We start from the raw sequence: 72,089 nt of genomic DNA, 5'->3' as shown, positions 1-72,089 counted from the left end.
GGCTTGAAAGCGCCATCGTCAGCAGCCTCCATGGCCCAGAGCGGAGCTGGCGTCCCCGCCCTTGCTGATGAGCAGAGCAGCTCGAAACCTGCTGGGCGACAGGCCACAGCAGTGCTGCAAAGCAGAGAGGTGGGGCTGCTGCTCCCCGCCCCACCCATGGCGCCGCAGCCTGCTGTGCAAGCACCAGTGCACCAGAAAGTGAGCCGAGTGCAGACAAAATGCAAGCCCTGGCATATGGCAACCAGAGAGGCTGCAGCAACACAGACGTCCATCCCCTGCACCCCATTAGGTAGGGGGAAAGCCCCCGATTCATGGCAGGGCCAGGAACAGAGCCCAGCTCTGATCTTCCACCCCCACTTAGGCCTGCGCCTCATGGTGCTGAGTGCGGGTGGCAAGCCCAGCCCTGAACCAGGCAGGAACTCACACTCCAAGAGTGGGAGAAGGGGCACACTGGAGGCCCCTGAGAAGGACCTGGTGGGGAGAGAGGGCTGTTTTCTTCTTGTAGGCATCCTAGGAAGAGCCTGAGGTGTGGCTGCAGGGCAGGCTGGGTCACACACAGGCCCAGGAGCTAAAAGGGGCCTGGAGGTTGGCAAAACTGGCAGACAGGAAGGAGTAGGATGGTCACAGAGAGCCCAGGCAGGGCTAAGGCAAGCAGGCAAGTGTCAGTCACCCCTTTTCCTGCTCTGCTCTGAGATCAGCAATGGAATTCTGGCCATTGGGGCAGATACTAGAGCAGCCTGCACTTTGACCTCTGGGCCCCAGGCTGCTGGCAGGGAATACTTGGGAAGGGAGGGCACTGCCTCTAATTAGCTCCTTTCTTCTTCTTTTGAGCCATTCAAAAGCTGGTGGGGTTTTTTTCCACACCCATAAAACACAAGTGAAGTAGACTTCACCCCTATCAGTAGGTGCTCCTGCACCTGCAGTCGAAGGTGCTAAGTGCCCACCCCTATCCTACAGCCTCGGCAGAAGCCCCTGGAGCTGGAGCAGATGGGAGCTGGAGCAGACGGGAACTTGACCCTCGCCAGCCTGCAGAGCTGGACCTTACTCTGCACATTCCAGTGACTTTGCAATAGAAAAGTCTCCCCCCGCCCCCACACACGGAGCCCTCTGCTGATCTGCAGCCTCAAACAGGTTGTGGTAGCTGCCTGGGAACACGAGGGGCTGCAAACCAAAGGGATGCAGCGACGGGACGGGAAGAGTTCCCTGATGAGTTAAGGAGCCAGGACTGTCAGGCTGTCTTCTACCACTTCAAATGGTGGGACTTAACCAGCATAACAGCAGCCAGATGGGAGAGGAGAGGAGGCACAGATAGAAGCACGTGCCCCCTGTCCCCTAATGCTTTTTGAATTAGGAATCTGCTACATGTTCCCCAGCTATATCTTTGCTAAAGGATCACCATGGAAGAGAGAATACTCCTGCTGGAATGGGCCACAGCATTCCCCCTCCCTGCCCTGAAAGGAGATGAATGAGCGATGGCGGACTTGCTTACAGGGAAAAAGCTCTCTGGCGCAGGAGCCATTTTTCTGTTCTCTGTGTGTACAGCCCCTAGAACAACGGGCTGTCTGCAGGAATGAGGAAAAATACATAATCGTCACTGCTGGAGAGCCCTACCCAGGGTACGAGGGGCTTGCCCTAGCCAGCTGACTCTGCTCCAAAGAGAACCCCCACTCTGTCCCAGCTCAAACCTCAGCTTGCAACGCGTCAGGGCAGCAGGAGTTCTGCCTCTCTAGCTTTTCCCTGTGATTCTGTTCCCAGCCCCTGGGACCATGCTGCTTCCTGGCCAGCTGGGGCATCACCATCCCAGTAACCTGGCCTGCTGCTGAACTTCGCACCAGGACCAGGACCAGCCCTTTCCCTGGAGCCTGGCCCATCAGGGCTGGCTGTTTGCAGGGAGGCTAAGTAAATAGTTCGGCAATCACGGCTGAAATCAGTCCCGACAGGAAGGAGACGGAGGGATCAGTTTGTATTTGGGCCAACCCCAGCTCTTGTCTAAAGGATCTGCTTCAGCAGGGCTACCCTAGTCTCACTCACCTGCTGTTGCCAGGGGACAGAGTGAAACGCTAAGCACACACAAGCCTGCAGAAGATTACCGCCTTAGCAGGGTAGGGCCTGTTTGTCTTCCTGCTGCTTCAGCTGCTGCACCTGGCTTGAGAGCAGGCCCAAGGGGTTCTCCAGTCTGTTGGCCAGCTGCACCCCACACTGCACCCCTCATCCCCTTCTGCAGGAAAAGGGCCCAGGGCTCATGGGGTATGAGAGGCAACACTCCACCCACATGGCCTCGTTTAGCCTGCATGAATCTAAGGATGTAAGTTTTGAGTTGTCTTCTTCCACACAGCCCTGCCATGCCCCCCGCCCCTCCAGTTTCCCCCATTATTCCATTTCTGAGTTCTCCCCGCCAATCTACCACAGCACCTCAATAGTGAAGCCCAGTGCCCTTCTCCTCGCTCCAGCCCTTGGCCTTTCCACTGGGGTTTGCAGGATGGGTCCCAATTATTTGGAGATTTCTAAGGTATTCCCCTCACCTTGGCATTAGGTATCCTGGGTCCAACTGATCAGAGCCCCACCCCGTGGCTCATGCCTTATGCTGGTGCCTTGCTCCCGTGCTGATGTGTGTGGGGCAGAGCAAAGCTGGTTAGCAAATCAAAGGAGACAGCTCTGGCCCTCAAGGAGAGTTCAGTCCATGCCACCATGGCTGTCAGACATGGGAGTAAATAAAGTGAGTCCTTGCACCAGGCCCTGACAACAAGCCACCCAGGCTCTGTGGATCAGCAGAGCTTGCTGTAGCCACCCACATCCCGTAGGAACGGGGCTGAAAGCTCTGGCACGACAATGGCAGCTGTGCTGCATCTCAGACCAACGCTAAGGGCCTGTGGCTGTACTTAGAGCAGTGATACAGAAAGGAAGCGCTCTCCCTCCTATTGCTGGTACTGGTGGGATCCCGTCCCCCTGGCTCCTTTAACAATTTCCTCCCCAGAAGCACTGCAGTGTTTAAAGAGGGGAACACTGGCCTCTCGAATGAAACACATAACTGCTAGCGCAAACTACAGCAGGAGGGCATGCCCAGCTGACACCAGGTCCCTAGGGCTTCTCTGGCCCCCACCCCCATTGCTAGAGAGGTTTGACAGCTTCCTACCACATCCACAGCCAATGCAGCTTAAACCTGAAACCAGTGTACGTAGGCACCTGCACAGAGGAACTAGGGGAGGAACTGCAGTGTGGAGGCAGGAGGGCAAAGCTCGGGAGGCAGGTCTGAATGATGGACAAGGGAGAACGTGCATGGCAGGACTCCCCTTCCTCTCCCCCAACCCCATGCTGTACACTGGATGGCTAAGAAAACAGCTAGAAACTCAGGCCCCGTCTAGACTACGCGCGAAAATCGATTTTAGATACGCAATTTCAGCTACGAGAATAGCGTAGCTGAAATCGAATATCTAAAATCGATTTACTCAGTTCTGGCTCTTGAGTTCCAACAGCAGACCCTGAGCAGACAGACGACCCTCACTCCTGGGAAGGCTCATTACAGAGATGGGGTGTTCCGGGCCTACTGCATCGTTCACAACAGGAGGGGGCCATAGGAGACCATGACCCCCATTCTCTTCACCATGATGTCTGAATGCCTGGACTGGACAGTAGACCCGTGCTGCAGCTGTAAATTTGACTCAATATTTCAACATGGTCCCTTCTTTTCCTTTGTCTCGCACAGAAGCCAGTCACACTCTTGGGTGCAAGGACAGGGTACATGCTCAGGTAGTGCTCAGGGGCTGGAGGTCAGCACCAGAGGTGTGTGGAGTGAGGCTGGAGGAGGGAGTAGGGCACAGAAGCTTTAATGAAAGGAAGTTATAGAGCACTGCTATTTCTTTCTCTCAACAATTGGTTTGAAAAGCATCCTGTGACAACTCTTTCTGTGCAAGCAACACATTCTTTGTCTCACCCCCCGCCCCCGCCTGCAACGTACTGTTATTGCCATTTCTCTTCTGCTAATGACCATTTCTGAGCAATCCTTTCCTGAAACTCTGTAGAACATTGACACAATTAGTTCAGGACGCTATTGTCTAACTTCCTGCAGCATTAGCAAAGCATCCTACGTGCTGAGACTAAACACCTCTGTTTAGGATGGCTGCAGCCAGTGTTTATATCACTATGGCTGCAAAAGACAACACAGAGGAGTGGAGGTCCACACAATAAGGGGATATGAGAAACAGAGCAACTTCAGGCCAGTGTGTAATTGACAACTCAACACTTGGGAGGATATATGGGCAAAATGGGCTGAAATAATTAAAAATCGTTACAGCTCGAGGAGGGGATTTTCTGAAGCACTCAGTGCTGGCTGATCAGTTTGCTTTTGGCTTCACAGGGAAGCAGAGAGTTAGGCCAACAGTGAATGTTTTGGAAAATCAGGATCTTACCTGTGGGAATGCCTAATCTCTACTGCCTCAGCTCCGCTGGAGCCCTTTCCTGGGGCAATCACCCCTCCCCTCCTTTGAATACTTATGCAAAACCATTATTGGCACTGGTGTGAGTTTTGTTTGCCTTTAGTAAAAGATTTGCAACATATACTAGGGCAATTCATTGTACTGGGGCCAGAATCTACTGCTCTGGCTTCAGGTTGCACCCTAGGGCAATAGATTGATGCTGTTGCCCCTTTGTTATAAATCATATTGTATCTCAAGGAGACTGTGTTCAAATCCATCTTCAAGGCCAATAGCTTGTGGCATCAGGAGTGCACAGACCAAGCCAGCCCACAGGTTTTGGGTAGGGATAACACTAGCTGTAACAGAACACCACTAGCTGTCACCTTCAGCCCCCAACTAAAACCTCTCCAGTGCATCATCAAAGATCTACAACCTATTCTGAAGGACAATCCATCACTCTCACAGATCTTGGGAGACAGGCCAGTCCTTGCTTACAGAGAGCCCCCAAACCTGAAACAAATACTCACCAGCAACCACACACCACACAACAAAAACACTAACCCAGGAACCTATCCTTGAAACAAAGCCCATTGCCAACTCGGTCCTCATATCTATTCAGGGGACACCGTCATAGGACCTAATCACATCAGCCACACTATCAGAGGCTCGTTCACCTGCACGTCTACCAATGTGATATATGCCATCATGTGCCAGCAGTACCCTTCTTCCATGTACATTGGCCAAACCGGACAGTCTCTGATTAAAGAATTAATGGACACAAATCAGAATATATAATATTCAAAACCGTATGGACATCACTTCAATTCCCTGGCCACTAGATTACAGACATAAAAGTCACATAATTACAACAAAAAACTTCAAAAACAGACTCCAAAGGACTGCTGAATTGGAATTAATTGCAAATTGGACACCATTAAATTAGGCTTGAATAAAGACTGGGAGTGGATGGGTCATTACACAAAGTAGAACTATTTCCCCAAGCTTATTCCCCTCCCCCCTGCCACAGTTCCTCACATCTTCTTGTCAATTGCTGGAAATGGGCCATTTTCATTACCACTACAAACAGTTCTTGTTCTCTCCTGCTGGTAATAGCTCACCTTGACTGATCACTCTCATTAGAGTATGTATGGTAACACCCATTGTTTCATGTTCTCTGTGAGAGTATATCTTCCTACTGTATTTTCCACTACATGGATCTGATGAAGTGGGTTTTAGCCCACGAAAGCTTATGCTCAAATACATTTGTAGTCTTTGAGGTGCCACAAGTACTCCTGTTCTTTTTGCGGATACAGACTAACACAGCTGCTACTCTGAAACTAGCTGGTAGTGTCCTTGTTTTTATGAAGACCCATCACAGGATCAAGACAGCATTGTTGCTGGCATGGTCCTAGTCCCAGCACTATAGCCTAGATAGAAGACCTTTAAGGAGAGGCAAGAAGAGTTCAGGACCTGTTGATCTTGACAACCTCCCCTCCCGGTCCCCTTACTGCTCACTGAGCGAAGACTCAGCACCTGGAGAAGGGAGAGTAATTAACTTGGCATAAAGCACAGAGGCACTTCCCTCTGCACACATGAATTACTACCAATGGGAGATAAGGAAGTGCCTCTTGTTTGTGTCACAAGTGGTTTTTTCAGACCACTTAGCAGGTCAGTGACAGAGCAGGTATTAGAGCCCAAATCACTTGACTCCCAACCCAGTGCTGTGCCAACATCACAGAACAATCCCTCCTCCCTGACCAGGCTTCGGAGTGGGAACAGCCCAACCACCCCAACATGAATGTCACGAGTGTCCCAGAAAGATACAAGCTCTAGCTACTGACAGTGACCAGGGTGATCCAACCCTAGGCATGCTCCATTTGCACTACTTAAGAACTCTGTTGATTGATTTTAGTTGATTAAAGTTCTTCCACTTGGGGTATGTCTACACTGCATACTAAGCCTGGGTTCTGAATCAGGTTTGAGCCCAACCCCTCTTTCCATCCCCACACAGGTCAGTCTGACCCAGGTCAGCAAACACTCAGGACCTAAGTCCTAGGATCCAGATCCTAGGACCATACTAGAGCAGTGGGGCAGAGCCCAACTCACACTGCGATTTGGGTCTATGCCCTGTCATTTTGCAAAGTGGACACAGCTCAAGTGGCAGACTCAAGTCAGAAGGGCTGCATAGTGCAGTATGGATGCATTAGCATGACTCAGAGACCTGGATCCAGCGATTGTAAGCCCAGGTTTATAATCCAGTGTGGACACACTGAGTCCCAGCCTGGGTTTACGGTGCACTGCACTGTACTGTAGACATACCCATGTGGCTTTGAATCCAGCACATTCACAATGCTCAGTACAACCAGCATTATTAAATCAGTTGCCCAGTTCACTGTTTAATATTACACCAGGCTCAGGGCATGGCTCTACCTGAAACTTCAAAGCGCTGCTGTGGCAGCACTGCCGCGGCAGCACTGCCGCGGCAGCGCTTTGAAGTGTGAGTGTGGTCGCAGCGCCAGTGTGCACATACTCCACATCCTCATGGGGTTTAGCTTGCAGTGCTGGGAGCTGTGCTCCCAGTGCTGGGGCACTGTTTACGCTGGTGCTTTACAGCGCTGTATCTTGCAGCGCTCAGGGGGGTGTTTTTTTCACACCCCTGAGCGAGAAAGTTGCAGCGCTGTAAAGTGCCAGTGTAGCCAAGGCCTCAGTGTCTTCTGACGGTATAAGGAAAGGATGCCCTGCTTAGGAGTGGAGTAGCAAGATGCGGGCGCGCCGGAGGATTTGAGAGGAGGGAGGCTGCAGTTTGGTTTAGCAGTGCTATAGGGGCTTTTGTAACTCTGCCCTTTTTTTGCGCAAACTGGGGCACAGAAAGGCTGAACTGTAGTGCACTGTGGGTAAGGAAAGGCGTGGGGTGCCCAGCGGGAGAAGGTTCTCTTTGTGGAAGAACAGAGAAGGGAGGATTCTAGGAGGATTCTGCCACTACTCTCTAACATGTTGTCTTATACTGGGGCTGTGCAGCTGCTCTGATCAGCTGGAGAACAGCTAATCCTTTCACCTAGCTGTCCTGCAAGGGCTGGCCTGTGGCAGACCATGGAAGGCAGAGCAGGAATAAAGCCGCCTTTACTGGTGAGCTATGGTGAGCACAGTGAAAGTGGAAGGAGAGCCTGAGATGAAAGCCTTAGACCTTGTCTTCACTAGGAAAGAGATGAGTTTGTAATGCTAGGTGATGGCCCCAGCCAGTGTGCCAAAACTAGACCACCTCATCTACACTAGGATTTTCACTATGTTTGTTAATGTATTAAACAGCTTGTTTCTTCCAGCGAAGACATGGTGTAAGGAGGTGCAGTCTCCTTTTCTCAGTCATGCTGAGGAAATGCAATTACACCACAGGATGGCTTCCAACAGAAACAGGAGCGGAGCTCCTGCTGAATGGGGCTGTGCCTGTGCTGGGAGGCCAAAGGGCAGGCAGGGGCACAGTTCACAGCCATTGTTGGGCAAGCAGGGGCACAGTTCTGTAATGGAGACAGCAGAGAGATCCACTCTGGTTTGCACCTTCATAGGGCCGACAGCCGAACTCTGCACTCGGTGCTATCCCAGTGGCTGTATGCAAGCTGTGCAATAAGTAACCCACTAGTCCATTCTCCCTCTCTGGGCTGTAAAGCACAGGCTGAATGGTGTGTCACCTTTAGTAACAGCAGGGGGGCTGCTGGGAAATGGGAATCAGAGCAAGTGAAGTAGGCTGGTGGAGTGGAGCTGTTTATGGGGGAAATAAAACAGCACTTTCTGCTACTTACAGCCCTGGCTGAAGCATCAGCATCTATGGCTGACAGACACCTGCCTATTATGAACTAAATATGGGATTTTCAGAAGCACCTAGCGAGTTAATAGCACAAAGCAGTGGATCTTGGACTCCTTTCTCCCTTTGGTCTTGTCTGCCCACAACCATATCACTTTAACTAGCGCTGTAGTTCAAAGAGCACAGCCCCCTGAAATGGACACAGTTATACTAGAATAAAAGTGCCTTATAACCGTACAGCTTATGCCCCTGCCCGTGCACGGAGCTAGTATAAGACATTTTTGTACTAACTACAGCTGCAAGCACCTACCCATAGCTAACAGCTACACCAGCCCAAACCTGGGAGTAGACAGGACAAGGCATTTTTCAAAAGCCCTCCTCAAACTGCTTCAGCCGGTGCCTTGGAAGAAGTTTACTGGCACAGCTCTGCCGGAGGAAGGTCGTTGGCTATTCGGATGTAGGCGGACTATTAAAGCTCAGGCACAGACATGCAGAGGCTGATTGAGATGCGCATGTAAACAGCTGAAGCCTCCTTTTACAATGACAGTTTTTGAGATGGAGGCTTTTCCATTTGCCCAATGGAACATTTTGACTGCCCCGGCATTTGGCTCCAGTTGCACATTGCTAGAGAAGCAATGCAGAGGACGGGACAGAAGCCAAGGTGGTGCTCTGCCCTCGGGTGCATAGGGCACTGAGCCCACACTATCACCATGAGCATCTCAGCCACACCCAAAGGGCAGACTGGAATCGAGGACAAAAGCTTCTCACTCAAAGTGTTGCCAAAGCTAAGCCAGTCACTGCTCCACAGCTGCTTTCTGCTCCCCCTCCCAGCATTTATAGATATGGTTAATCACCATTCCCCATACTGTAATCTATGGGGCCAGTCAGACTATTGGAGTGGGGGTGAGGGGAAAGAGGGGAAATCAAGAGCTTGTCTCCACTTTAAGCTATTTTTGCCAATGTTTTTTAACCTAGGCTGTGTCTACACTTAAAATGCTACAGCTGAGCCCCCATAACACTGCAGTATAGACACTCACTACAGGTTCTTCTGTCGCTGCAGTTAATCCACCACCCCGAGAGGCAGTAGCAAGGTCAGTGGAAGAATTCTTCCGTTGACCTAGGGCTCTTGCTGCCGGGGTTAGGTCAGCTTAACTACGTCTCTCAGGTAGGTGGATGTAAGTAGGCCAGTAAGTTTCTAGCATCGACCAGCCCCAGATTACTGGTTGGAATAGATAACCAGACTCCTCTACACCAGTCACTGCATCCTATTTGCCACCCTTGGTATACACCCTCCTTCTCCTCAGCCATTGGACAGTGACTATGTAGGGCTGTTGGAAAGTGTTGCCATAAGGATCAGCATCTCCTGCTTCCATGAAGTGGAAACGCTTCCTCTGTGACCGTAACTACGGGAGACCATTTACCTCTACCAAGGTCTGGTATCCCAGCAATAAAGGCTGGACCGAGATCAGAGCTTCTGCTCTAGTTCACACTTACAGCAGTGCAAATGGCAGTGTCCACATGGTGTCAGCTGATGGAAGTTGTTCCTGCATACATCTGTGCCCTTCTAGAAACCCATGTAGGCAATACACAAAGTTCTTTCCTGGAAAGAGTTCATGGGGTTTAGTATTTCTCCCCCCACCCTCTCCTTGCTCTTTGCAAATGGACCCCAAGTGCTCTGCATTCTCCCTTGGGACCATGATCCCAGACACACTAAACAAAACAGCAGCAGCTGGTGAATGTCACTCAGCAGGAGGAGCAGGATCCCTCCCTGCCAGCCATTAGCCAGGTATGTGTTAGTTTCCTCACTCCCGTTCCATGATCTCCTGCCAAAGGCAAAGACTGCCAACATCTAACCGAAAGGAAAGCTGAGCTCTGCTGCAAATCAGTATGCTTCAGGTCCAACACAACCCAGAAGGTGTCAACTTGCTCCAAAGAACCAACTGCTTTTTGGACAGGGAAGAGCTGGACATGCCGCAACAGCTGTGTTTTTCCCTTAAGAGAGTTTGTGTGTTAAATAATTGGAGATATACCAATCTCCTAGAACTGGAAGGGACCTTGAAAGGTCATCGAGTCCAGCCCCCTGCCTTCACTAGCAGGACCAAGTACTGATTTTTGCCCCAGATCCGTAAGTGGCCCCCTCAAGGATTGAACTCACAACCCTGGGTTTAACAGGCCAATCCACTAGGAAAGCTGTTGCAATTTGGTTATTTGCAATAAACGGAAGAAATGCCCCATATAAGCACCACTAGACCCCCAGAAGCACTCCTAGGGTTCAGAGAGGGCTCTGGCTCAGGAGGCCAAATGCCTCGGCTTACATACTGCAAGTCTTGTGAACAGGGCCAGGTAGCTGCTGCCTACATGAGAATCGGATCTGACTGGCAGCGTTGATCAGTATCAAGGACTCCTCCCTCCAGTGTTAGAAGTGATTTTAGCGTTGGCAAAATGTACTAGACAATCTGAGACAACAAAGTCTCTCTCCACACTCCTCTGCCTGCTTTGACTCTGACCTACTTCAAGCGCCTGCAGGTAATGAAGTCTCCATGCCCATCCAAAGTCTCCCTGGAATACAGTTAATACTCGATTGCACTTACACATTGACAGGGAAATTTGAATTCTGATGTGCTCAGCCAGAACAGCATGAAGCGCTAGCGGCCCAGTGACTTCATTTCTCCCCCAGCACCTTCCCCCACCGTAGCGAGGAAGAGTAATGCAGAAATAATGTGCAATAGCTGGGCACCAGTTAAAGGAAAACTGCAGCGCAACCCCCCTCCAGTTATCCCTTGCTGTTTACCCATTTCCTGGCAACCACAAAGGAGGTGCTCTATTTTCACAAGCTGCCCTCCTGCTGCCCCCTTTTAAAGGTAACGAGGCAGCCCGGAGGCCAGCGGTGCCTCTCCTCTAGAGCACACTGGCACTGACCAGCACCCCAACAAGGAGAGAGGAAACCAACAGCAATGGGCTTTAATCCCACATTGACTAGGTGACTGACTGGGCCCACCCGGCCTTAAACTCTGACTTCCTTAGTCTATACCGGCCAGAGTCCAACAGAAGCAGGGAGCTGCTCATGTGAGCTTGGCGATAGACCCTGGCTTTTGTTGAGGTGAATGCATTTTTTTTTTTTTAAATTTAAACACACACACACACACACACACACACACACACACACTAGATAAACAAACATGATGGCAGAAAGGTGTTGAAAGGCTTGGGCAGCACCTCGTGCTGTCAAACATCCAAACCGATGGCGGGTATTAGTCCACAAGGAGCTGGCCATCCCCCCCATCGTGCTGCTGCTCCTTGATGCCAGCTGCTATATTGTATTTTAAAAGATCCAGCTAACACTGCTTTTCCTCAGAGCACTTCTTCCACGTAAAGCAATTACTGGAGGCACCGCAGGGAGAACATGCAAGCACAAAAGCGAGGGGAAGGAGGTGCATGGGACACTTCACATGTTTGGACATCCTTAACACAGCCGTTTGCTATCTGAGGGGGGAAAAGGACATTTAGAGTAAAGTGTAAGGGCTGAAGAAGTTTTGCTGGATGACACATGAACGAGCCATGCCTGAGCAGGGCTAGAGATACTGCATTCTCAGGCTGCACTACGCCTTCTGGGCACATACAAAGACATTTCATGGAGTCTCTCTCTGAATTGCAGGGAACGCATTCTGAGGCCTCCATAGTACCCTCAACATGTGGCCACTGACAGGAGAGGCTCTGAATGTTATCAAGAGGTACAGGAACGGCCAGAGGAGATACAATTTACAGAGTTGTCAGCAGGGAGAAAGTTCATTCAACAGAATGGATGGCGTAATCAGTTTATGGGACTTGTTACGAGGTTAATGCTAGTCACAAAATCATTATCACAAGCCAGATAGGGCTCAACTGCAATGAACCCTATAAACTTATGTAAAAGATGGATAAGTGTTGGGCCGTGGAGTGACTGTAGCAGAAGCACATCTATTAAAAATATTGCTGACTCCAGTTTAGTGCACCTAGCAGTGTGAAAAGTAGTTACATTTACTAGGGCTAATTGCAACCCAGTTGTGTACTTTGTTTCCCCCTGTGAAGAGTGAGGAGGGAAATCGGGGTGGGGTATAATTTCCAGGATGTGACTCAGTGTGAATTTCAAGTGTTGCCTACTAGCACCACTGCACTGCAATTGCATGACATAAGTTGGCAAACACCTGAGTCACATAAGGAACAACTGGCTCCTTCTCCTGAAGGATTATTAATGAGTGCTCTAGATTTTGTAATGACCCTAAATACTAGAAATGCTTCTAAGACATGTTAACCAGCAGGGCTTGCCTTTTTACATGTTATGACACAACAGCAGCACTCCCTCGGGATGTAGTCCTTCTAAAATTCCAACTGCTCCTGCAGGAGGAACTGACAACAGAAAAAGAAATGAGTGCAGCATAGAAATCCGAGCTTAATTGCTTCCAGTAACCAGGCTAGAAGGAACCTAGACCTGTGTCCCTCCCCTCTGGTATTTTCCAGTTTGAGCTGCTCTCGCTGCTGTGTAAAACTGTCATATAAATGGGGGAGGCGAACATTTGACAGCACTGTCCAGGCAAACAATCCAAAATAAGAAAAAAATTGATTTTGTAGCTACAGAAAACAATGTGAGCTCTAAACTGGTGTCCCCTTTCAAATTCTCTGCCTATACCCAGATTTGTCTAGGTGTAAGCAGCTACATTGCAAAGCCATACCCAAGTTACTGTGTCCACATTGATGCTGCACTCACTTGCCTGAGGTGCTAGGAGTCAGTGGGAGATATCCCATGGTTCTTAGCACTGTAATAAGCAGAGCCATTCTGTGATTCTCTTCCAGGAAACCATGGAGAATGTCCGGCCTTCTAGGCACACCCAGGGAACTGTGGAAAGGCAGGATTTTTCCTCACATACCCTTAGTTCCATTTAAAATGCTGCCCCCCCTTTTGTTAGTTTAAAAAATTGTTCCGAGACTTTTCCTCTCCTTAGCTATGAATACTGATATTCTGCATGACACCACAGAGACCAGGATTCACTGAAGTACAAGTAGCTTCCCTTCCCCCCATTCAACCACTCCAGATGGGAAATTTAAGTTTACCCCAAACCAGAATTAATATTTCTGACTGAAACCCAGTAGAGAAGTGATTGGGTCACATTAGAGACAGGAAAAAAAAAAAACGAACAAAAACAAAGAGCAAATATTTACTGAAAATTTGGTCAAGTACCTTCAAGAAATATCAGGAAGCAAAACATTAAAGCTTTCCATTAGTAATACAAAGTACTTTGACTTTATACAATAATCTAGCTGTATAATTAGAGTATGTGAAAATTTGATTCCAATTTACTTACTTCACCTGGAGTTCATCTCTTCTTCACAAATTAATCCTAGCTATCTGAAACCAGCCCTGGCTATTGGTGGGTCATATTACGCATGCTGCACTTGTGCAGTTCCTTTATACATGCTATTTGATGCATGCATTCAATGAGTCAACTAGACCAAAGCTTTTGTACATAAGAACTTTAACGCCTCAAACTCATCTAAAGAATAGTATGTTTGGGACCTGCAAGACTCTTTTGCCCAATTTCTTTGGGACAAAGTGTGTGTTAAGGGGAGAGCTTCTCTTCACAACTTGGGACAAAGCAGCTTCTCATGTGTAGTGTGGGAAGATTTCCATCCAAGTAGTCCTCAAGGCCGTGCAGTGGCCAGCCTTACACTTCTTGACCACCAGCCCAAAAAGACTTCACTGCATACCGGATTTGCATCAAAGGCCCATTGGTTTATTCCTACATAATGGAACTTTATAAAGATCTACTGTCCCACACTGGAGCACACCACGAAGAGAGCTGCCCTAGAAAGGTAGTTTTCTTTAGTCCTTTGCTTGCACCATTACAATTACGGGAGACATTTGTGCTTGCAGCAAAGAGCTCTTCCTCACAGCTCAACTTCATCTTTCTGCTGGAGTCTGTGGTGCTTGTAAACTTGCATTTACGACATCAGGCTGGTATGAATTCAGCATGATGGCTTCACTCTAAGTAAGGAGCAGATGAAGCTGAGAAAGGCTGGCTCAGCAACATCTTCTAAACTGGAGAACAGTATCAAGGGAAATTAAAACCCCATGCGAAAAGCTCACTGGATTAAGTTTTGAACTAGACACTGAAGGCTCCTTGGTGCAAAATTCCCACTTCAGTATGTGCACAATCCACAAAGCCACATGCAAGCCCAAGGAACCTTTCAGAAGTGCACACTTACAATGGTAGAACAGAATAGATACATCTCTTCAACAACTGAGTTTAGGTACAAAAGTTTAATAAAAACCAGAACCACCCTCAGGCACCGCAAGAAAATAAACTTGGTTAAAGATTGCGTACATCAAGGTTATACATCGAACAGGCTTTCAATGTGTTTGGTGACCATTTGGCAGGCTCCGTTCTTTTAAACAAACCTGCATGTCCAAGTTAAAAGCTAGAATCATTTACCAGAACCCCCAGTGCTAATACCCAGAGCAGTAAGCAGAGCACAGCACTTGTTCTAATATGAACAGAAAAGTGCACAGAACTTTGGAGCCCTACAAACTTGGTAATGTGCCCACACTTTAAAAACAGCATTAACGTGGCAGTGTGCTCTTAACGATTTAGACAGCTACAAAATTGCTTAAAACCTCTTTTTCTTTACTGTGTTATGTTAATTGTCAGGAACGCTGGTTCTCACTAAGAGGCAAGTTTGCAAGAGATGGGGTCTTAGTCTTTGCTTATATATAACCATTGTAGGTACGTTATAATTGCTTGGAAATCTGTTGCAAAATAATTCTGCTTTGCCCTTTAGGGCACTGGATATTAGTAAGGGAACCGCCCAGGACACACATCGGGCAGAGCTGAAACTAAAAGCCATTAGCCCGGATTCACGTTCTCAGAAGGTCTCTTTCTATAAGTCTATAATATATACTTAAACTATTGTTATATGTAAAGTAAATTAGGTTTTTAAAATGTTTTAAGAAGCTTCATTTAAAATTAAATAAAATGCAGAGGCCTCCAGACCAGTGGCCAGGACCCGGGCAGTGTGAGTGCCACTGAAAATCAGCTCGCGTGCCACCTTCGGCACCCGTGCCATAGGTTGCCTACTCCTGATAAATACGTATTAAATAGTACCAATTAGCTTCCATCCTTTCCTGGACATGGAAGTAGCACAATTTGACTTCTGTAGTTTAACAGGATCTCTTGACTACACCAAATCCAGGTTTTCCTGCTAGGTGAACAAGGCAGGCAGCTAGGAATGGATTTCGCTTATAGTGCTCCACACCTGCTGAAATTTTTTTTCCCCATTAATAATCCATTACAAACTCATTTGTAAGCTGAAGAACAAGGTAACTACACAGGAAAGGAATCTCTCCCTCTACAACTGTCGTATCTTCCCAACAGTAGCTGACAGTGGTTGTGATAACATTTCTCCCACAACTTTGGGGAACTACATCTATGCAAGGAAATAGCTTTGGTGGCCTGTGAAGTTCAGATCAACTAATCCTCTCTGGAAACATGACAGCTGTCCAGGAGGAGCTTACATTTCAGATCAGCATCTTCCACTTATACGTGTGTCTTAAGAAGTGAGACTTTCCATTCAGTTTAGCTATCCCGTAGCATACTGTGGTTTGTGCCTAGTTGTAAATTATGTGCCTAGATGCTACGGTGCCTTTGAAATATGGGTGTTTCCATTACTCAGACTGGGATTTGTCAGATGCTTAAAATTTCAAGTTTCCTTTGGAAAAATATGAAGTAGAGGAATGCCACCTAGAACCTCACTGCTACCCCAACTGCCCAGAAATACATGAAAGAAATCAGTTTCCCATTCACTCTTGAAGTGCAGCTATCTTGAGCATCCTCCCCGCTCTGGCTGCAAGAAACTGTCTTTACTCCAAGGCAAAGTTACAAAAGAAAACCAAAGCCCTTCATATACACAGACAGAAGCACTGGACGTATATTTTGATATATTTGCAATCTTGAGCACTTTCAAACTCCTTGCCCATCCAAACAGATATTTACCCATGTTAATGATTGAAGTGGTGTTTATTCATATAGATGCCAGCTCACAAGACAAAGGTTTCTGCAGATATGAATTTAACATCTTATCAGGAAAACTAGAATACGAGCCCACCCGCCCGCCACCCCCTATCAGATTGCCCACTTTTTGGAACAGCTGTAGCCGTTATAATTGTGATCTCAGTCTCTTTAGTAAGAGTACACAGGATATAATGCAGACCTGGAATAATAAGTTTTTCAAATGAAAGATCTTTTCCAGCAAGAAAAATACACCTCCTGGCCAAAAACTTTGCTATATGTATGTAAACAGTCTAAAAAGGCTAATGTACAAAACACCATTTACACAATAGGCATCTGGCAGCATTTTCAGATTTTTTTAATTTATTCTGACATGCTATAAAGGAATAAATTACACTGTTAAAGAATTACCAGCAATAAAAGTACTTTTTTTTCTGCTGGGCTAAAGTAAGAGTGAGGAGGAAAGCCCAGTGCAGTAACCAATGTGAACACTGCAGGGTGTTAGGCTGTCCAAGAACAAGAGTTAATTTGATCATATCCACTTCACAAGAACTTGAAAGAAAATGCCTTGGTTTAAAACCCTTCAAACACTTCCATTCTAAATTTTCAAAACTAATAATCACAAGTCAGTCCAGCCAATGCAAGACAATGGCAATGCTTGTGGGTTGTCAATACTAGGGTCTTCAAAAGATGCCAATCTCTTGTTAGAGAGGGCTGGGTATCAATGCAGCAGGTTATAAAAAATGCTAGACCACCCTTCCCCCTTAAGGAAAAAAAAATACAAAATTTATTTAAAAACAAAAGTGAGGAAGAATTACATTACTAAATCTAAAATGATTTAGAAAGAAATATGACTTTTTGCTTAACAAATGGCCTTGCAATTGTCTGTTTAAAAAAAACGGGAGTGTTGTTGATTTCTTTAGACTGAATTAACAAGGCAAATTTAAAAAAAAATTCTCATTTCCTTACAGAAAGTTTAGTTTTTAATGAACTTGTAAACAAAAAAGCTCCCATTTCAAAATAAAAACAAAATCCCAGATCATATAGATGTTTACAGTGATTACATTTATCTAAGCAACTTACATACAGGTTCAGTTGTAAGATGTTAATTAAATTTCTGTGACAAATATGCTGTTTCTCCTTTTATACCAAGAACATTATAGAGTTAATGCAGAGTCCTAAAGATTATCTAGTAGTCGCTAAGTTTCTCTTAAGTCTTCACTTTAGATGCTGTTATTTCTAGCACAGGTAAGCAGGCAGAGTCTTTCATACGCTTAAAAACTGGAATCTTTGGTTACTACTATGTCAGCTGGCTTGGTATGTTGCACATAGAAGCCAACAATTTTAAGAATGTTTTAAGTGTACAACTTTCAAAACCCAGGGAGGAATAACCAGAAAGAGTGCACAATTGTGAGCATTTACAATTATCACAACTGTTGCTGAAGACCATTCATGCCATTCTTCCAAAACAATGAGATCTCATAAGCAGCGTAGTTCAAAGTAAGAAGGTAACAAAAATTGGCATATGCACAATTTTCTCCACCATTTTGTGTCAACTATTTAGTTAACTTTTCCACTTGAAAAAATGCAATAGAAAACCGGACACCATGTTTCACTATCTCAGTAATTCACAATTACAGCTGCTGCTACAACTCAAAGTGCAGCCTCACCAGCGCTGCCCAGAGCCAGTTTATACTGAAATTAAGTTCTTTACACCAATTAAATGGTTGCCCACAACCACTGGCAAGTGTACGTATGAACTAAAATTTCTAGGATTTGGGGAGTGTCAAGTCCTGCTCCGATCTGCTCTGCTTCATTTGTTCCTCTCTTCATGCTCAGAAACCTGTAAGATAAACAAAGGCAACTTACTGATATTTGAAAGGAAAAGGAATAGCCCCTGGGATGGCAGGGTTAAACACAAATAGTTACGGTCATTTTCAGGGAAAATGTTCCATTTTAGAATGGTATGGTCTCTGTTTTCCTTTTCTAAAGCTAAACATGGTTTGACTGATCACTGTTCTGAATGAACACCACATGCTTATAAACGTATAGCAACAGTACACATATGCACTAACTAGATGCAAAGTCCTTCAAATGGGCATTCAGTTTGGCAGCCAACCATATAACTTTAAGAACAAGATGTGTTCTTGCCACTAGGAAGCAAGGTGTAATTTCACAGAGTTGTTCTTTACTTGTCTGTAATGCCCAATGTGTGTATTTTGCAGAATGTCACCACAGGTCACCTGATGGCAGTACATATGTACTGCCTCTCTGAGGAGCATCAAATGGCAGGAAGCAGATTTTATCCTTTTCTTTGGGGCCAGCCTGATTAGAACCATTTTGGAACGGTGCAGAAGTACTTTAAAATGCCTTTTCACTCCACTATGAAGCAACTACGAATCAGCTGTTTTGCTTCATATCCTTATTTTAAAAAGGCATATTTTATGCCCTTTGCAGTTGTCTACTTTTGATGGTGCTACTAGGAATGCTCAGGTTTAAAAAGAATTGTAGGCAGGCTCCAGACTCCAAGGATCACTGAAGCGTTGTAGTGAGATGTTCACAAATCAAGGAGGATTTTGTTTATGAATGAATGTATGTCTCTGGCCATCTGATAGGACTTCCTCCCTCCTCCCCTTTAAATTCATTTGAGAGCAGTTAATTCTGTTTTCAAAACAGATGCAGCCACTAGATTTACTACACAAGAAACCTATCAAATCACCCTCACGAGGAGTCATTTCGGTACCCGAAAAACCTTTAAAGGTGACCAATAAGTATTTTAAAATTGGACTTGTGGCCGTTGCTATTTCATGAGGGATAAACGCCTGAAAGGTGGTGGTTCTTTTTTTTTTGAAGTTCAAAAAAAGTCAGGCATTTCTAAGGGAAGTTTAAACACTAATGACTTACTGAAGGGACTAAAATGCTGAAACTTTAACAGATTTCCTTTAACCAGAGTCAAACATTAAACAGATTTTAAAAATAATTTTAAGACCAGCGATTAAAAAAAATCCCTTTCCTTTAACTGCTCAGCTTTTAGCTCTTGTGATGTCACCATTTCACTAGTTCTGTAGTCAGAGAGCCTTCCAGAATACACAGCACTTAGATTTCTAATGGAAACAAGCAAAAATATACTTTACGATCTGTAAAGAAAACAGAACTTCAAATAAAGAAGCCAAAAAGGATTAGAGTCCAAGATTCTTTTCTTTTTTGCAACTTATCTTTAATATGCCTTATCCAAATGACTGCAGCTATATGTTTTTAGTTGAAAGATAAAGGCCCATTTGACATGCTTTGCCCCAAATCATTACCCAGCTTCATACTATTCACATTCTGATAGGCTGGTAAAATAGTCTGAAGTGCACTGCACATAATTTGAAAAGCATTTAAATTGCTCAGCAATTACACCACCTTTTTTTAAGCACCCTCATCAAAAGCTACCGGAAAAACTACTGTTGTGCAGTCTGCGTTTTTCCTGTGTGACTGTCACAACAGAAGGACACAGTCTTAGCCAAGTTGACCAATGCTTCCTATAGTCTCAGCACTGGTTACAGAATCTGGGGCTGTACTTTGGCATGTCATGCTGATTAGACTGGCAACCACAATCTGATACGTACATGGTCCCCCAGCAGTCTGGTCACGAGACTGTCCAACACTAGTGCCATTTTACCATATCATTTGTTCAGATGCCTTTATTACAGGGGTTCTCAGACTTTTGAACTGGCGACCCCTTTCACACAGCAAGCCTCCGACTGCGACCCCCCTTATGCATTAAAAACACTTTTTTATATATTTAACACCATTATAAATGCTGGAGGCAATGCAGGGTTTGGGGTGGAGGCTGACAGCTCGTGACCCCCTCCCTCCCCATGTTATAACCTTGCGACCCCCTCAGGGGTCCCATCCCCCATTCTGAGAACCCCTGGTCTATCACTACACACCTATCACTGTTAGAGTCACTGCATTTTGGAAATTCTTGTAAGTTGCACTTTTACAACAAAGACTGCACTACCATACTTGTATGAGGTGAACTGAAAAATACTCTCTCCTTTGCTTATCATCATTTTTAGTGCAACTATTTGTAATAAAAACATACATGATTTTGAAAACACAGAATACTATATATATGAAAATGTACAAAAACATCCTAAAAATATTTAACACATTTCAACTGGTATTTTATTAACAGTGCGATTAAAAGTGCAATCACAATTAATTTGAGTTATTGCAATTAAATCGACGGCCCTAATATGTACACATTTATTTAAGCAATTTCAGTTTCGTATTTTCAGATTAACTGTAGATTCTCAGTATGCTAGAAAACAGTGAATTATATTGCTTATTTACTGGATAATTAACTTTTGCCCATAATTTGAGTCAGGCTGCATTAGGATGAAAACTGGAATTTAAACACACAAAACGGCATTTTTATTCAACAAAACTTTGCTTATCAAAACATATTTCACATTTACAACTAAATGATTTAGCAAACAGAGGGATTAACTGTGAATTAAAATCGAGCAGTGAATTAAAATTGATTATTTCAGATCAGCTCCAGTTACTTTCACTTCGGCACATTTGAAAATCTGACCCGGCTGAAGTTCCTTTTCGTCTAAGTCTCTTGAACATGAGAAGAGTCTCCTACACTTCTTGGGCCATCCTTCAAACTTTTAAAACTGGAAGATTTCATTCCCTCTCCGCCTTGTTTTTATTTACAGACTGGAAGACAGACAAGCTTTCCTGCTTTTTCAACTCCCAATTGATTTCTCAATTTTGAATTAGTTCAAATAAAGCAAATATTCACTGTGCCTGCAGAAGAGGCTACTGCTGTTAAAAGCAGGTTTAACACAACAAAAAATTCTGGTTCCAGGTGCTTAACTAGTGACTGCCAACAATTCAGTGGTGTGTCTTTGTTTAAATCATTAGCAAACATGTATGGTTTGAACGGTTTACCTCCAGCCCTGAAATTTATTGTGGTTGGCATAACTGATGAGTCATTATTAGATGCCAATGCTTTAGCAGCATCTTCAGCAGTTAAAGCATCTACCCTGGTACTTTGGGTTGAGAATATTGACAAGAAAAGGAGATGGAGTAAATGATTGATCCATCTGCTTTCTTACTGCCTGCAATTTAACTTTGTTCATTATTTCCTTTCTTCAATGTCTCTTGATGTTCCTTTCTGAATTTCAACACCATCAGCAATCTTTCTGCAGTTTATCCAAGGCTACAGAAAGAGGTTTCAGTATATGCAGCACGCACTCTACATTTCTCTTCAGTCTGATGTTGACTACTTCAGCTGTGATAGTTCCATCTATTTTGCCAACCATTTTCTTCACAAATAGTTATCAGAACAGGTCACTTCTTAATAAATACCTCAAGAGTCAACTAATCCCATTGCACATATTGAGTGATAATTGGTTTGGATCTTCCTCCTCTCTTCAGCAAAGCTGAGGCAAAGTGGTTGTTAGGGAATTATTTTGAAATTTTAACATTTTCATTTATTCCTGGAGGTGTATTTTAGCTAAAAGATCAAATGAGCACTGCATCCCTAAGTTATAAGTTTCAGGGTCCTGTCATTATTTTCTAAACATCTTCTCCTCTTTGCTACATGTGTAGCATTGTCTATGATGCTACACACTTGAATTTTTGTTCAAATTGTTATAGCTTTTACTGCTACTGGTAAGTATTCAGCTGCGTGGATATTTCCTGATGTATCAGTTGTTCCTGTAAGACAGACAACCCCATCTTCTGTTGTCACACAAGCACATATTACTGGATCATTGTGTACGTTGCTCCACTGATCAAGACTCAGATTAATGAATTTCCCATCAATTTTTTTTTTTGCACTGTTCAATTTCATTCTCACACTGTGTCCAGTAACATTCCAGCATCGTCTGCTCTACCGTGGAGTGTAGCCTCATCATAACGATTGAGCCTCGTCAATGAAATGTTTGCTCTGAACAAGATGAAAGGGAGAATTTGTTGCATAAACGAACCAAGAAATCTTGTCACCAAAGGAGTCTGGCTGGAATTGGCTGGTCCTGATCACTAACGCATCCATGGTTTTACTGGATGAAGTCTTTTCTTGATTCAGTTAATTTACTGTCTGACATACATTTAGTTGCAGCAATCTGCTGCTACCAGCAGAAGACTCTGAAGTTGCAGACACTGCAGATGGATGTTCATAAACCCTTATTGTCCAAGATGGACCCTGAAACAAAATGGTAGAAGTCACTCATTGAGTATTACTCAGTGTTGCTTAAAAATAAATAAGAAGACAGATTACAAACGAAACACGCACCCTACTAGGGCTGTTTGTACCACTGTTTAAATAATATGTTCCTATAAAACTAGGTTCGGAATAAATCTATTTAAAAACCCTTATTTCTAGCAATATATCAGACAGCATGAAAAGAAAAACCCCTTTAAATGTTAAAATTCATAAATGCCTGATCAAACTTTACTTTTAAACAGGAAATCTTCACTTAGGATGTTTGATTGTACTGCACAATAAAAAAATGTTATTTCAGAAGTTGAGCAGCAACAGTAAAAATGTAATTGATAATTTGTGGGGGTACTTAATATACCAATTATATTTTGAACACAAACATTTTGAAATTGGTAAGTAATCAATCTATCCAAAACACTAATTTGTGACAAATTACATCATCATTTACTAACATAGTAAGACATGGTAGGCAGTCCATAAGAATGGTGGAAAAATAAGTTTACTAACCAGTTAATCCAGATTGTTCAGATATGTCCACATGATCTTCAAAATCACTGCCTTCTGAAGAGCATTTTGCATCATGCTTCATTCTGACAACCAGACCTTGCAACTCTGTTGTACTGCTTACATTTAGAATATGTTACTTTTATATCTAGAGGTACAATTTTTTATTTAAAATATGTCCTGAAGTCATGGCACGTCTCTTCCCTGTCCCTCCTTCCCCAGTGTTGAAATGAACAGAGCAGGGGTTCTCAGGACAAATGTTTTGGTGGCCTCATAGTGTGGCCACCAACTTTTGCTAGTGGCCACTCATTTTTTCCTAAAATACTTGTAAGCTGGTGCCTGAAGCCTGGTGTCCAGCTGCTGAAACAGACAGGAGATGGGGTCTGGGGATGGAGCCCAAAACATGGCCAGTCTTATGCCCCGCCTCCCCAGGACTGAAGCCCAAAGCCTGAGCCCCACTGCATCAGGAAGGTGGGGAACTCACTGGCTGCCTGCTCCTCTAGCATTGTGCTCCATGTGTCTCCGGAGAGGGGCAGGCTCCAACTCTTACTGGTAGCCTTCCAACCAATACCAGGGTGGTGCATCCAGGAGCAACAGGGAGGGGCTGCTACTTCGCCACTCCTTCCCCTCTCCCCATCACAACCCAGGAGGCTGTGGCCGCAAGAAAAACCCCTGGTGGCTGCTTTTGAGAAACTGTGCTAGAGACTGCTCTCTGAAGAACGTTATCCCTTCTTCCCAGTGTCCTGTTTTCACTCCAGCATTGCACCCTTCTGCTCCTTCTCCCTTGCTACAAAACTCCTCTACCCAGACCCAGAAAAAACAAAAGGATTAGCAATCAAGCTATAAAACAAGAGTAGGAGACCCCCAGGTGGGCTCAGTGGATGATCCTGATGATATACATCTCCTGAAGTTAAGAGGACTGGTCCAACTCTTATGACGACTTTGCTAGTCTCCTGCACTAAGCAGTACAGCCTGTGGCTCCACCACAGGATCAAGCTATTACAGTACATGACTTATGTCATTTATAAAGCTTCACCTCAAAAATTAGAATCAGAGGAAAACATTTTATACAGAAAAGCATCCTTTAACTCCATGTTTTTGAAAGAGGCTCATGGATTCAGCATATGTATTTTTTATTTAAGTGTTTTAAGAGATTACAACAAGTTTAAGCCTTAACATATTCTGCAGTAAATTCAAACTTCATTTTAAAAACAGGTTTATTTTTGAAGATAATTTTTTTTTTAAATTTAAAAATCCTATTTTTTCTAAAAAATTTGTATTCACCATTTAGCAAGGAGAATCACAGAACAGTTCTTTTGCAGCGGTTAACTGAAACAAGTGACATGAATAACTGTCAAAGATTCTTTCCTTTGGTGTTTCCCTCAGTGAAGATTAAACTTGAAAATCAAGTTTTAAGAATTTCCATCAACTGCAGTTACGATTGGGAATTTGATCAGTCCAAAACAACTGACTTTAAAAAAAATGTCAAATATGGAAAACCACTAAAGTACTAATTTATCAGAATAGTAACAACAAAAAGGTAACACTTTACAGTCTCCAACAGGCTTAACTTTAGATACGTGTGCTTAATTATGACAGGAAAGTTATTTCACTTAGAAAAATGTGAAGCAGAATGAAAACATTCTAATAAATAAGAATTACCACCTTTTGAGCAATGTGAATGTTATGCAAGAAAACCTTTGTGTAAGCTTCTCTTACCAACAGAAGTTGGTTCAATAATAGATATTACATCACCCACCTTTGTCTCTATCATCTTGGGACCAACAGGGTTACAATAACACTGCATACTACAACAAACAACAACAACAGAAGATATACCAATCTCCTAGAACTGGAAGGGACCTCAAAAAGTCATTGAGTCCAGCCCCCTGCCTTCACTTGCAGGACCAAGTACTGATTTTTGCTCCAGATCCCTAAGTGGCCCCCTCAAGGATTGAACTCACAATCCTGGGTTTAGCAGGCCAATGCTCAAATCACTGGGCTATTCCTCCCACCCCCAACAATGCAAGAGTGAACAGTCACAAAAGAAAAATTAAACAGAAATCAAACACATAGCATATGTAAAAGTAAAGTAAATTTTAAATGCACTTATGCTAGGTAGGTAGCAGACTCTTCAAGCATCTTGCTTTTCATAATCTTTTTCTTCAGCTTCAACTACTTCATCTATTTCTGCCATCAAATTCATCAGTATCTCGTTCTTCTTCATCCAATAAATACTGAGTCAACTCTTAATCTGCCATTTTCTTCTCTAACATTAAATTGTGACACATAGTCACCAGTTTCCCAGCACTGATGGGCTTCAGTTTATTTCTGGTTTCTGAATGGACGGGGATTCCCCAAACTCACAAATTTTGTTTTGTACAATTTTGTTTTGTACCGGGAATCACTTCTGCCACTGTAGCAAGAGTGCAAGGAGGACACAACCCTTTCCACCATGATTAAGGAGCAAGCTCTTTTGATTCCCTGCTGGGACTGCACACCATATTGTTTTGACACTGAACAGGCTACCTCTTACTTTATAATTTGCTACCTCCATCAGAATTGTTTGCACATTTGTATATGCTTTAAAATTTGCAACAGTTACTAAGAGGTCACAAGCTGAATGAATGTTTCACCACAACGGTCTTGGCTCTAGAAGTGCGGATCAAGAAGGCAGGCAGCATTATGTGCAGGAGTGATCACTTGGTTTTTTCATGATACTGTTTTGTCTATTATCTTTCCTCTTCAGCTTTTGTACATGGATTGTGTTCAGTATTCTCAAAAAAATTTATCGATCAGCAACTCATTCTTGGCATCAGACAATGTTCAACTAGTCTTCCATAATCTGAATGCACTGAGCTATGGGGTACAAGCAGTGAAATGAACTTTCAACTTTACATTCATGACATTGAGACTGTCAGTGTAGAATACTCGGGGGCAGCACCTGGCCACCCCTTTTTCCAACAGCTGTTTATTGAATGACCTTCTTGCATATTTGAAGATCTTTGAAATGTTTAATAGAAGATATCCATCGTGTATGACAATGCTTACTCAGTGTGGCGGATACTGAGTCCTGTACTCAATAATGCTGAAGAATGGCTGTTTTTTCAAAAACCTGATAATGCTTTTCATTTTTGATGTGTCATGAGAAAGTTATCAGATCTCACCAATGAAAAGCTGCCTCATATGAACAGCATAAATGACAAAGAAAGTGTGGACACGTATTTGTTAAAGCCCAAGCAGCTTTTGTATTAGTCATGTTGTTGGTCACAACCAAAATAACCTTCCCTGGAGCTAATTCACTGGATTACATTAGTCAAAAATATACTGGGCTGCATGGTGATTCTCAGTTGTGCACTAAAACGAGTAAAGCACTGTGGAGTTATCATGAAGTTGATGGAGCATTCTGTGACTACAGCTCCATCCATCAAATACCAGAGACAAGTGAGGAACTGGCACAATAAGTACACCAATTCTTTTTCACATCATCTGCTTTGGTATTCAGAAAACTTCCTATGAACTGTATCTTACTAGGTACTTCGTAAATAGGATACAACTCATGAAAAAAGTCTAGCATATGAGGATTTTTGATGGTATAAAATGGTATATTGCTGGCATAAATATCTCTGCCAAATGTAGTAAAGTTAGGTTTCTACTGATCATGGCACATTCTATCCAAAAGCCTCTTAAAAACAATTTGATTATGATCATCTGAATACTTTCCATGAGTAGGAGTTTTCAGTGCTGAAGCAGGTAGAGTATCAAAATTCATATCAGAAGATGAAGTGGAATTAACTTCACTTTCACTCATATCACTCTTAATAGAAAATCCCAGCATGCTTCATGATGCTGCCAGAGACAAAAGTTGGAGTGCACAGAAGAAAAATTTTGATGCAGACCAATTTTCCCTATCTTGCTCTTTGACTGCAATAATCTTTGCTAGTAGCTGGACACATCGTAAGAATTCATCAAAGTGTTTCTCCATTCTATCTACATGTCATACTCAGGAGAACAGAACCTGCACTTAGCTTTAACAGTTTTTCCATGTTTATGTCTAGTAAAAAAGTTTCCATACAAATGATTCTCGGTTTGCCCAACTCTGCATAATTTATGTCACTGTCATTAATGTGTCTCTACTTCTGGAATGTTCTCCAGATTATCAAGTATCTCTTGTATTTCAACAAACTAGTTGCTAATCTATTCTATCTGCTGCTGCTACAGAAGATTGCAGCGAATCAAAACATTTTTGGGCATGCTGCCCTCTCCCTCCCAGGACCTTTACAGATTTCCAGATCACATGAAAGGGAGAGGGAGCTCTTCCTCCCTGCGGCAAACACAATGGATTCATAAGCAGCAACAAGAGAAACACAGCAGGAAAGGGAGAGGCCTTTATTGAAATGTGATGTCAGAACCCCCTCATAAGCACAGGACTTTTCAGATTATTGGTAAGATTTGGCTGGGGTTAACTGTGTGAGCATTACAAAGGAGATTTTTGTTGAGAGGGAAATAGTTGGAGTTTATTTACACATGCATTTATTGTTGCTGTTTGCTTTGTTGACGTGAGGAAGGGGTTGGGGGGTTAATAACTCAGATTCTTTTCTTTGTTTAGAGACAGGTTTAATGACTGTGCAGCATCTCTGTGTGTGCTGGGGAACAAAGTATAATGACTGTGAATGACTTCATCCCCAACTCTCGAGTTAATTTCTTATGTTTGGTCAGTTCGGAGTAGACTGTAAGCTCTTCTGGGTAGGGACTATGTCTTAAATTTGTTTAACGTGCTTTATAAACAGCCATGTACATTGATGGCCTGGTATAAAGAAAAAAAACAAAACACACACTATTTGTTCTATAACATTCTAACCAGTCAAGGTGCTCAACTTTCACCTTTTCCCAACAGATGGCATTAGCATGTAATAGTGTGAGCGACCAGTATGTTCAAGTTGGCTTGCTAACATATGGCATCATGGTTGATGCAATTAAAAAAGGAGCTGCCAGCTACATCAGGTCATTCTTGCTGGAATACTTGGTAGTGGCTAAGTAGGCCTTCAGCTGACCTGCCTGCTAAGTGCAGCACTCACCTCAAGAACAAATTTTAATATCCCAGCTTGGTCTACCAGTAAAAGAACGCTGGAAGTCAGAATTGTGCAGTGGCTTTCACAGCACTTCCTTGCATTATTAGCCTTAAACTTAACCTGTTAGCTTACTGACTTTCACACCTAGTTTTACTGCAGGTTACATTCTAACCAAGGTTTCTCTTTTGTTTCAGCCATGCTTGGCACAAGGACTACTATAGTAGTCACTAGTACTGCATCAATGGATTATAATCTAATACAGCACATGCATTGTGAAGGTAAGATTGAAATCATTTCCTTGCTCAAAGAGCTGAGTTTTAAGAGCACCAAGGAAACATATTCAAAGTAGTCCCTAGGGCTTTTCCAGCAGAATTCAACAGTGTTCAAACTGAAGCATGTTTAGTCTCAAAAAGAAGTTTTGGAAAGCAATTGCATCTGAACATTTCACAACATTTCCCCACAAAACCATCATATAAAAACATAAGTTTTTATACCAAGAAGTCTGAAAACCAAGAACATCCAGCCACTTTGAAATGAAAAGATGGAAAATTGTGACTTTCTGGCATAAAACCTTGAAGTACAACAGCAGTTCAAGATTATACCTGAATTTGAGCAAGACATTCCAGGCTCATTGGTTCTTTCCCTGGCCTTTGGGCCAAGTGAGGCTGAATGCTGGACGTAATATTAGGAGGAAGCCAACTGAGGAAACCATATCATTCACAGTTTTCCATTTTCACTGCTGAACAGACGCAGAGCTGAGAAAAACCCACAACACTCCTATAACTGGAACAGAGCAGAACCCAAAGTCTCTAGGTACTGGCCCTAGTTAATGAGAACTATCCCTTAAAAGTGTTAGGTCTAGGATTTTGGATTGTATCATTTATCACATTCCCAACACCAAGTCAGTTTTTTGTTTTGGAAAAGGGGTTAATGCGGGAGCAAAAAGATGCAGTGGTTAAAATGACCCAACATCCCCAAAAGAAATGATATGAAGAACAAGGACATTTTGGTTTAAAGTTAGTAGTCAAATTCTCCAAGGACGTCTTTTTTTTTTTTTTTTTTAAACAAACAGCCAAATGTGTGTTTTTAAACCACCTCCTTGATCTAACACTTAAATCACTGGCATTACCCAATTTAGTGTTTAATTTTTTTCCTGTAACGTCACTTGGTTCTTGGCTACTAACCTTTCATGTTACTCTTGGATTTGTCAGTTTGCTTGCCTGTGGGGGTTTGGGCCTGCTGCCCCTGCCCACTGGAAGAGGCGGCTTGCTGTGCTGCTTTCTGCTTTAACATTGTCCAGTCGAATGTGTAGTCATATTGGTGGTTCAGGGTCCTAGAAGACAGGGAAACACTTATTGCAACACGACTACCTTACTGTGAATTTCAAGCCAGTATGCTGAGAATTGAAGCTAGACGTTAATCTTCAAAGCAGTTTACAAAAACAATTAAGAGTAGTGTACAAATGCTAAATATTAATAAGTGAAAGGAATCCTTGGAGTAAGCTTGAAAGCCATTTGGTAATGTCTGCTTCCCTCATTCACACAGATATCTGCATCTGTAGAAGTATTTCTGCATAGCCCAGCTTCTCCTTCTACCTACGCTGAAGTCATGAGGCCCAATATCATGGATCTGTTCTCAGTGGTATCGGACTACAGAATAAGGAGTAATGGTCTCAAGTTGCAGTGGGAGAGGTTTAGGTTGGATACTAGGGAAAACTTTTTTACTAGGAGGGTGGTGAAGTACTAGAATGTGTTATCTAGGGAGATGGCGGAATCTCCTTCCTTAGAGGTTTTTAAGGTCAGGCTTGACAAAGCCCTGGCTGGGATGATTTAGTTGGAGATTGGTCCTGCTCTGAACAGGGGGTTGGATTAGATGACCTCCTGAGGTCCCTTCCAACCCTGACAGTCTATGATTCTTTCTTTATATTGTATTATAGGAAAGATTTGTGGTGCTATAGAGTCATAACTCTTCAGTGTAAGATGTTTTGTAAGATCCCAAAGGTCTAAGATTACAGAGGGTCAACAACAACTTGCATTATTAAAAGGCAATTTACAGAGAAAACAGTTGGTCTTGTGTTCTTGTTTGCTTCTTTACAGTGTAAAAAGCATTAATGGGTTTTTAAACACCATTCTCTCCCCTCAAATAAACTTCCAGGATACCACCAGCAGATCTATATGTAGCCCCAATCCTCACAGCACCCAAAAACCTCCCATTGGTTCTTCTCGTGATCCAAATCCCATAATCCTCTTGCCACTGAGAGTTGTGGGTGATAGTGAGATGTGGGACAATTTCAGACATTTTGTGGGTTGAGGATGAAGAGGAATCAAAGTCACTGATCTAGGTCACCGCCAAAGCGGAACAGATCAAATAGAAAAGACCCTCTTCGTTCACAGCCAGTTTCATGTTGTGCTACATTTCCTGGTTTTCTAAAATTGTAGTTTGCACTCTAATTTTAACTGATTTCTTGAAGTAAACTAGAAGTCTCTGTATTCCAGGAGTTGTTTAAAAAACAAAAACAAAACAAAAAAAAACCTAGCTCTAATGAAGATTCATGAAGCAGTTATTTTTCATTTGAGTGCTGACACAATTAGATTTCTAAATCATTGTGCTACATTTTGAGACTGACCTGAAAAGAATACGGAATAATTGCCTCAGATACATGTAATCAGGTGCCTCTTCAAAGCGCAGGCCACGACAGTAGTTCAGGTACATGGCAAATTCTGCAGGAAATCCCTGTAAGCAACAGCATTAGTCAAACTATGACCCGCAATGAGGAGCCATTTGTAAGGATTCAGCAATCAAAAAGCCATAGCCAATGTTTAACAGCAAAGTTAAAAAATGGATTTGGGTCTTAGGAGAAGGCAAGAATTTAAGTCTCTGTTTTGGCCCCATTTTGCTCAGGATGCTCCTCTGGTCACCTGACACCCAAGAATACACTCTTTTTCCAGTCTTAATTCACAGGACCTTAATATGATGTCTGTAACGTAAAAATAAAGATATATCTACAAACAATAGCACCTAATTAAAACTGAAAATATACCAAATGCTTTATTCTTTTATACCCTTCCCCTTTTATTCTAGTTATGCCCAGTTCTTAAAAATCCTTTGCCCAAACAGAAGTGGTTACAGTTCTTCAGAAAACTCAAAGTTACTCATACAGGCATTATATGTAAAAATAGAAGCTACTGCTTAGTGCTCCTTGGGACTTAATCATGAAAAGTCTCCTACTTTGAGAACTGGCATCATAATGTGAATTTCTGTGTAATAAGCACTGCTTAAACACTCTATTCTTAAGGATAAAATAGTTATTTGCATAAACGAAAGCTCTAGTGTTGTAAGAGAAAAAGCAAGAGGAGGGAGAACTCAGTGACAGATACTTCTAAAATATGTAACCTGTAAGAAGTAGAACTATATTTCCTACATTCACTATATGATGGATTTGCAGGATTGCAGTTAGACCCAAGGGACTCTTGGAGGACACCTAACCAACAAAATAATCTATCCTGGAGATGAGTAAAAAGCAGACATCTATGCCTGTGCCTTTGATGCTGACATCTGCAGCCCCAGGGAGGGTACAGTGAGCTGGTGCTCCGAAATCCCAGATGACAGTATTAGACAATTGTTTTTCTGCAGTTAGGCCTCTCAAGTGGGATTCCATAGGGGTCCATTTTATTGCTTCTTCCATTCAACAGGTATAGGAGACTATTAGGAAACATGGGCTGCGGAGTCTTCCCTCACAGCACTGGATGAGCTCTAGCTCCATCTCATCCAATCTTTCCTGTGACGTGAGTGTTCTATTTGTAGCTCAATGAAATACTTTGAGAAGAATGTGGATGACACTCAACCCAGATAAACCTGGCTGAGAGCTTACATGCTGAGAGCAAGCAGAACTGGCAAAGGTGAAGATTTATATTGTTCAGACCCCCCCAAAACGAGGCTCTGCCTGCCTTAATTTATATTTGCAAATTAAGGATCTTGTTAGATTGCCAGCTGCACCTGCTGTTCAAGTAGCAATGGCTAGCAGGAGAATTCAAGTGCAGTTTATTTAAAGTGCTTAGACTGTGTGTCCAACACACTGGACATGTCCTTTGAGTTTCTAAGGAATGATGTCATGTGGTGAAAAAGTTATTTTCCATTTACTCTTACCTTACACAAAACCTCAACAGGAGTGGACATCTTCTTTTCACTAATCTTTTCATACTTTTGCTTCTTTGTTGCAGCCTGTGGAACATGTGGGTCACAATATAAAAAGATGTTGTGCAACACTGGATTAACAAGGACAGTAGCAAAAAATAAAGTCAAACTGACAGGGAAAGCCCTTTGTCAACGAGAAGTTTTTTTTGTTTTTTTAAAGTGAAATCTCCAAGTCCCACATACTTAAAACCAGATTGACCTTCATTCCCTCTGCAATAAGATTTGGACACAGTTTAATACCATTTATTGCAGTCTAAGGCTTCCATCACATGGCACAACTCGTGTCTTTCTAGCTGCTGCTTTTGTCCACTCAGACCATACTTGAATATCCATTAATTCCAATTCCTGAGCTCCCTTCAACTGCTGCCTGTGCTTTTTAGTGAGCAACCATTACATTAGATTGAGGCTGAACAGTTCTAGTATTTCACAAGCAGACTGCCTGTTTAAAAACCTTACAGGTTGTGCAGCTGTAACACCCCCCTTGAACAGCACAATTCCCATATGGGAAAGAAAACTAAAATATAGGAAAGAATAATTGTACACTATTCAATCACAAATTGACCATGCTTTTACATGATGACCCCATGTTCTGATACAGGGTAATGCAAATGCACACCTGTGTTAAGCTTTCAATTAAGATAGCAATTCAGCTAATCCACAAACTAGACTTAAAATATTTTTTAAAGTTATACTTTCACATCCTACGTAGTTACTGAGAATACTAATAACCTTTAATATCTTAAGTCTTCCTTTCCAAAATGGTCTCACCCTTGGATAGGAAGAGTACTTTAGCAAGCCATTGTTTAGCATAAATTTAAAGAGTGAAACAATACACACATTCTGCACACTGCATGAGAAAAAGCAGAGGCTTTCTCCTGTCACATCCAGTAAAACTAAACTTGGAAAAGAGCTCTGAGTTAGAACCGCACAGATCATTTTATGCAGACGAGAGGTAAAGAACATCCATTCCCAGCTCTTACATGTTTAGAATCTACATTAAGACTGCAGACTGCATGGCCTACCTTTAATCCTTGCCAAGGCAGGCTGGTTCTATTAAAATACATCAATACATAGCCTAGAGACTCCATATCATCTCGACGACTGTGGAGAAAAAAGATAATCTTAAAAACTGCACGTTATCAGAAAAGAAAGATTGTACTATTTAGTGTTCATAAGAATCCTTAAACTAGAAACAGTGTCATGTTTGTTCATACTATTTCTATGAATGAGCAAAATGGAAGAAAAACCTAGGATGAAGCTATACTTCTCTACATATCATTTTAGAGATACTGAAATTTAGGGCAAACATGTAACAATCAGACTGAAGGTTCCAATGCTCCTTAATTTTTCAAAGCAAGGAAAATGACTTTCCCATGCAGCTCCTATTGACATTAGTTGCAGTTGTGACTGAACACCTGCACATCTATGAAAGTTTGTTGCCATGGAACTCCAGAAAGCCAAAGTGAAAAATCTGATGACCACAGATGCATTAACTTCATTTAAGACCTGGTCCACACTTGATATTTAGGTCAAACAAACCTAAATCCGGAGTGTGTAAAATCTACACACGACTGACATAGCTATGATGACCTAACTGCCAGCATAGACGCAGCAATGTCAACGGAAGAATGCTTCCACTGACCTAACTACAGTCATCTGCGGACAAAATCCCTACACCCACGTAAAAATCCCTTTCCAACAGAGCTATGCCCCTATAGTCTCTGGTGTGTATGCAGATCTTAAGTAATTCAGGCAGAACACTGATTTGAATTAGAGACTTCTATAGTCTTCCTTATTTACATCTTTGACCTACTTTAAACTGTTTTCCTTGAACCCTGCTTTTAATATGGGGCTTACTGTAGATTCTGATATTCAATTACTATCACCATAATTGAGACAGGGAGCTATTGTGACCCCTATATTTAATTATTTAAAACACACTTTTAAACCACTATCAAAAAAAAAAGGGGGGGGGGGGGATGTTGTAAGAGGAAGCTCCAGCGCCATTTGCAGACTGCATTAAGAGCTTGCTGCTAAAACATTGTTTCCACTAGACATGCTCTGGCATCACTAAGCAGCCTCAGATCTTAACACACCAAACATGCTCCACAGATAACATTTTCCTGAATCATTCTTCTGTGTGAGTACACCGCTACCTTGATATAACGCCACCTGATATAACACAAATTTGGATATAACGTGGTAAAGCAGTGCTCCAGGGGGAGGGAGGCTGTGCACTCCGGTGGATCAAAGCAAGTTCAATATAACATGGTTTCACCTATAACGCGGTAAGATTTTTTGGCTCCCAAGGACAGCTTTATTTTGAGGTAGAGTTGTATTTAAAAGACATGCAATTCACTGCAGTGAGGAGGTATCTGCTCTACCAGTTTTCCTTCTTGGCAATGTCCTCCCTGCAATGGCAGGGAAGGCCTCTGCCCTTCTATATGCCAGCCTGCTGCTGATGCGTATTTAGTGTGGTCTGGACTAACTAATTTTCAGTGTCTACCCACATACCTCAGTTCACCAAACACACCTCCTGCCAGGCTGTTATTCTGCAGGAATTGAAGCCTGCAGGGAAGCTAGATGGCAACAGGTTCCCTCATTCCGCCCACTAGGGGTTAAAGGGAGAGGGGAGGAAAGATGAGAGAAAGCAGTGGGGAGAGAGAAAACAGCAGAGGGGAGTTTACTTAATGAGACTAGTGAAGGAGCATCTATGTAAGTAGATTCCAAAAGAATCTACATGTGCATGTAAGACAACCCTGCCCTGAAGAACTTACTACCTGAGAGAATACTCAGTGAATGTACCGTACTTACGAGGTAGGATGGAAAAATGAGGGTGACAGTAGTCAGACTGTGCAGTTTCCTAGGCCAGTGTGCAAAATTTGCTGGTTCTGAAATCATTTGTTTTTTCCATTTTAAAATAAGCACTAGCAAACCCCAGTGACCTCGTGCATAGACATGATGTGCTTAAAAGCCTATATGGGGGTGGTAGCAGTAGAACTCTGGGGCAGACTCTTCTCTGAGCCCAGGCAGAGAGAGGGCTGCATGCACCTCCCCTGTAATTTTTTTTAAATGGATTTTTCAATGCCATAACTGTACAGTATGAAGCCTGGAATTTACAGTCTTGTACTGACATTTCCTAATAAAGGCTTCATTAGAATCGAAACGCATGTAAGTGGACTCCAGGATATCTGGCTTGTAAAGGATGAGATGATATCACCTTCTGTTATACTAGGTATTTATGCTACTTCAGTAACAGCTGTCACTACACTTGACAGAGCAAACCCTGCACTGGTCTCAATTTAGCACTGTAACTGATGAAGGGGTCTGCTGTCAAGTTTCAGGTCTCCTCCATCTTCTCTTGATTTACAGCAGAGGATCACTTAGCAGCTTCACTACTGGCTGACTCTGAATGTTTTAGTAATTCTTAGAGAGAGTGGGGTAAATAAAGTTTACCATTAAACTAGAATTCCAAATACCAAAATAGAGGATGGGAGAGCTGCCAGACTCAAACAACCAAAAATAGCCCCAAAGAATGCATAGTCCTTTTTATGATCACTGCATCTACCTTCAGATTGTGGCTTATCCAAATCTACTTGGGATGTAATGTATCAAAACCTGCGTTAAGAGGATGTGTTCCCATCAGAAGTTCTAATACCCACCTACTCTGTTTGCTCCACGTCTAAGATGTTAGAAAATTGCCTGGGAAGAACCACCATATTTAAATTGCTATTCATGACTGCTACACAAAAAAGTCATAGACGAAGGTGGTCAATATGGAAACATATGGTCCTTTTCTAAAAACTATGTTACTATACCCTTCCCACATGCTCTGAATAGTCAGTTGTAAGTTTTACTACAACTGATGAGATAAAACAGCTGCTCAAGCTAGTTTTAATAATGTTCAAGCTCTGACTACAGCTCAGGGAGCAAAAATTCAGAGGAAAGGCTAACTACTTTACGATGTGATCTATTATGGCTCTATACTAGAGTCCTGCAGCAGGACTGGGATCCCGCAGGACCCACTGCAATAATAGCAAGAGCAGGGAAAATGTGCTTTGTTGTGGGCAGGAGTGGGGGGTGGGAGAAGGGAAAAGTGAACTGTGGTAGGTTGAGAGAAAACAGTAAAAAAAATTAAAGAAAGGTTTTAACACTGAAATTTAAGCAAGGGATAAAAAGATTTGATGTATATTGTAATAGGAGTGAAGTTTTTTTTTTTTTTTTTAACATGATTCAAGCAAGATTTGTTTTATTCTTTTAGTAGTAAAAACTGAATTGTATGTGCACGGGCGCATATACATGCTTTTAAGTGGCATGGGGGAATGTTTCTCTTGCAGAATCTAAAGTTTTGCAGGTGGGAGGAGGATAAAAGTGCAAGAAATGGGGAAAAAAAAAGGCCTGTGCAGGGCTCTACTCTATACTGCTTTAGTCTCTGAAGTGTCTTATGTAAAACAACATCTAGCAGGAATGGGTGAGGGATGGAAATACAGCATCAACTTATGTTTGGCTTGGTGTGCCCAACACATGCTTCTGAACAGCCAGACAAGGGAGTACCCTCTCCAGTTGAATTCTGGAGGAGTGCAGCTCAGGCATGCAGAGCAAGTGATGCACTCTGGCTCCAGCTGGTGCAAATCCACCCTTTCGATTGATTAATGAAGTTCAATATTTGATTTTGAGAAGGTGGCTCTCTCTTACTCTTCCAGGAACAGGGATACGACTATAACCGCAGCCAAGTATGCAGAAGACTAGAACAGATGAGGAAAGCAGGGGTGCCGTAATCCTCAAAACCTTACCTGCAGGTAAGGGTACAAGCATAACCTAACAAGTAATGACTGGGGAAAGACGCAGAAAAATACCAGCACCCAAAGTCAGCACAAAAAGGCCTCTGAAGCAGTTAGGAGTTTTTCCCATTCCTGAAATAAAAAAAAAAAAAAAAAAAAAAAAAAAAGGCTATGGAAGTGGACCTTCCAAGACCTTTCAAAGTGACGATAAGTGCCAGCACAATGAAAAAAAATTTGTGCTTTGAAATTTTATTCAGAGTAAGTGTCTCTTCAGCCTGCAAGACTCATTCTACTTCAAGGAAGAAAATAAATTAGCTTAATTAGCTTTCATACTCTGGCAGAAGCAGGCAGACAGGTAAGTATTTGCCAAGGGATGTGTTCATACATTTGAGTGAAAGTAGTTTAGAAACTTCTAAGTCTTATGAATGAGGTCAGCCCACAGCCTTCAGGAGCACAGCAGTAATCCCCTTGAACTCACCTCTGCTCAATGCCAAGATGTGCATTGATACTGGCATATCGAGCTGTGCCAGTGAGATTTTTGTCTTCTCTGTATGGTATGTGTTGTCTTGTCCTGTTGTCACGGTACTTTTTGGCCAAACCAAAGTCAATAAGGAATAACTTAAAGAGAAATGAAAATAGGTTATTGCTTCCAGATGTAAGTATGCGGAAACCCCACCCAATATGTACTTTGTTTCATTAGGTCTATAGTTAAATCAGAGGCAATAATTTAAAGCAGGGGTCCCCAACGTGGTGCCTGCAGGTGCCAAGGTGTGCAAGTCCACCCGCATACTGGCCGGTGGACAAGCATCCGCCAAAATTCGGCAGCATTTCGGCGGTGACACCTCTGGATGATGCCACTTGTCGGCAGCATTTCGGCGGATGCTCGTCCACCGCCACAGTTGTCTGTGGCTCATCGTCTGGCACCTGCCAGACGAAAAAGGTTGGGGACCACTGATTTAAAGGAAGCAAAGTAACATGGCAGTAAGCCGTACTTGCTCTAACAGGCAAACTCGAAGTTTTAATATTCAATTATTTGAAGCCTTTCCTTTTCCTGGTGGGAGCGACTAGATTTTAGTACTCAACTGAAAGGTTTAGTCTTAAAAATACTTTACTACTGTTTTAATCTGTATTACTCTAAGGTTATGTCTACACTGCCCTACAGTTTGGACTATGGGGGTGCGAACAGTCCATGCTGTAACTCCCTTGTACAGATTCTGCTGGTGTGAACTAAAAGGTTCTTATTTTGCATACACGTAGTCCTGTTTGAAAAGGACAACATTAATGCACACTAAGAACCTTTTAGTCGGTGTCAGCAGCGGCCATACAGAGGAGTCACAGAACAGCACTCTGATTCGCACTGCTAGTCACACTCCCATAGTGCAATCTCTGGGGCAGTATAGACAAGCCCTTACTCAAGATCTGTGACATGTGATTATTAGTTAGGAAGGGAAATGAAAATATGGTATGGCTGTATGCATCACAAAAATGTATTAATTTTGAAGCAATTCTGCACTATATACATTTAGATATTCACTTAAAGGCAGCTCAGCAACTTAAACCTTTCAGTTATATTTTGATGTGCTAGCATTTGTGCATTTTAATGTCACAGCAATCAAAGATAATTTTGCATAGCATAAAAGGCCAACTTCAACAGCAATGAGATATACTGCTTTAAGCCATACACCCATATTTTTAAGCTACTGATAGGAAGTCAGCAAGCCAAGTACCATGAGATGCTTTTATTAAATCCAGCTGATTATACTCACATAGCCAAGCAGCTCTAACTCAGGAAAAGGATCAGATTAAGATTTATTTCTACAAAGCCCATGTCAACTAAACCTCCATAACTATCAAACTTAAATAGCAAGTAGGTTTAACTGGATTACAGTTAGTGTGCTGTTATTGTATTTTCTTGTGGCAAAACTTCAGGCAGAATTTGGCAGCCAAGAATGAGACTGAGGTATGTAAAAAGTGTTTTCAGTTACAGATCTGGAATATTACGTTTTTGTCTCAGTGTTGAACAATTAAATCTGTTCCTTTCTTTCCTTTAAGATACTCAGATAAATAATTTTTTAACTCAACCTTCAAGTTTCAGCCTGATGGTGTGTGACACCCCACTGCCATAGATTAGATCCCAAGGCCAACAGAAGGTTGGGGTCTCAGTTCATATATATGACAAGGGATTGAAGTGGCTGAGTGTCAGATTATTAAAGGTGCTTTTGCGACTCTTAAATAATTTGCAGGAGAACCACACTCAGGGTCTAAAATTCAAAAGATTATTCCAGGCAACTCAGACAGAGGATGTGGTTCTAAAATTCACTCAACAAGTAGGAAGAGGAGGAAAGAAAAAAAAAAAAAAAAAAGAGAGACCAAAGGGATAGTTTTACCACAGTATAAAGAGAGGGGGCTGCCTCTGGTACATCTAGGTGGTAACACAAATTAAATCAACATTTCTACTGTGCAAGGAAGCTTCACTCTAGGGTAGCTGACTGGTGCAGACTTGTTAACTATAGTTGCTTCTGGAGAGCAACCAAATTCAGAGTACAGTAACTCCTCACTTAACGTTGTAGTTATGTTCCTGAAAAATGGGACATTAAGTGAAACCATGTTAAGCTAGTCCAATTTCCCCATAAGAATGGATGTAAACATTGGGGGTTGGGGTGGGTTAGGTTCCAGGGGAAAATTTTTTTGCCATACAGTACAGTACTATAGTTGGGAGGTGCCCCCGCCTTCCCCACACAGGCACAGCCCACTAGCACTGGAGAAAATGAGGCAGGCAAGGAGGCTGAAGGTGCTGTAGGCGAGGAGAAGCACGTTGCGCAGCGGCAGCTTCCCCTACTCTGCAAGCACCAGAGGCTCAACCCTTGGCCCTCTCACGCCACTCCTTCCCCCAAACTCCCACCCTTAACCCATCTCTTCTTCCCCACTCCTTAACTCCGCATGTGGCATTCTCGCTCCTCCCCCCTCCTCCCCTGCCTCCTGCCCACGCGTTCAGGAGGGAGGGAGAGGAGGAGCAAGGTCATGGCGCACAGGCTCCCCCTCCTTCCTGAACACCTCAAGCCAGCTGATTGCCACCGGCAGGAGGCAAGGGAGGGGTGCTCCGTGTCCTCACTCCTTCCCCCTCCCTGCCGCAATCAGCTGGCTTGCAACTTCAGGGGCAGGAGGGAGAGGGGAGGAGCGAGGACTCATCGCCAAGGATCCCCACCCCCTTCCCGGCTGCAGCAATCAGCTGGTTTGCAGGGTTCAGGAGGCAGGAGGAGTCTGTACGCTGAGTCCTCGCTCCTCCCCTCTCTCCTGAACACTGCAAGCCAACTGATTGCCATGGGGGGAGCAGGGGGGAAGGCGCTAATCCATGAGGTCTGCTGGAGGGCAGGAGGCGCTGGGGGCGGGGGCATAGGGGAGCAGATAGGGAGCTGCCAGCTGTGGACAAAGCAGGCAGCCAAACGATGTTTTGGCAAAACACTGCACAACTTTTAATGGAGCATGTCTGTAACTGAGCAGGGACCTAAGATCGAAACAATGTTAGGCGAGAGGACGTTAAGCAAGGAATTACTGTACTCATTAGCAGCCTGAAGACAGGTGTCACAGTGGCTGAGATATGGGGCAATGTTTGATGCTGAAGAACTTGGGGACATTTTGCCATATGTGTTTTATATTTAAGACCATGATCTTAAGAACCTGCTTTCACACAAATTTGCATGAGATTTTCTTCTTCCTCTTCTCTTAAGGGAAAGCTTTGCCTTACTGAAATTTCTTCCATTGGTGGTTGTTCCACCAGATGAAGCCACTGCCAGTCTCAAAAAGCAGTCAGAAAGATATCCATTCTTAGCCACACAACACAACTGGCAGAGACAACACCTCACAGGTTGAGCAGAAACATCAAATCCTTAGAACTGCTGGGACAATTTAAGTCCTAAAGTAGAAGCTGTAAGGTTACACTTGTATTAGCATGCTACAAGTGCTACCTACCTTTGACATAGGAAAAACTAAGTGCTGATGTAAATTTATAGCCGACCTCCACACAGAAAGACGACTCCCATCCACTGTTCAAAGTTTAAAGCTTTGTGATCACGACCCCCACCAATATGATGCTTTGATCACAAAAGCTGTTTGTTAGCGTGCCCCCTTCCAGTAATAACAAATATAAGTATTTTATGCCTCAAAGGAAAGCCACCTTACTCAATGACTACACAGATTCACTTAATCAGAACATATAAACTACACAAGGAATTTACAAAGTACTTTAAATACTTCAAAGTCTTGACAGCAGGCACTTTTGTAATCCTTGGGGTCTGCCATTAATCATAAGTGCAGGAAGAAACCCAGCCTCATGATATTGATCAAAATAAAACATATGACTACATACACACCAGCAGTCTTTATAGTTCTTTAGGCAAATTCTGTATTTTTTCCTGGAGGTTTGTTCCACATGGCATTTTAAAGCCTACCTGCTGCTGCCTCTTTTTAAAGAAAAGAAAAAAAAAAAGCTTAGTTGCAGGAATTTTGTCATACTCCATGCTTCATGCTACAACTCTTACAGACTTGCTTAAATGCATATTGGGCTGGTTATGAGTAGGGAACAACAGCTTTTTTCAAATGTACAGATATCAATTATTTAAAAATGGCCTAATCCAGTGATTTTTACACTGATCAAGAACTGGAATCTGTTGCATTTCACTGAAACTTTTTTCCCCTCAGGGACTTAACCTAGTCTCCAGGAGCAGGACAGCAAGTTCAGCCACCTCCCTTCTAGACAACTAAGGGTTCAATGGAGTAAAGTAGTATCTCTCAATGTAGAAGGCTGGGATCTCTTCAGAACACTCTCTGACCCAATTTTAACACGGACAGACTCTTTCATCAGACGCCAGTCAGCACTAACAGAAAAGCCATCACAGAAACAAGTTCAATAGCACCTTAATTTAATTTGAGGTATAAGGGTAGGGCAGAGCAGATGTAAAATAAAGACTGCCTTGACAAATGTTTTCAGAACTAGATTCCTAATGATTTTGTCAGTCAGGTGCAGCACAGGTCGTTGTTCTGTAGTACAAGCAGCGAAGACTGCTGCTTCTGCAAGCTACATACCAGAATAGTACACCTCACCAACAGATAAGATGCTTACTGGTTAATTTCCATTTAGTTTCAACTGCATGGTTAGAAATAGGCACAAGACTTGCCTTCCCTTTCCAATTACGTTCCTCCCTCCTAGCAGCAAGGAACCCTACACTTAAGATTTGAAAGCAACTGGCAACATGGGATTATCCAAGAGACAGGTTTATCAGGACACCCTCATTTTATGAGCACATAGTCTTAAGTCATGAGTACCCTCACATCATCATTTGAAATGGATTAACCAAGCAAAAACTGCATGGGAAGGGAGACTGACTGAGGTGGTCAACAGGATTCCCCGTCTCTGAACACATTCAGATATACAACACGAACCCTGCTAGTGCGCATACGTACAGCCCTATGAGCAAGTCCTGCTGCTACACTGCTACCAGTTTGAAGGGGTAACCTATCCACGTCAAGACATGCAACGAATTGCACTAAAGTTTTATACACCAAACTAAAACCAATTTCTGCATTTGAATACAAGGCATGTATATATAACCCATTTCACATTTAAGTTTACAGAAAACACTTTACAGTTTAGACAAGCGCCACGAAAACATCTTAGAAATGTTACATGTTTGCCAAGTATGTCTGAATAATGCCAACATAAGAGGTGCTTTTGCAAGGTCTACATTCTCCAGAAACAAAACAAAACAAAAAAAAAAAATAAAGCACATGAATTTGGGGTTGAGGTTGGAATAGGAGACAGTTTCAGACCTGGTTTAATCCTGAGAAAGATGGGTCCTGAGAAGTACTAACAGTCATGCTTCTTTTCCTCTTCCCCACTGGAGATTCTAAACACTGAACAAACAATAGAGGGTGGCAGTGCATCAAACAGTATTGCTTACATTGCAACAATGGCCGGCGCAGACAGGCAACACCGAGGCGTTAGAGAAAGAACAGGGTAGCCAAATGCCATCCTTCTTCCACCAAGCACTGTAGTTTTCCAAAAGAGGTTTTTTTTTTTGTTTTTTTTTTTTTAAGAGAGAATTTTGAAAGATGTGGCAAGATAAATTTTGAATACGAGCCACTCCATAATGGCACTGCCTTAAACAGGGATAGCAATGGTGACATTTGGCTCTATCAAAAAAGGAAATTGAAGCTTTGCTTACAAAAGCATTCTTTGGTACCACAAACTGCCCTTCCCCAAAAGACATTCAGAAAAAGTAAATCTTCAGTAAGGAAGAGGTAGAAGGCATTTAGTCACCTTAAAGTTTACTTTCATAAGCATGCAGGGCTTATTTCTAGCAGAGCTGAAAGTTCACCTTTTAAGGTAGGAACAAAGTTACCCCCAAATATCAAATTGAGAATAATTTAAAAATTGATCACTTAAATTGAAATTGTGACTACATTTTTAAAAAATATATTGTTTATAATTGACAGAAAGCTACTGGAACAAGATTACCATGGCACCCTAGTCTTTTTGTGACTGGCATGTCCTCAAGTACAAAACTATTCAATACGTAGCTGCACTTAGCTACAAAGAAAAGGAACACCACAGTGTATTATATCTGGAAGCAAAGGTTTCTAAAATGGAGCAGCCATTAGTCCAAAACTGAACCAAAATGTCCCTTTTCAATTCTGCTTAGGTAAAGCAACAATTTTACATTCTTACATTAAGGACTATCTAAGCTGTTAAAACTTGGTATTTAATAAAACTGATGCCCGCAACAAGAGTGTTTACCACCATTTCATTGTGTGGCTCCCTAACACAGATAGCAAGTGGCATTGACTAAAAATTCATGGTCTGCAGGCAATTTAGGTTTTCCGCTCAGCTGACGTGACTAACATGCTTATCTAATAAAATGAGCACAGCAGTATTTTCTAGGCCATTATTCCATATCAAGGTAGAACAAGGAGCTACAATGCCAACCCAGCATGACTGTGCAAAAGTGTGGGAAAACGGCCAAAAACGAAAGAAGTTGGAAATCAGAGACAAACTAGTAAAAAAAATTAAAACAAATTATTTTAATTTTTTCTAATTATATTGCCAGGTCTTGTCAGAAAATTAAAGAACCTGACTGCTTTATAGCAGAGAAAAATAGAGCTCTATAGAGTAAAAGTATGAAACTTGGGAATGAGCAAGGTTTAACAGCAACAGGATTACATGAAGACTTTACCTTTCAATTTGACTGTTACAAAAGATTTTCCAACAAAAACAGTTCAATCTAAATGTTCATTGTGCACTGCACCCCTTCACATAGAACTCTGATGTTTCTCATGTTAGCAACCAGTTTTGTTTCTAATGTTAATGGCTTCAAGTTGGCATTCATACAGGCAAACCAAGGTAAACATTTTATAGTTAATAGTGCCGGAAGATAGTAAACCATCCTCAGATAGCATGTAAAGAACATAAGTGGGAATCTTGCTTCCAATAAAAAGCTTAATTATGTACGTTTGTCCTGAAGTTAAAAATTTCTATTAAATAGCATGCTTACTGCATTGCCAATGCTGCCTGTCTGCCCGAGTTCAACATAACAATTGAGAATTAAACATTTCACTCAACAGAACTAGTCATTGAAAACAGTATTTCTCTATGCAAAGTTTCCAACTGGAAGCATGCATCTCTGGCTAAGTTAAGCCCCATCCCCCGCCCCTACCCATAAGTTTAAAGTTAGCAACTAGAAGTCCCCCAATTTAACTTAAAATATTTAAGATTCAGTAAGATCAGTTTTGATGTGTGATCTTCAAGCATCCAGCTAATCTACATTTTAGTACTCCTCCAACTTGGCAGGTTTTCAGAAATTCAGTTACAAATATACCCGGTAGTATAAGTCAACAATGCTACCATCTATAGGCTGACGGTTATTTTGGTATGCATAATCCTGAAGATTGAAGGTTTCATTACCAATCATTGCAAATTTTTAACACCTTGGTGACAGGTAGTCAGGAGCTCCTAAGCTGGTGTGAATACATTTTGCAACAAGAAATCAGTCCTGGAGTCAAGAGTTAAGATTTGATTTTAACATTAAGGAAAAAAAATTAAGCTATTCTGATATGCACTAACTTTGAATAATGAAACACCATAGTTGGACAGAGCACGCTTAGGTAATCAATTAAATTAGTTTACACTTCAGATTTTTATGTTTAAAAACAATCTGTCATTAAAATCCTCCTTGTGAGGTGGATCAAAGGCCCAAATGTTCATGGCACTGCATTTAGCAATACATGTATCCCACCACCTGGCATCAAAGAATTAAACTGATTTAGTCTCTTTAGCATATCCATTTCAGCAATGACAAACAGTTAACTCAAGCTATTTAGATTTTTTCAAAATCTAAATGTTTATCAGAACCATTCTTAGAGGCATTACCCTCCTTGTTCTTTCATGCAGAGAGCATTAGACTAACCTTATTACAGTGACGCCCGATACCCATTAGGAAGTTATCTGGTTTAATGTCTCTGTGTATAAAATTCTTTGTGTGCACATATTCAATTCTACTGATCATCTGTAAATACAAGAAAAAATAATCAGAATTTAACATTAGAAAGAGAAAGCTATAAAGATCAAAGATGACAGAAAAAAAGTCCAATGTTTTCGTTCATTTTCCTTCATAATGAATGAGTTATAAATTGCGTATTTCGCCAAGTACATTTTAACATGTACTCACAAAATAGATTTGTCAAGTGAAGCGACAAATAGTTTGATGAAGATAATCACTGGTCTGCCATCACTTGACCAATCCTACAGGTCTTCAATGTAAAAGTATCCAACTGTTTCACTATAAATAGCACAAGTGGTATTCACAATTGATTTATCCACGAATTTAAGAAACCCAAGCAATCTAACAGAAGTTACTTTGTTTACTACAGGACTGTTTTAGAAATCTTTTCCTGATGTTGTTTAACTAGGAACTAACTCATTAACAGTTTGTTACTTCACATGTGCCTTTTAGCTATTCTGATTATCTTAATTTGCTGGACAATACTACTACAGAGTTAGGTGAGGTCTACATCACGGGGATTATTGTAGTATAGCTACAACACCATCACTATGCTGGTATAACCCCATACAGTGATGGAAGGTATTTTTCCTGTTGTTGTAGGACCACCTCCCAAGCAATGGCAGCTAAGTCAATGAAGTGTTCTTCCATCAACCTGGCTGCACCTACCCTAGAAGGTTAGGCTGGCACAGCTATGGTGCTCAGGCGTGTGGATTTTTTCACTCCCCCCCCCACCCTCAAGTGCGATAGCTATGTTGATCTAAATTTTAAGCGTAGACCGGGCCACAGTGAACTACAGGTGTCAATACTGTAGCATCTCTCTAAGCTAGTAACAATCCCAGTGGAATATGCCCCAGTGCCCATCTTTAAATTTACTGTACTAGAGTTCTACATCCTATCCAGTGGGGCGTTTAAAGACATTCCTATTGTCCCATAGATATAGGTTACTCTTGAAGAATCAAAACCTTTCCTTTCACAACATTTAAAGACGTTACCACCACAGCAGCCAAGAGAGTGGTTCTCCCTCTGACGTGAGCATCAGTAACTAAAAGCAGCTGAGAACAAGGACAGTTGACACCTATTTCCACTCAGAAATGCTCTAAGCTTCCTTGGCTGACAGCCTAGGATTTCATGACACTTGGCAAAGTGACAGTTGGTACTAACATCAGTTGATAATCTTGGATAATTTTCAATACAAGTTTTAAACTCACCTATATTTAGGTCCATCTAACCATGGTACTCATGGCATGAAATTTTTCATGGCCCTGAGTGACTTAGCTAGGTAGTTCTAACTTTTAAGTGTAGACCAAGCCCTAGAGTCTATGATAGAATATTTCACGCCTAAATAGAGAGGCAAGACAAGATACAGCATTTCTAAGGTACTCAGCACTAAGTATGTAACCTCAAACTCTAGAGATTTGAATTATGAGATAGGAGTTTGGCATCCCCATGCTTTCTCCTAATGGAAAGCAGACATCCCAAAACCACTCAATTTGAGAAGACTAGAAGTCAGGATAGCAAGGATGCAGCAGATACACACTGACGTGCAGCAGCAAAAAAGTCTATATACAGCCTGCCAACAATATGCTTGGCTGAAGCCTATTATAGTGTTTCATTTAATCAAATTAACCCAAAATTTTGAGGATTGCTTTTTACCATTACCAATACTTGAGAACTGTGATGTAAGCAAAATAAAATTAAGAGCATGATTTTAAAAAGTGTTAACACTAGCATGGGTAGAATACTAATATTTGGGTTGCATTATTAGCTCTCTACAATGCTAATCTTATGCTCTACTATACCATGAAACTGCCACTGTTCGTATTTTTTGCTTGTATGTGGGTCAATTAGTCACTTGAGTATTTGGAGTGCTGAGTTGCACACATTCTGACATACCTAAAAGGAGTACTATTTGCTTCATTTTCCTTACAATGCAAAGTTAAGTTTCACATACCTGGTCTGCTAACATAAGTACTGTTTTCATTGTGAACCTGCGGGAACAGAAGTTGAAGAGGTCTTCAAGGCTGGGTCCCAGAAGATCCATAACTAGAACATTATAATCTTTCTCTTGACCATACCACCTGTAATGAAGCAGAGATGTCTAAGCTGTCATTCTCTTTAAGATAAACTAACAATCTGTAGTATTAACAATTAGGTAGCCAGTTAATATATCCTAGAAGATTCCAAGTAATACATTTTCCCACTTCAAAACAACAACTGAGATTGCTGATGCACAAATCCAGTTAAGTAGACTGTTTTACAAAGTGTTCAGTATTTATAAGCAAGCCCTGGCTACTGTTAGACATGGAGTATTTTTGTGACAGTAATTTGCTTTGATGTATATTAGTGGCAACAATGCATTTCTTTTATAATATTCATTTTGTTTAGGTCTTAATTGGATCAGCTCCATTTTGTTCTTCCTGCCACTGATTTCCAGAAAGCAGTACATAATGCTGGCCTTTAACTACGTTAACTCCCATCCTCTTATTAACCACCAAAAGCACTGATTAAAAACGACCCACTGGCAGCTGGCCTTTACAAGCTGGATACAGTTTAATTTTTTATTATTAAATAGAATACCTTTTTCTAAAGCAAGCAGCAACAAAAAGCTCTGTAGCAACTTACTGAGTCACCCCACTTTCTGGAAAGTCACTGAACTTTCATAGGACATTGAGCAAAAAGGTTTTGTTTGTATTTTAGTAAGAAGGTGCGCCTTCAATTTTCACTTCAAACAAAGGAGTGTCAGTTTCCACCTGCAACTCTCACATCCCTCTCAGTCTTCAACTAGATGACTGCCACTTTCTGACAGAAGAACATTTGAAAAATACCAGTGTACCAAATTAAAATGACAGAGCAAAGCAGAGGCAGCTATATGAACAGTAAGGTTCAAACCATGTTTGGACTGGCACCTTTCAAAGGTATCACCTCATTTTTGGTGTTGCTTCCTGTAGTTTCCAGTTTCACCCCAGAGAATATTCCCATATAAAAGAGAGCTGTACAGTTTTTTTCACGCTATGACTATTTTTTTCACTAAATCACAACAGGGCGAGGGAGTTAGACATTCCCTCACTACACATTCATCCGGTTTTTATTGGCATCCATCTCTCTAGCACTTGAGCACCCAGTAGATACATTCTGGTCTAGCAGAAGAGGCTGATGGAAAAATCTAGTGAGAGATCCTTGGTATACTTAAAGCAAAACTAAGATTTTACTAAAAGCAGAAGAAGTTTAAAATTCCAAAGGCGGAAATCTAAAGGCACTGTTAAAATACAATCTAAATTACACTACTCTGGACCAGGCAGATCTTGCAAGCCACCAGAGTGTTTAATCTCACAATTCTGAGCAAAGGCAGACAGAAATAGGAAGGAACGACCTACAAAAAGCATATCTATTCTTTCAGCAATGAGGGAAGATCTCTTCCCATCCACAGTATTCCTACTAACGTGTCTGTGGTATTTCATACCAATGCATACTATTATCCTACCAGATGTAATAGGGCCCAGGATAGGCAACCTTTCAGAAGTGGTGTGCCTAGTCTTCATTTATTCACTCTAATTTAAGGTTTTGCGTGCCAGTAATACATTTTTAGAAGGTCTCTTTCTATAAGTCTATAATATATAAACTAAACTATTGTTGTACGTAAAGTAAATAAGATTTTTAAAATGTTTAAGAGGCTTCATTTAAAATTAAATTAAAATGCAGAGCCCCCCAGACTGGTGGCCAGGACCCGGGCAGTGAGAGTGACACTGAAAATCAGCTCACATGCTGCCTTCGCGCTCATAGGTTGCCTACCCAGTAATAGGGGTTGATGGGAGCACTTCAAAGTAACTCCAGTTCTTCCCTTCAGAATGCTCAGTATGGCAGTGGGCTCATCTACATTGAGAGTGCTCAACTGTGAAGTCCCACAAAGCTTAATACTTTCCTCCCATTAGGTTTAACATCTTTTTGTGGGGAAGAGAGGCAAGAAGGAACCACCACTGTTTTCTCTCCAGTTCAAATAGCACCTGTCCAAATAATGCCTAATCAAGATAATTGGTTGGATGAAAGTCAGGAAAAGGACATGCTTTGAAAGGTTCTTCTCAGGATTCAGTCATTTACAACACTTATTTCCTCCTTGCTCATTACTGCTTGACAAAATGGTCATGACAAAAACCCTCTGCCATCTAACTAGCCAGAGGCTGCACCTCATCTTATCAAAGATGGACCTAGTCACAGTAATCATACTTTTGTGACCTTCAGAGTTCACTACTGTAACTCTGTATATAGGTCTTTCAACGGACATAGAGTCAGACACTGGAGACTTCAATCACATAGAAGAAAATAAGATTAACTTTTCTGGGATCTGACTAATATGGCCCTTGCCATAGCACTACCAATAAATATCCCAAAAATAAAGGTAGGTGAACAGAAGACTATATCAAGTTCTTACTTAAGTCTCAGCTACCATATGTCTGTGTAACTCCTGTAGCAAATATCTACTTAAGGAGAGGACTCTAGGAAAGTAAGGTATCGCAGATTGCTCTGTCCTCAACACTACTGACTCCATCAATCCAGGTCATGAGTTTCAGTACAGTTAAATGGACTGTCCTACATCTAGGAACAAAGAATAGTCCACACTGACAGGGAGGGGGTTATATCCTGGAAAGAAGAGTCTGAAGAGGACTTTAGGGGTTGTGGTAGGTAACCAACTGAACACAGGCTACCAGTGTGATGCTACAGCTGAAGAGGGCCAATATGAATACGAGGATAAAGGAGGCAATATCCCAACTGTATGTGGCATTGATGAGACCCCCACCAGGCAGGTGTCAATATTTTGAAAGGACTTAGGCAGGAGCCACAACAATGATTCAATGTCAGAAAAACATGCCTTACAGTGAGATTGGGAGTTTAATTTATAGTTTATGGAGCAGAAGGTTAAAAGAAAAATTGATCACATTCTTAAAGTACACACACAGGGAGAAAATGTATGAGGCTCTTTAGTCTAGAGTAGCAGTTCTCAAACTGTGGGTCAGGACCCCAAAGTGGGTCAAGGCACCGTTTTAATGGGGTTACCAAGGACTGATGTTATTCTTGCTGGGGACCAGGGCTGGACTCCAGCCCTGCGTGTGGGGAGGAAGCCTCAGGTTACACACTCCCTGCCTGGGGCCGAAGCAATTAGGCTTTGACCCCTCCCCCACCCCAAGAGCAGTAGGGCTCTGGCTTTGGTCCTGGCCCCCCTGAAAGCTTTAGGTTCCAGTTTCTCTTTCAAAAAGTACTATATTTTGTTTGCATCATAGATATTGCTCCCTGCACAGTCTAAAATAGACAGTTACCCACCACTGTCCATTGTAAGACCATTTTCAATCCAAACAGTTAAATTTTGGTAAAGTTATAAGCAACTGAAATTTGGCCAAGTTACAAGTTTCTGAAAGTCTCAGCACCTAGTTTGGCAGCTACATTCTCCAAAGATTCTATCTCTAATGGGCATGCTCCAGAGGTAGAGTAGACTTTCCTGCTATTGCTCCTTCCACCTGGCAAGAGTCACTGTCACAACATGCATTGGGAACTGAGTTTCCCATACACCCCCTGCTGGCACCTAGGAAGGAGGAACAATTTGACTGGAATGCAGAAGGATGAGGAGCTAAGGGGGCAGAGACTAAACACAGAAAGGCAGGAGAAGTCAAGGCAGAAGGATCTGAAGCCACTTGAGAATACTGCCTTCAGAACCTGGAACAGAACCCAGGATTTCAGAGTCCACATTCCTTTTATGTCAAATAGCAGCGAAGCATACTGAAAACATACGAACCATCCTGTAATCCAAGTGTTTCTAAACAAATCTCCTCACTGTAGGTTTTTAAGCACAGGTTAGACAAATGTGTTGGGGTGGTCTAGGACAGATCATCTCGACCTAGGGAGGGGGTCTAACTTTTGGGGGCGTGACAAATCTAATGTTCAGTAATTATAATAAATGTAAGGGGTACAAGGGCAAGCACCAGGATGCAATGTTACTCATTCAAAAACAATTTTAGGGAGTAGGAGTCCAGGAAAAACAATGTTAACATGGGACCAGATTTATAAAAAGGTTGAGAACCCCCTATATAGGTGTTTTTGGCCCTGACTCAGCACAGGAGGGCTGTATTAGATGACCTCTCGAGATCCCTTCCAACTCGAAATTTCTATGATTTAAAACTTAACACAGGAAATGAGCACATTAACGATGGAGCTGATCAACTAGTTAAGAAATAAAAAAGCTGTTTAATTCAACATAAGAAATAAGAGGTCAGTGTGTTTTGGGGTGTACATTTAGAGGGATCAAGTGTCTGGGTAGACCTTCCAGAGAAGTTGTTTCCTACTTGCTTTGAAAAGCATTTCAATCCCTTCATCCAACCCCCATACATTCTATGAACAAATAGACAATTCACTACGATAGTTCCACCTCACTTCTGCCAAAACATGTTTCACAAAGTTAAATTAAAGATTATACGGAGCAAGGAAGCAACATGCTTTATTTCTGCTATCAAAAAAAAGCTAACTGATCCCAACCAAACTGTGCACATCTCTCTCAGTGAGGTGTATGAATTGTTGAAAGGGTAGGATTTTTTCTAACAAGAGACAGTTTTTTGTTTTTAACTAGACCATTATCAAGGAGTGGACTAGGAACATCATTCACTCAGACTAAAGAACAGTCTATTTTTAGATTTTTGCGAACATCTCAATGTATTCTCCCTCACACCAAAACAAACTATGTTTTGGGTGGACTATGTTTGGGGATTTTTTAAAATACAGAAAAATCCCTGTCCTCATAACCAATTCTAAAATAAAGGATTTCAGTATTTATCAAGAGTGCTTATCATGCTTGTAATATTTAGTCTCCATGGCCTAAAGCAAAGCTAGTTCAGCATTTTCCAACATAAATTCCTTTTGGTAAGTTGTTGCAGTAGTATTTCACCACCAATTTAATTTCTTAAATTGTTACATGTCAGAAATAATTCCTGTCTATTCCCATAACCAGTTAATTTGAAAGGTTTGGTAAAGGAGATCTGGAATGTTCAGTGTTTGCTTTGCTAAACACTGCAAATCAACGACTTCATTTTCCTGTAATGTTTCCAGGAAAACCTGGATTAAGAAGTTAGGCTAACATCTTGTCCATTCAAGGTTTGTTTGGTAGCTGCTACTATTGGAAACTAATAGTAAGGAATGCAGAAACTTGGCTCTCACAAGCAAACTCAAGGGTAGACTTATACTTATAAACATAGAAAGATCTGGCAAGTAGTCTAGTTTACTTTATACTTCTATATTCATTTAATCAATGTTAGCTGGCATGTAGAAGGACAATGTTATACAGACTTAAAAATCAGCATTACTATTTGTGTTATGAGAAAATTAGATTTTTACAAAAAAAGGAGGCCCTTAACTAGGGGACCTCTGCCACAAACTCTCCCCTCCTCTACACATGATTTCTCTCAAAGGCTCAGCTCCACAGCAGCTGGCAGAATTAAACAATATACTCCTAATTTTATATTTTGGGTGAATTAAGGATATTTAAAGATCTAGCCAGATATCAGATGCTATTTGAGCATCTCAGATTACAAATTCTCCAGATATCTATTGGAGATTAACTGTTGATCTTGCCTTAGATGTGGAAATGCAGGAAATTACACTGTTTAAATCTCAGATTGAGGTTTACTGTCAAGAAGCATCAATACACATTTTGGATGTGTTGAAGTAAGGCAAGTCAAAAAGTTTATGATGAACAAAGTCAAGAAGTTAATACATTGTTTTAAGATACTATTAGCCACTCACTCTATACACACGCTAATAAGAAAGATGGAATATACATACGCAAGTCCTTTGAGATCCCTAGCCTGTAAAAATTCATATTATATAACGTCCTCATAGAGATTACTCAGCCTTACACAAGATATTTATTTTTTCTGTGGCCTAAAAATTTGATGCGCGTGTTCTGGTTTTTGGCACATCAGATGCTCACTCATCCTTGCTCATTAATCCACAAACATGTTAATTTTTTCATCATACCATGGTGTTTGTCATATCTCAGAGGTTGCAAAATTACAAGCAAACATACTATTGCGTAAAAAGGTAACTCGATGCTTCTTGATTGTGAAATAAGAACAGTCATTACTTCAGGACATGGCTAAGGATTTACAGGTAGTCTTGGAATGATCAGATTTTTAATCAGTGTCAATAAATGGCGATTTCACTGTATGCACACAAACTAATGAAAATATATGTTCATCAATGATAATCAAAATTTACAGACAGGCAAAGAAAGAAAAATGATGCTTGAGAACTTAGTTTGCTTTAAGGATATTTACATTGTATATTTTGACATGATGTTGACAATTCGCATTTTAACAGTTATAAAGCTTTAACTTTTTGAATCAACATCTACTGTCATTAAACAATTACTGTCTGACCTCCCCAATGTCTGGTCCCGCAAACAGTTTCCCACAACTGAAAATTTAAATTGATAAAAATCTAAAACACTTAAAAACAGATATTGATAGCACTTGAAATAATCAAAAAAGAAAAAATCAAATTCTGCCAAGTCTAGATATAGGCCACACTCAAGTTAGTAACGTACTCCTTGTTTATAGGGGTAAGAAATCTGGGAGATCAGAAATTGAGGTAGCCTTCACAGTTTTAGGCCTGCAGAGTTGGGGCAGTAGGCAATTAGATTTACAACTGTATGCATCCCTGCTTTCTAATGGGCTAAAAATTTCACATTAATTAAAATGAACTATTCTAAAGGTATTGATTAAGATAAGGACATAGACTTTCAAATTAAAAAAATCTAACATGGCATCAAAGACATGGAAAAATAGACAAACCTTCCAGTCATATATGCACATTAGCACATTTTTACTGCAGTAAAGCAGTGTAATATACATAGGCAGAGTTGGAAAACTTGTTTGTAACCGCCTGCATTTCAATGTCTGTGTCACTATGCTGGGGAATTAAGTCATGTGATACTGTGGTGTGAGAAATGATTTGGTTTGCAGCTCCCAGATGGGCAAGCAGGCATTCTGCCAAGTCACATGATTCATCTTAGTGTTTACTCAGCAAACCCATGGTTTTTATTTCTTTAATGACTAACCTTGCGGAAAGCAAATCAAAGTGTTGATACCGCAGTGCTAGGTGCACAATTACTGTACTTAGTTCCACCAAGGCATCATCCTCTAAACAGCAACTGCTTTTAAGTTGGCTAGAGCTAGGATCCTACCAAATTCATGGTCCATTTTGGCCAATTCACAGTGGTGGGATTTTAAAAATTGTAAAATTTCATTATTTCAGGTATTTAATATCCGAAATATCACAGTGTTGTAACTGTAGGAGTCCTGACCCAAAATGAGGGTGGAGGGTTGCAAGGTTATTGTAAGGGGGGTCACAGTACTGCCACCCTTACTTCTGCACTGCCTTTAGGAGCTGGGCCCTTGACTAGCAGCTGCTGCTCTCTGGCAAGCCAGTTCTGAAGGCAGCACGGAAGTTAGGGTGGCAATACCACAACCCCCTTACAATAACCTTGCAAAACCTCCCCCACCACACACACCTATTCCGGGTCAGGACCCCGAGTTTGAGAAACGCTGGTCTCTCCCGTTAATTCTGTATAGTATAGGGTAAAAGTACACAAAAGACCAGATTTCACAGTCACTGATTTGTTTTTCACGTTAGAGAATTTGGCAGGGCTATAGCTATAAAATACATTTTGAAACTTTTCAGTTTCAAAACCTTGATGTTCTTGTAACATGTATTCACTAATATGGCCAGTGACAAATTAATATATAGAACATCTTGAGAAACTAGACTGTAACAATAGCAAGTTTACTAACAAAAGACTGATTTTGTTCAATTATCAAAACAGTAACTTTATGATCAAATGTTACTTCCTAAAGTAGACTGTACATTCAATCTTGTATGAGGAAGAACTCACTAGAGTATTTAACAGAGGAGAAGGAAGAAAGCCACGTGTAGGAGCAGAAATAGATGAGACCACTTGTTTCTATGTTAGCCCAACAGCCAGTGAGATTCTAGGCCTGATTTCAGACTATGTTGCACCACTTTCACTGTTCCACAAAATAGCAGTTAAGAGCTTAATTCCAAATCATTAGGCAAGTATAAACAGCAGTCACATAACTGCAAGCAGAAAACACCACAACATCTTCAGATAAATACCCATCTAAGAGTTCCCAAACATACAGATCCACCCTTAACTGGGTCACTAACCGTAAAACTCAAACACTGGCAAAAACGACTCAAAGGAATAATCTCAAAGCAATATAAAAGGCACTCTAGTGACAGTTACAAAGTACTTCATGCTACTAAATACAATAAAACTGAAGCAGAAAGTAGCCATGGTAGCAGTCTTACACATGGGAAACACACCTGTGCATTTAAGTCTATGAGGAAATGCAGACAAAGCTGTTATTGGTTCAAACATATCACTACAGCTTTAGATCTCGTTTACTCCACTAGAAATGCATTTTATCTCAGACTACATCTAACAAAATGGACTACTTGAAAATATCAGTGATAACTTATTGACACCAGCACAACTTGCACATATGGATTTCATATGTCTACCTGAGACATTACACACATTTATTCTTCTTGGTTCCCTATGTTTTGCCAATATCCTGTACTGCTCTAGCCTACAATTATTCTGACTGGCACCAAGCAACTGGTTCCTTAAGATCTTTCTGCTTCAAATATACAGTTTCATTATGGCAGTCACCTTTCAACAATTAAAGATGGAGGAAAATTTCATTGCAAACTAGTATGCCTATGCACCAAGAGTTTAGATTCTTCACATTTGCTAATTCAACCCCTCCAGAGGCAGAGATAATGTAATAGAGCCTGTCACCATAAGATTTGAGACTGAATTGCCTACATATTTTACAATTTACTTATGTGTTAGCTTCTCCATATTGACTTGTAAGTTCTCTGCCATAAAGCTGGAAAAACAATTAATTGTAGACCAACTAGGAGTCAGGAATACAAATGCAATTAACATAATATGGGATAACTGGTATAGTCAAGTGAAATATTTAGCAGAGGTCACTCACTGTGGAAACTAACGTTAGTTATAAATTAGGCCACCCAAGTACTAAATTAACAATCGGCAACTAAACACTTGCTATAAAAAAGTTAGTTACTATAAATAAAATCAAGTATCAGAGGGGTAGCCATGTTAGTCTGGATCTGTAACAGCGGCAAAGAGTTCTGTGGCACCTTATAGACTAACAAACATATTGAAGCATAAGCTTTCATGGGTGAACACCCAACTATAAATAAAATATTGTGACTGTTTGCACAACTAAAACAGATTATTTCAAATTAATATATAGAAGTATGCTAGTGCAACTCATTCCCATAAATGGCATGCAGCCTTATCATTTAAATTGATTAGAACTCTCTATGCTGCATATGCACTTTTAAGTGATTGACTTACTATTTTACTAATTGCTTAAGGCAGAAAATCTACATCTGGTAAATTGTTTCCACATATGTTTCTATAGAAATTAAGTCTTCCTGCCTTTCTGATTGCCAAGGTAATCCTCCAATATAAGGAGGAACCCATGGAGTGCTTTCATCCCAAGTCTTTAGATTGCTCTAGTGCTGCTCAGCTTTCCCAAGCAGCATAACAAAAAAAACTGGACAGTTTAATTACTCCATACAGGATGCCACATATATTGAAACGGACAAAACTGGTGGCTACCTTGGTATCTGCTTCCGCTAGATAAAGCTGTGAGCAGAGGCAGACAGAACCAAGTATAGGAGAAGATCTGGAAAAGATTGAGGCTATCCCTATTCAACAGAAGAGATTTGGGAAAAGAAGTGGCAAGGGAGTCTCACACACCTACAAACAGGAAACAATCCATTGACAGGACCCTCTCTGGTTCCGGCAACTTCCCAGAGCGCTGCCCATGGAAGTTACTGTTGTGCCCTCTCCATGTCTCATAATAGTATCTGGCTAGCAGGTCTGTTTTTCAAGCCCTGTCTTATGATCTTGAATAAGCAGTTCGAAGCTGAGAATGCATCTCACCAGTTAAAATATTTAACTTGTATAAAACACTGCATAAAGGGACATCACTTGAAATGAAGTCTGAAAATTATTAATCTATTGTTAATATTAATCCTAGGATTTTGTTAGTAAGTACCTATTTTTTCAATTTACTTTGTGCTTCCTGCAGCACTCTGTGTAACTCAGCTTCACCATTTCCCTGAATAGTCCATTATTATTGGAGATACTAGTGAACAGTAAAGCTGAAAGACCCTTTTAACATTTTAAGATGTTTCAGGACACTGTTTGAAGGGTACTTTATCGTAAGCTATAATATTTATAAATTTGAATGGTTTTAAATTAATAAATTTCGAGTGTCCTTTACATCACTACTCATCTAACTGCACATATTGCACTCCTGATGCTTAATGCTAGAGTAGGCTTTACTTATTTTGGAAGTTAGGAAGGACCCATGTTAAACGTTAAATTTGAATAGCTCCATACAATGGTGAGATTCTACTTACGACTAAATTAAAATGTCACTTTAGTCAACTTCATATGCTTAGTGGGGTATTAAGATTCCTACAGTGAGAACATAGAGCAAACTGCTTTAAACCTTGTAGGTCATATCAGGAGAATAAGGTTAATAAGTCTTCTAGACTTTGCTTCCCAAGATGATGGTGGGAAGCTGCAAGAAGCTTCACCCTTCTCCCTCTACTCCCCCTGCAATAAGGAATATGAAAATTGGCATAAACATGCCTCGACACCTGTACAATATACAACAGATCTGAACATTAAGCCTGGAGGAAAAAAAGCTATGATATACACAATACATATGTTTTCAGGAGCTTTGGAACTCAAGAACCAATGGTATATTTTTAGTGCCATTAATTATCACCTATCAGTGTATGTGTTGTTATGCCATGTCTACACAAGAGCAATGGCGTCCTCATGTAGCCCCAGTCTTAGTTCTGCCCCCAAATAAATGCAACATTTAATATGCTACACATGATTAGCTGTAACCAAGGACCAGATACATCACTCTTTCCAAATACAGCCAGATCCTGGCAATTCTTCTGAACAGCTAGCTAATCCTCAAGAAAAATCTCTACCCAAAGAAAACCTACTTAAAAATATGTAGAGAGTGCATCCTGAAAGACATTTAAGTTACAATAAATTAATACCAAAAATAAAGTTCAGAACAAGCCACCAGCCAAATATACAGCCAGCCAAAACCAAGGAATCTGGTACAAATTCAAATACCCCAAATTAATGTGATCAATTAAACAAGAAAGTAAGAGATGAAAATGCATTGCCAGTACAAGAAGGGGACTGACATAATGCCCTAGAACCATCAGAATAAATCTGCCAGAAGAATGTGGACTTTTCATTCAGTCCATCAGAGCTGCCCTAGGGCACAAAATCAGTTAAAGAAGTGTAACCTTGATTCAAGTTTTCTGTCAAACCAAAAATGAAATTCATGTTGCACAATAAATGTATATGTCAAAAACACACATTACACATTGTTTAACTACTAGTGCATTCATATAGTTCATTGTACTCAGAACTATTTTCAAATTCTTAATCATCTGAAAGGTCTGCATGGTGGGAGTACGGAATTATAGCTGTGCCCTTTTTTTCAAGATTTCTTTTACACCATAAAGCAAAACCTTTCCTGCCTAAATCTGACTGTTTGTATTTTTTATCTTAAACATAAGGATTGCAAAGTCTCCAACCTGTGCTGTTTACAGTGAAGGCTGAGGATTCATGTACTGTCAGCTCTCTCAGCTCTTTGAGGTGACATTCAAAAAATGTATTTTAAAATTGGATTTTGCGCTTTTGCTTCTTTATACATTATGAACACATCTAAGGGTTTTTTTTGGCTAATTTATCTCAACATATCTGGAAGATCCAGTAAAACCAAGATGACTAGACTAGATGTATCTAAGCGTGTTTTTTCACTTACATCTAAGGGGGAAGAGAGTTGAGTATTCAACAAAGACTCTCTCTTATTGCAAAAGTATTAGTAATTGCACTTCCTTGTTTACTGCTTTGATATGTGTAGAGCATGTCTACACTTAAGCGTATCACTTCAGTATAACATTACCTATGGCAACAGAAAGGGTTCTCCTGTCAACACAAAGGGTTCTCCTGTCAACACAGGTAGTCTACTTCCCCAGGTGGTAGCTAGGTGAACAGAAGAATTTTTCCATCAACCTATCGCTGTCTACACAGGCACATAGGTTGGCTTAACAATGCCACTCCAGGGTGTGCATTTTTCAACCAAATGGACACACTTAAAATCAACCAAATTTTCTAGTGCAGACCAGGCCTAAGAAGGCTCAACATGTTTTTCAAAAGCCAGCCTGCATAATCTTTACATTAGTAACTCAGGCTTACCATTTTATTTCTTGTATAGATAACACCTTTGTTATGCTGTATCTAGTGGTTTTTATACACAGGTCTGAATAGTGAATCATAGAAATATAGGACTGGAAAGAACCTCGATAGGTTATCAAGTCCAGTCCCCTACAAAGAGGCAGGACCAAGTATTATCTAGACCAAGGGTGGGCAAACTTTTTGGCCCGAGGGCCACATCTGGGCATGAAAATTGTATAGGAGGGCACGAATGCTCATGAAATTGGGTGTTGGGGTGTGGGCCCTGGGGTGGGGCCGAAAATGAAGAGTTCAGGATGTGGGAGGGGGCTCCAGGCTGGAGCAGGGGGTTAGGGTGCAGGGGAGGGGGTGAGGGCTCAAGCTGACGGTGTGGGCTCTGGGTTGCAGGACAGTGGGACCGAAGGGTTTGGAGGGTGGGAGGGGGATCAGTGCTGGGATAGCGGTCCTGGAGTGGGTCAGGGGTGCAGGCGCCAGACAGTGCTTGCCTCAAGCAGCTCCTGGAAGCAGCAGCACATCCCCCCTCTGGCTCCTACTCAGAGGAACAGACAGGCAGCTCTGCGTACTGCCTGTCCACAGGAGCCACCCCTGCAGCTCCCATTGGCTGTGATTGCTGACCAATGGGAACTGTGGGGGCGGCACTTGGGGCAGAGGCAGCGTGCAGACCCCCTGGCTGCCCCTATGAGTAAGGGGCAGAGGGGGAACATGCTGCTACTTCTGGGAGCTGCGCGCTGAGTGGAGCCACAGCACAAGCGGAGTGGGGCAAACCCTGGGTCCTGCTCCTCAGCAGGAGCTCAAGAGCTAGATTAAAACATTTGAAGGCCCAGATGTGGCCCCCAGACTATAGTTTGCCCACCCGTCATGTTTGTCTAATCTGTTCTTAAAAGCCTCCAACTACCAAAGATACCACAACCTCCCTACATAATTTGTTCCAATGCTTGACTACCCTTACAGTTAGGTAGCTTTTCCTAACGTCTAACCTAAATCTCCCTCGCTGCAATTTAAGCTCATCATTTCTTGCCCTGTCCTCAGTGAGTAAGGAGAACAATTTATCTCCTTCCTCTTTGTAACAACCTTCTACATACCCGAAAACTTATGTCCCACCCCGCCCCAAAATCTTCTCTTCGCCAGATGTACCATCCCCATTTTTTTCAATGTTTTCTCATAGCTCACGTTGTCTAAAATTTTCCCCCGTTTGTCCAACGTGAGTTTGAATTCTTTTGTAAAGCATTACCTCAGTTTTACAGATGGAGAAACTGAAGTACAGAAAGACAAAGTGACTTTTTCAAGGTTATACAACAAGCCAGTGGCAAAGCCAAGAATGAGCTCTCAATTCCCTGTCAAGTGTCCTAGCCACTGGATCACAATACCTCCTGCTATGACTACTTTAAGAGTGCAGCTGTAAGGTTTTATAACAGTTTTAAAGCTTGCCTGACTTATGAAGAAAAAAGGATTAAATTTTCCTTAATGTTCTCCTCCAGCAGAGCACAACTCAATTCTATTTGAACTGTTCATATTACACATATTCTGTCGTAGTACTGACATGGGTACTGTCAGAATATTTAACTGAAAACTAAGCTAAATATAAAAGCCAAACATTTCCCCAACAACAGTGCAGTTAAAGAGTACCAGATCACATGCATCTAAAGAGATATACTGGATAAATCAAGCACCAATATGCACAATGTATGGACATCATCAGGATCAAGGTCACAAATTAATTCTTTGCACAATGTACGTATCCTTGATGGGTGCTCTAGTGACACAGTCCATGTTGTAAGTCAGGTTATTTATCTTCATTCACAGCAACACAAGTATTTGGCCTGAATCAAATTCCATCATGCTTAATATTTGTAGACAAGAACTTTATTGTACAAATTGTTATTGCCCTTCTCTGATGTTAAAGTAGAAAACAAAATAAGAAGCCTTTATTTTAGGTTTTCCCACTGCAACTGTCACCAGATATCATCAAGCAAGATGCTGGCCAAAAGTAGAAATGTGGTTAGAGACTGTCAATTCAAATTTTGGTAGAGTACACCCCACCCGCAAGATTTAAACCCAGCAGAAGTGCAGTGGAAGGATTTCAAGTTAGGGCAGATGTTCTGAAAGGCAGCATTTTGCAGAACACAGACGGTTAGGACTAGCACTGAGAATCTGAAATTGAAATTGACCAGACACTGTCAGTCAGGGTTATCTAAGGGATTGCTTAACCTGAACTCTTTATCAGTTTAAAAGAGTGAGCTGAGTAGTTTCAGAGACTGTATCAGTTGTCAAATCTCCCAACCAATTTTTTGTGGTATTACCCATCATTTCCTGTTCTTTAAAACAGTTGTTCGTCCCCCTACTGTTGTGTGGAGAAAAACATTTAAAATAAAGGGGAAATTGCTGACAATACACAATGTGAAATGGGATATATAAAAATACTGTTGAATGCACAAACAAAAAAGAGATACTAAAAACAAGTTTTTTCTTTCAGTGATATCAATCTATTATTTTCAAAGAGTAGGTACATTTTATACAAGAATATTACTTAAGCTGATGTTTAGCATCTCAGCTTGGAAAAGACAGTAATAAGTAAGTTTATTACTATTAAGCCTGAGGACATTTCTTTGAACTGTAATTCACTTTTGCTACATGGAAACAATATATGTTATGGACTTGTTGGTAGAATAATAGGTATGTTATTCTTTAAGTGAAAAACAATTTACATTTACCTAAAAATACTTGCTTTTTCAGACTGGTCATGAATTATTAAATAATATCTGTTCGCTTTGGCAGTTTTTCCAAGTTAGCATCGTTTTAATGTGCAACTATTTCAGTAGTGGCATTTCAAAAGACAATTTCATTCATTTTTTAAACTGTGAAAAGGATGCAGAAATTGCATAATATATGCAGCTCGGGTTTCACACTTAAAGCTAGAGCTTTTTTGCTTCATACAGTTATATTTGTTCTACCCTTCCATAAGGCTATACTGATTTTGCATTGCAAAAGGTTTAAATATATAGGACAACACAGCTTATGGCAACATAGTTATGGTATATGTGCAGGAGATATTACTGCTCTTAACTGGAGGCACACACGTGTCCTTATTTGAAAGCATTAAACTAATAAGTATTCAATAAGATTTACAAAATAACATGTCCTACAATAACAGAGTCTAGTCAAAATGTCTTACAAAATCTGTGGGGTTATATCCTTTATGTACATTAAACAAGAAAAAGAAGGGGTACAAAGCATGTACTACAGCTTGGCTAATATTGATTTTTAAACATTTTCTATATTTATCAATTTAAATTTTGACAGTTGAAGGGAATTTTGGGGGGGATCAGACAACAGTAATCTAATGATAGCAGTTGTTGAGATTCAAAAAGTTAAAGCTTCAAAATCATTAAAGCACAAACTGTCACAAAACATCACCTCAAAATTTAAATCAAACTATGCTCTCAAGCAGCACTTTTCTCACTTTGCCTATTTGTAAATTTCTATTATTAATGGAAATGTTTTTTCATTGGTTTGTGTGTACATGGTGAAATAGATGTTTATCAAGATTTACCGATAAAAATCTAATCCTTCCAATCCTAACTATTGCTAGTACCCTACCCTTTGCAAACCACTAAGTTATGTTTATGTAGCCATTGACTCCAACAACAGCTTTGATTTTCTTCACTCACCACAAAACAGATGTTAAATACAATTCACAGAATTTTAAATGTGATAAGCTTCTAATGAAGACTCTTGAAAAGCGACAACTCTTATAAAAAGTTGTATAAAGACAGTTAAATTTCCGCTCATCTCTATACTGAGGTAAGGGGAACTCCACCAGTTTTTGATTTATTCTTGCTCACCTGACTGACCTACCAGTATTAGTACAATAATCCAATTCTCAAGTCTGCTTCACTACTAAGAAAATTTAAAAGTAGTTCTGACTAAGCCTCCCCTGATGTATTAAAACAAGTTTTTATAACTAACATGAAACAAGGAAGCTGCATAACAAGGGAATGGAAGGGGGGGGCGGGGATAATCTTGGCACTGTATCTCTACAGGGCTCAGGGACGCATCTGTTGTGGGCAACAGAAGGGGGTTGCCATTTCATTCCCCCTGGAGGTCCTCTGCAGACCTGAGCCTTCCGGACATACAAACGTGCTGGAAGGAAGAGAGGTACATGCCAGAGCATGTCCATGTCCCAACAGAAGATGGGGGAAGGGTTAGTCACTTCCATCCGCCATTTTCTGAGCAGAGAAGGAAGACATGTTGGAACAAAAACACAACAAAAGAGAGCAGCCATTTCCAATGCTGCCTCCCCGGAAGCCAGCCTGCACGCCTAAACACAAATCCTGCAGGAATTCCACCTCCTCAGGGATTGCTGCATAAACGGCTAAAATCTACAGGGCAGTAAGGGGAATGGGGAAGACTGGGTTGGAGAGATCCCGCTAATTCTACCCTATACACACTATTTCACCTCCTAAATCAATCCCGAGTAAAAACACTCAACCCTTTTCTAACCATGGAGCCCCATCACACGACACTGGACAAGAGTCCATACTAATGTCCTACAGCCTGTTTGACTCTTACCTTATGTGTGGGATGCCAACTCCGCCTTGCAGAATCTTGTACAGTTTGCTCTCGTACAGCAGCTGGGGATGCCTGGCCTTCTGAGACTCCAACTTCACGGCCACTTCCTGCAGTGAGAGGGAACAGGGATCAAAGCATCCACCAACCACAGGGGTTTAGGAGGACACAGCACTCCACTCCCACTCAGAGCTCTGCTACAGTAGATTTTGGGAATATGGGAAAATTTTCTAGAGCTCGCAACACTAGCTCAGTATCCACAATATGGAGGAGCAGCAGGCTCTGCAAATAAAATCCACACGGTGCTGATTTGTGCATAAATATCCATCCTGGCAGGGAAATAGGACTAAAGATGTTTAGTCTTCAGATCCATATGACTAATCGAGATGGGAGTTGTTCCTTCGTGGCTCGGAAAAATGTGGGATGGAGAGAGAAAAAAGAAGAAAACCGAAGAGCAGGGGGGTCTTCTGTGTTTCTCCCCATATGCTGAGTGCCAGGTAAGTGTGTGCTCCCTCAAAGTGGAAAGGGATGGATGACTGGGCGAGGGGAAGACGAACCCCTGCGCTGCTGAAGGCAAAGGACATACCCCTCCTTTTTTTGAGGGGGGGGGTGCCTAACTCTACCACCCATCCCCAGGGTAACTGGAGATCCCACGAATCGATGTACTATCGCCAGATAAATTTCTCCTGCGAAGGGCCAGCCTCCCTCTGGTAGCTGACTAACCACCCCGGCGGGTACGCTGATCGCCCAATCTCTTGGTGAAACCAACCGCAGGGGCCTGGGCTCCCTGTGCTGACAGGACCCCGGCTCGATGAGGGTCGCTGGGTAGGTGCCCCCGGTCGGGGACTCCCTGAAGGGATGAGTCCCGGGGCTCCCTGCGGGGCTACGTGGCACCCTTACCTCCCCGTTGGTGATGTTGATGGCCAGATAGATGTCCCCGAACGAGCCCGACCCGATCTTCCGCACCAGCTTGTATTTACCCCCGACGATGAACTCGGCCTTGGAGCCGCTGCTGCTCGCCATGGTGAGGGGCGGCTCGCGGCCCTCCCGGCGCTGAAGGGAAGTGAGGTGGGGGTCCTACGCTGAAGTAAGGAGCCTGGGGGGGGGGGCCTCTGCGCCGCCCGGGAGGAGGAGTGGGAAGCGGCAGCGGAGGAGGAATCTGGTCCCCGCCGCTCAGCTTAGGCCGGGCCCCTGCGGCGGGCGTCCTCCTCCGCGGCTCTGCCCTACTCCCCGACCGGGCGCCACTACACTCTCTGCCCGCTCCAGAGATACGGGAGTGGCACCGGGAGGCTCTGGGGATCCGAGCGCAGCTGGCACCGCCGGATCCCGGCCGCCGCCGCTGGTTCTTCACTCAGCAGCCGCCGCCATCTTGTATATCGCGCGGCTGCTATCACGGACACAAAATGCCTCCACTCTGCGGCCTCCGCTTCTTCACCGCGCAGGGCACTCTGGGAACGGGGCGGGGCAGCTACTGTGCATGTTCTACAGGACACAAAGCGCGCATGTGCAAGCTAAGAGGGCAGGCGAGGACGTTGGGGCAGCGCGCATGCGTAGACGAAGTTAAATCAAAGTCAATGACTAGGTTGGCTCTTCCCGCAGCGTCAGCTTCTGTAAGTGCACATGCGCACAACCCTATTCGGAATCCAGGGGGAAGGGTAAAAAGAAAGAGCGCATGGCCGCCCGTCCTCCTTCACCTGTTCCCCCCCCATCCTTAAAGGGCCAGTGGCCTTTCAAAATCACCAGGGGCCTCTGTCACTTGACATGGCCAACTTGGTGGGAATGGGGCCAGGAGGGGCACGCAGGTTTTGCAGCAATTGCACACGCAGCGGATTAGGCCCTGCTCCAGGGCAGCTGAGCCCCCCAGGTCACCCCAGAGACTCAGATCTCTGTTTCTGACACAGCCTTGCTTTGGGAAAAGCAGAGCCAGGGCCCTGGGCTAGCAATCTTAAAAATCAGTCACTTTCAGATGGGGGCCACCTAATTGCGGGTGCATCCGTTTTTGGTGCCGAGCTTGTAACATCTGGACCCTGATTTTCAGAGATCTTCAGCATCTGTTGCAGCATTCAGTGAAGTTAGTGGGAGCTGCTCAATTGGTGCTCAACACTCAGCACTGGAAAATCGAGCTCACAATGTCTCTCGCTGGCAGTATTGCTCATGCTGAGTATTCAGAAATCATGAGTCAAGCCCCAGAAAAATCATGAGCTTGGCTTAAAAATTATGAGATTTTTAAAAGTCTAAATGTGGAGTTCTTTTTTATTTGGCATCTGTTTTTTGAGCCTCTAAGGTTAATTTTTTCAAGTTTTCTCTGCAGACATGAAGGATAGAGACAATTTTTTAACAAAGCTGAGATCCTCAATTAATCATCTGATGAAGTGGGTATTCACCCACGAAAGCTCATGCTCCAGAACGTCTGTTAGTCTATAAGGTGCCACAGGATTCTTTGCTGCTTTTACAGATCCAGACTAACACAGCTACCCCTCTGATACTTGACACTCAATTATCATGTGACTCTGGGTGCTGGGGCTTTAGAAGAACACCAAATGTCATGAGAGCTGGCAACACTTGGGCACCCAAAACCAAACGTATCCAAAATCAGTGGCCACTTCTGAAAATTTGGCTGCGCATGCACAGCTGCTTTTTGTCCATCCCACAAACCAATCTGCTCAATATTGCGGTTGTTTGGCTCTTTGTAAAGTGGCTGAGGGGACCCTAGGTGAAGAATACTTTGACGATATAAAGGGCCTAAAAGTCAGACCAGGTGTAAATGGGTCCACTCCCGCTGAAGTCAAAGGAGTTGCAACAGCTTTCCTTTTTATAAGTGGATGGATCTCCTCTAGAACCAATTTGGAGCAGGTACCTGACTTAGGTGCTTTATAAATAATAATAAATTAATACTTTGGGTCACATTGAGTAAAATAGCAGTAATGTTACATTGTGCTTAAATGCAGTATTCATAGATCTGATTCTTGTACACATCCTCTTAGTCACTTTTCCTGCTACATACCCTCTTCTTGATCTTCAGTGTGTCAGTTACACCCATGTACACCATCTTTCTGACCAGTACGCACATGAACTGTAATTCACATCACCTTTTACATCAGCTCTGAGTATGGCCCAAAGTGGATGGCAGCCAAGCTCTGCTGACAACTTATCAGATCCCAAATCAAATCCGAAAACCTTTGAAACATTAATGTTAAGTGCTTGACTTCATTGTATAAAAAAATAAATTCAGAGTAACGTGGCACCTAAGGTCCTCCTGCTATTCTGAGATGCCTGCTGCAGTATCTCAGGCTCAGAAGCACAATAGGGGTGAATTAAGAATGGAGTGGCGCTCTCCTGTGCTTTTGTGCAAGCTCTATTTTATCATCCTTCTTTGGTAGGTCTGACATGATTTGATTCACCTCCTAACCTTGGTTTAGCTATGAGTCTTTTTGGATTGTAAAGTGTGTAGTACTAATTCTTGGAGATGCCTTGCAAATTTCTGCTAGGAGTTCTTTAAACAGCTGCTTTGTGTCAGCTAGATATATTCTGGGTCTGCTGTTTCTTTCCGCCTTTTAAAATGTTCTTTCCTTCTTTGTCCTCTCAATCCATTCTCTGCATTGTTCTTTTGCAAGAGCATGAAACTGAGAATTCCTTGTGACTCGTTGTTACTCACTGTCAGGATGGGCTCCACAGCGCAAGACTAAATTTGGGAGAAGATTTAGGCCTCCAGCCCTGTTGAGAAAGTACCTAAAGAAACGCAGCCAAATTATAAAAGCAGTATCCATTAGATGCCAACTTGGCATGTCTCTTGCTAACTGGATCAGCCACAGAAGCTCCCTTTCAGCTCAGCTGGTGGAGTTGCTAACCACATGCTTATGAATGATGAGGTGCGTAATTTAAGGCCTAGTCTACACACAGTTTATGTACCGATTTAACTACTTTGATTAGGACTGTGACTTTATACTGATATGGTTAAAGCGTACAACCCCTAGTGTGAATGCAATCAGGGCCGACTTTAGGCCGATTCGCCCGATTCCGCGCTGGTGCCTTTTTAATTTTTACTCATCTGGCGGTGCTCCGGGTCTTCGGCGGCATTTCGGCGGCGGGCCCTTCACTTACTCCGGGTCTTTGGCGGCATTTCGGTGGCGGGTCCTTGAGTGCTGCCAAAGACCTGGAGTGCCTCCGGGTGAGTATGAATCGGGCCCCGCACTTGTTAAAGCCGGCCCTGAATGCAATTATACCAGTATAAAGGTGCTTATACCAGTACAGGTTTTTCCCCTGATATATCTGAAACCACACTAGGGACTGTACTGTTTTAACTATATTGGTTTCTAAATGACTTTAGGTATAGTGGTAGAAGAACTCTCTGTCAACAAGTCCCAAGTCTCGGCTGTGACTGTGTGATAACTCTGAGACTTGCCTAAATTCATTTGGTTTCCACTTGTTATCTATAAGGTGGCTCCAAAGCAGGAAACCAAGAGGGATGAAGAAGTCCAAGTAAGGGATAAAGCTTGCAGTTAGCAATGATCCTGAACTGCAAAGTTCAAATACAAACTTCCTTGTGCTTCAGGGCATTTGGAACTGAGTTTTGCTTTGGTCCCATCTCTTCCTGCAGTGAAAATAAAACTGATCTGAATCAACACTGATCACATTCTGGACCAATCCACATACGTGAGAATCAGTAAGGATGCCCAAAGTTAGAGTCATCCCAAAATTCCTATGTAAATTCTGTAATTGATTCTTTGCATAATTAAAAATATCTACACTGGTCTCTCACTGAAAGTGAATGTTGATCTTGTACCAAGGAGTATGGATACATATCACGGGAGAAGAGAACTGGACTTTCAAGGGCACTTGAGATGTCTCAGAACAACTCCCTCCACTCATTTCTAAATAAGGAGCTTTGTGTCCCCGATTGCCCATGCTGTTACTGTTGATCGTGATATGCAAACAGCTCAGGGACTGAGAAGCACTTAAAGCTCTACAGGATTTTTAATAGCTGCTCTTGAAGGGATTTGAGCAGTTGGGAAGCTGTTTGACTTGAGTCACGTTTATTTGAAAGAGCTGGAAAAACAGGTTGTCCGATAAATAGACCATATATGGGTGTATCTGAGTGCTGCTGACCTCTCTGCTCTAGATTTGTAAAATTGTGCAATGCTGCCATCTGATGGCTGAAAAGTTACTGCTATTATTACTGAATAAAACTGATACATAGAGGCTGGAATTAGGGTTGCTGCCACAGCCCCTGGCTCAAAGTGGTTTCCATTATATACAGAGTTTACCGTTTGGTTCAATGGCTCTCAGGACCCTCACTATAACAATTGTTCCAGCACCCTGAATATTTATATTACAGTGGCACCCAGAGACTCCAATCAGGATTGGAATCCTATGAAGACACTGTGTCTGCCCTAAAGAGCTTACAATCTAAGAAGACGAGTATCATATGAAGGGGTATATGATCAAATATACACAATTTGTAATATACATATGGACATTTGTTATTTCTTCTCTTGATAATTTTAAATATATAAGGTCAATGGTAGTTATCCCCATCTGTCCTCCAGCCATTACTAATTAGCTAACTTCTTACAGGCATCACAGCAGAGATGGGTTTTGAAAGATTTCGAAGAGGATCAGTTCAGGAAGGATGTTCTGGGCATAGAGGGCAGCCAGTAAGAAGGCACAGAGATGTGTGTGAGAAGCTGATGAACATGCTGGAATGGAGGACGAGTAATACAAGAAGAGACAAGAGCTGATACATTTAGAGAGTAGAGTTCTGAAAGGCCTGGAAGGTGAGGACAAGAAGGTTAAACTTGATACCATGAAACCGAGGGAGCCAGTGAGGAGATTCAAAGGGACTTGGTCAAAACACAGAAGATGATCTTAACGGCTGCATTTTGTATGGTGATGTGAGTGTTAGGGAGGCTACAGTAGCGAAAATGGGAGATGATGAAAGCTGTATGGGAGTTTTGGCTGTCTGGACAGAAAGAAAAGAGATCTATCTAGCTATCTATTTATGCTTCTAGTTAGCAAAGGCATCAGCATCAATACAATCATCTCCTCAGGTAACCCTTTGATTCCAACTCCTAAGCACACACACGTTCATGTGCATGCACACACACAAACACATGCATTGCCCACCATTTAAACATACACATGCACACACATACACTTTCCATGCATGCATGCGCACAAGATCACAGGGACAATTTCACCATGCCATCATCTGCGTGAGGCTCAAGGAACTTCATAGAATGTATGTAGGCTTGGAAGGATTCAACTTTTATCAGTGAATGTCAATTTCACTGCACACATAAAGCTCTGCAAAAATATTTCCATAGATAATAACTGAAATCTACAAATAGGCAAAGTAAGAAAAATGCTGCCTGAGAATTTATTAGAATTCGATTTAAGGATATTGACATTGTATATTTTGACACGTGATGCTGATAATTTTTAACAGTTATAAAGCTTTAACCTTTTAAATGTCAATGTCTGCTGTCATTAAATCATTTCTGATTCCCCCCAGCTTTCCTACAACTGTGAAAATATAAATTGATAACAATAAAAAAATGCTTAAATCCCAAAATTTTGCACAACTGAAGATTTAAATTGATACAAATTGAAAAAAATGCTTAAAAATCAATATTATCCGTCAAAATCATAAAAAAAAATCTAATTCTTCCAAGTCTAGATATATGATACTGAAACAACCTCGGCTCATTTCCTGTTTCTACTACTGTTCTGTCCGTATTATAAATGCCAGTTTTAAGATTTGGGTCTTGGCAATATATGAGCTGTACTGGTGTATGTATCTTTCTACAATAGCAAGAAGGTAATATCTTTCTCAAGTACAAGAAATTAATTTCTGGATGGGCAGGAGTTCAACACATTAAGTAAATGGCATTAGTAAGGACATAGGAGCTGAATGAACATCACAGAGCTTTCCATCCAGGTATCCCATGCCTTACCCATATCGGATCAGATCTATAGGTCCCTCCAGTCCTGTTTCCAGCTCTGGCACAATGTATCAGACTCAAAGGCCTAAGCTGGTATTCTGCCCCTTGCCATATAAGATCAGATCCACAGGTACTTCTAGTATGGTGCCCTACCGTCTGCCATACTGGATTAGACACATAGATTCATCTACTTTGGAATCCTGCTTCTAGTAGTGACCAATATCTGATACCTCAGAGGAAGATGAACACTCTTCATAATGCATCTTTCCAGCTGTCATGCTCTATAGGAGAAATAACTTTTCAGCTTTCCCATGAATAAACATGGCCTACACTGTGGAGTTTGGTCTTTAGTTTATAGAGCTGTGAATGATATTGACAGTCCAAAAGCCATCCAGGCCTTTCAGAAACGCAGCCACAGCCTCTGCATCCATGTTCTCACTCTGAGACTTTTGAGAAAAAACACGAGTTACACAGATGTTAACATTTGCACAGCCTGTCAGTATCAGAAACAAAATGAATTGATGAAAACTTCAGACTTTGAGTTTCTTTTTTAAAAGATGTAAGCTACAGGGAGCATTAGTGGCTTTGTAAATGTGAGTTGCAAGGGGATT

The 72,089-nt window shown here is 42.0% G+C and overlaps 1 protein-coding gene across 7 annotated transcripts; it reads right to left on the bottom strand.

Moving 5' to 3' along the window:
- Window positions 1-16,582: 16,582 nt before the first annotated feature.
- Window positions 16,583-65,998, bottom strand: CSNK1A1 (casein kinase 1 alpha 1). Of its 7 annotated transcripts, none has more exons than XM_032794407.2 (11): window positions 65,438-65,992; window positions 64,541-64,647; window positions 47,528-47,654; window positions 45,481-45,579; window positions 42,848-42,931; window positions 37,500-37,639; window positions 33,263-33,341; window positions 32,193-32,267; window positions 30,673-30,779; window positions 29,231-29,379; window positions 16,583-18,090 (listed from the first exon to the last, which is right to left on the bottom strand). In XM_032794407.2, exons 1-11 carry the CDS (start codon window positions 65,558-65,560, stop codon window positions 18,083-18,085), a joined length of 1,098 nt encoding a protein of 365 aa, XP_032650298.1. In that variant the 5' UTR covers window positions 65,561-65,992; the 3' UTR covers window positions 16,583-18,082. The 7 variants fall into 7 exon arrangements, with proteins under 7 accessions (XP_032650298.1, XP_032650301.1, XP_074924198.1 ...); XM_032794410.2 differs by having other exon boundaries at window positions 29,267-29,379; XM_032794406.2 differs by lacking the exon at window positions 16,583-18,090 and adding an exon at window positions 22,340-22,452.
- Window positions 65,999-72,089: the final 6,091 nt, after the last annotated feature.

The sequence above is a fragment of the Chelonoidis abingdonii genome, chromosome 7, assembly GCF_003597395.2.
Source record: "Chelonoidis abingdonii isolate Lonesome George chromosome 7, CheloAbing_2.0, whole genome shotgun sequence".
Taxonomy (NCBI): Eukaryota; Metazoa; Chordata; order Testudines; family Testudinidae; genus Chelonoidis; species Chelonoidis abingdonii.
This window is presented reverse-complemented; position numbering and strand designations above follow the sequence as displayed.

Excerpts from the sequence above, each read along its gene's own strand:
- CSNK1A1 (XM_032794406.2), bottom strand. The coding sequence starts at position 65,560 with ATGGCGAGCAGCAGCGGCTCCAAGGCCGAGTTCATCGTCGGGGGTAAA. Across the intron at positions 47,655-64,540 it reads GTTGGCATCCCACACATAAG|GTGGTATGGTCAAGAGAAAG; the intron begins GTAAGAGTCAAA and ends GCTTCATTACAG. Across the intron at positions 29,380-30,672 it reads TTATTCCGTATTCTTTTCAG|GACCCTGAACCACCAATATG; the intron begins GTCAGTCTCAAA and ends CCTGTCTTCTAG.